At 33.7% G+C, this 72089-nt stretch overlaps 5 protein-coding genes and 2 long non-coding RNA genes across 7 annotated transcripts; 3 read left to right on the forward strand and 4 right to left on the reverse strand.

Annotated features, from left to right (window-relative positions):
- The first annotated feature begins 4650 nt into the window (after positions 1-4650).
- Positions 4651-9118, forward strand: LOC127120840 (pentatricopeptide repeat-containing protein At4g20770). The gene is made up of 2 exons (XM_051051406.1): positions 4651-7871; positions 8058-9118. The coding sequence occupies exon 1, from the start codon at positions 4839-4841 to the stop codon at positions 7155-7157; it is 2319 nt and encodes a 772-aa protein (XP_050907363.1). The 5' UTR covers positions 4651-4838; the 3' UTR covers positions 7158-7871; positions 8058-9118.
- A 6276-nt stretch (positions 9119-15394) lies between these two features.
- On the reverse strand, positions 15395-17047 carry LOC127120841 (uncharacterized). The gene is made up of 4 exons (XR_007803269.1): positions 16842-17047; positions 15897-15962; positions 15756-15800; positions 15395-15657 (listed from the first exon to the last, which is right to left on the reverse strand). It is a non-coding gene; the product is annotated as an uncharacterized LOC127120841 (long non-coding RNA).
- Positions 17048-17329: 282 nt separating this feature from the next.
- Positions 17330-18212, reverse strand: LOC127120842 (uncharacterized). The gene is made up of 3 exons (XR_007803270.1): positions 17955-18212; positions 17604-17834; positions 17330-17516 (listed from the first exon to the last, which is right to left on the reverse strand). It is a non-coding gene; the product is annotated as an uncharacterized LOC127120842 (long non-coding RNA).
- A 325-nt stretch (positions 18213-18537) lies between these two features.
- Positions 18538-20629, forward strand: LOC127120843 (butanoate--CoA ligase AAE1). Its single transcript, XM_051051408.1, has 2 exons — positions 18538-18884; positions 19055-20629. Exons 1-2 carry the CDS (start codon positions 18681-18683, stop codon positions 20516-20518), a joined length of 1668 nt encoding a protein of 555 aa, XP_050907365.1. The 5' UTR covers positions 18538-18680; the 3' UTR covers positions 20519-20629.
- Positions 20630-41592: 20963 nt separating this feature from the next.
- On the reverse strand, positions 41593-43265 carry LOC127123911 (uncharacterized). The gene is made up of 4 exons (XM_051054087.1): positions 43179-43265; positions 42782-42830; positions 42610-42700; positions 41593-42514 (listed from the first exon to the last, which is right to left on the reverse strand). The coding sequence occupies exons 1-4, from the start codon at positions 43263-43265 to the stop codon at positions 41938-41940; spliced, it is 804 nt and encodes a 267-aa protein (XP_050910044.1). The 3' UTR covers positions 41593-41937.
- Positions 43266-55226: 11961 nt separating this feature from the next.
- On the forward strand, positions 55227-57297 carry LOC127120844 (butanoate--CoA ligase AAE1). The gene is made up of 2 exons (XM_051051409.1): positions 55227-55604; positions 55726-57297. Exons 1-2 carry the CDS (start codon positions 55401-55403, stop codon positions 57187-57189), a joined length of 1668 nt encoding a protein of 555 aa, XP_050907366.1. The 5' UTR covers positions 55227-55400; the 3' UTR covers positions 57190-57297.
- Positions 57298-57746: 449 nt separating this feature from the next.
- Positions 57747-58523, reverse strand: LOC127120845 (ethylene-responsive transcription factor ERF019). Its single transcript, XM_051051411.1, has one exon. It carries the CDS (start codon positions 58453-58455, stop codon positions 57955-57957), a length of 501 nt encoding a protein of 166 aa, XP_050907368.1. The 5' UTR covers positions 58456-58523; the 3' UTR covers positions 57747-57954.
- Positions 58524-72089: the final 13566 nt, after the last annotated feature.

Raw genomic sequence — 72089 nt, forward strand, 5'->3', positions numbered from 1 at the left:
CCTTAAATCCCTCTTGCATTCTCTATGCGAGCATGATATCTGTCCTTGTATTTTCTACAAATACATATTTTTTAATTTATACTTTTTTATTTATACAAAATCTTATAAATATATATATATATATATATATATATATATATATATATATATATATATATATATATATATATATATATATATATATATATATATATATATATATATATATATATATATATATATATATATATATATATACTTTAACACTAAAATTTTAGGGTGTTAATGAGTGCCCTAGGAATACTTTTTAAGAATTTTATTATATTAAAAGAATTAATCATTTTAATTTTTAAGCATTAAACACATAATTTTTTTTAAAAAATTGTTATTTTAGACTATGTTTAGATACGCTAAAACGAACGGAACGGAATGGAGCGAGACATAGTGGAATCGAGCGAAGTAGAATAAAATGTATTAGATTTAATTATTAGATTTAATTCATATTTAAGTTTGTTAGATATTAGATTTAAATATTAGATTTGATTCATATTTAAGTTTGTTAGATATTAGATTTAAATATTAGATTTGATTCATATTTAAGTTTGTTAGAGGCTTATAAATAGGGTGTCAATCATTGTAACTTTTAATCCTTTTTGTAGCCATCATTCTCTGAATAAGAATATTTCCATTCATCATATATTCTACCTTTGCACCAACAATTGGTATCTAGAGCTCCGGTTCAGATTCATTGGGAAACACGGGAAACACGAGTGAACGTGAGGTCTTGTGTGTTTGATTTTGATTCTTAGATTCGTGTTGAATCTTGAACAAAATCTGATCAGAATTTTAATTCTGTGGGTTGGGAAACACTGTGTGAGAAATCTGAGTGTACTGTGCAAGGTAGAAAGATGAACGGAAACGGCAACATGAACACCAAACTTCCAGTATTTGACGGTAAAAACTGGAATCGTTGGATGATCCAAATGCGTGTACTATTCGGTGCTCAAGATGTTCTAGATCTTGTCACTGATGGTTATGTTCCGGTAGCAGCAGATGCGACAGATGAACAGAAAAACACGCAGAAGGAAGTAAGGAAGAAGGATCAGAAAACATTGTTCTTCATTCATCAATGTGTTGATGTAAATGTGTTTGAGAAGATTGCAGATTCAACGACAGCAAAGGCTGCGTGGGACACACTGGTTAGATGTTATGGTGGTGACGCATCAGTGAAGAAGGTGAAGCTTCAGTCCTTGAGAAAGCAATATGAGAATCTCAACATGAAGAATAATGAGAAAGTTTCTGAATACATCTCCAGAGTGATTCTGATCACTAATGAGATGAAAGCGTGTGGAGAAACTCTTTCTGAAGAAACAATCATGGAGAAGGTATTGAGATCCCTTACCTCTCAATTTGATTACATTGTGGTAGCAATAGAACATTCCAAAGATCTGAGCACCATGAGAATTGAAGAGCTGCAGAGCAGTCTAGAAGCGCAAGAGTTGCGTTTGACTGAGAGAACTTCTGAAAGGGAAGTAGAGCAGCAGGCTCTGAAAGCAACTTCTGATAGGAGGTATCAGAAGCAGTCAGAAGCCAGGAGAAGATCTGATGGTGGTCAGAAGTCAGAAAGCTCAACCTCTGATAGACAAAAGAATGCTCAGAAGGGAAAAGAGAAGTATGACAAGAAGAAAATCCAATGTTACTGCTGTAAGAAGTTTGGTCACTTTGCTAGAGACTGTTGGTCAAACAAGGAGAGAAAATCAGAAGAAGCAAATATAGCCAGAAGTTCTGATGACGAATCTGTGCTATTGATGGCCTCTGAATCTGGTGATATGGATCTGATAGACTGGTGGTATATGGACACTGGTTGTTCAAATCATCTTACTGGAAACAAGAAATGGCTGGTTGACTTTGACTCTGAAAAGAGGACAAAGATCAGATGTGCTGATGACAAATATCTTAATGCAGAAGGTATGGGAAATGTCAGAGTGACTCTGAACAATGGGAAAACAGCATTGATTCAGAACGTGTGGTATGTACCTGGCATCAGAAGCAATCTGATGAGTGTGGGACAATTAATTGAGAAAGGTTTCTCAGTTACCATGAAGGACAATCTTCTGAAGCTGTACGACTGTAATCAGAAGTTGATTATGGAGTCAGAACAGGGAAGGAATAGAACATTCAAGGTGAATGTCAGAACTGCAGACTCAGAATGTCTTAGTGCAACAAGTGCTGAGAAGGAGAGTGAGCTGTGGCACAGAAGATTTGGTCATTTGAATTTCAGAAGCTTAAAACATCTGAATTCAAAGAAGTTGGTACATGGAATTCCTGCAATTAAGAAGCCTGAAAAGTCATGCAAAGTTTGTATGGAAGGAAAACAACCACGATTGCCATTTGCGTCAGAAACTGCTCCAAGAGCAAAACATGCCTTGGGAGTTGTACATTCTGATGTGTGTGGTCCATTTCCAGTAGCATCGATGGGAGGGAATAAATACTTTGTGTTATTTGTTGATGAATTCACAAGAATGACATGGGTATCCCTTATTAAGTTCAAACACGAGGTGTTTGATGAATTCAAGAAGTTCAGAATGAAGGCTGAGAATCAGAGTGGTCAAAAGCTGAAGATTCTTAGAACTGACGGTGGAGGTGAGTATAACTCCAAAGAGTTCCAGAAGTTCTGTGAGGAGAATGGAATTGAGCATGAGGTTACTGCTCCTTATACCCCTCAACACAATGGTCTTGCTGAAAGAAGAAACCGAACTTTGCTTGATATGGTGAGAAGCATGCTAAAGGAGAAGAAGCTTCCTCAGAAGCTCTGGGGAGAAGCTGTTGCCACCGCAACGTATGTACTCAACCGATGTCCTACGAAGAAGTTGAAGGAAATAGTTCCAATACAGAAGTGGACTGGAGATAAGCAAAGTGTTAGTCATCTGAAGGTGTTTGGTTCTGTTTGCTATAAACATGTTCCAGAAGCCAGAAGACAGAAGCTGGATGATAGAAGCAAAGTGATGATTCTGATAGGGTACCACAGTACAGGTGCATACAAGCTCTATTGTCCAGAAACCAATAAAATTGAATTCAGCAGAGATGTGATTGTGAAGGAATCAGAAGTTTGGAATTGGGATAAATCTCAATCTGATTCTGATGTTAGAACTTCTGAAGAAAGGTCAGAGTTCAGAATTTCTGAGGTTGGAGTAAATTCTGACGTTGATTCTGACTCTGATAGTGATCCAGAATCTGATGTTCCAGACTCTGATGTTCCAGACTCTGATGTTGCAGACTCTGATGTTTCAGACTCTGATGATCCTGACTCTGATGACCCAGACTCTGATGGTAATCCAGATTCTGGTGGCAATTCAGACTTTGGAAATATGCCAGAACCTTCAGATGGTCAAAGTTCTGGAGGAAGTCAACCATCTGAAGGTAGAAACTCTGAAGTTGAAGACTCTGAACAAGTTCAGAGACCACAAAGAGTCAGAAACATCCCCAGAAGATATGCAGAATTTGACATGCTGCAAGACACTGAAGTAGACTCTGAAGGAGAAGTTATTCAGTGTGCCATGTTAGTAGACTCTAAACTCATAAGTACAGAAGAGGCTCTTAAGCAGAAGCTCTGGCTGAAGGCCATGAAAGAAGAACTTGATGCTATAGAGAGAAACAAGACTGGAAGTTCTGAACAAGAGATAGCCAAGTTCAAGAAAGTTCTGATGAATGAATTCGAAATGACTGATCTAGGCAAAATGACATACTTTCTAGGGATGGAGTTCAGATACCCTGAGAAAGGTATTATTTTGCATCAGCTCAAGTATGAATTAGAACTTCTGAAGAGATTTGATCTGAAGAATTGTAAGATTGCTGTTACTGCATGCCAAGCTGTGTGGATTCTGAATCTATTGCAGGATCTGAAGATTAAAGTAAACAAACCTCTGAAGCTGATGATTGACAACAAGTCTGCAATCAATCTTGCCAGAAACCCAGTGTTGCATGGGAGAAGCAAGCACATTGAGACCAAGTATCATTTTCTGAGACATCAAGTTCAGAGGGGAGTGTTAGAAGTTGTACACTGCAGCACTCAGAAGCAGTTGGCAGATGTTCTGACGAAAGCTATCAAGACTGATCAATTTCTCAGATTAAGGGATGGAATTTGTGTTACAAGTTTTGATGGAATATGAATTAAGGGATGGTATTAGATTTAATTATTAGATTTAATTCATATTTAAGTTTGTTAGATATTAGATTTAAATATTAGATTTGATTCATATTTAAGTTTGTTAGATATTAGATTTAAATATTAGATTTGATTCATATTTAAGTTTGTTAGAGGCTTATAAATAGGGTGTCAATCATTGTAACTTTTAATCCTTTTTGTAGCCATCATTCTCTGAATAAGAATATTTCCATTCATCATATATTCTACCTTTGCACCAACAAAATGGAATAAATATGTGATTCCATTGTTTGGATATTTTATAATGGAATAGATCAATTTTCTCATTCTACCTAAATTAAAAGGTATAAAAAGTAAAGAAAACGGATGGAATGAGAATTTATACCCTTCCATCAATTTTTAATTAAACTAAATAATAAAATATGAATTTATACCCTTCTATTCCGATGCGCTACATGTTCCATCAGATAGCTTTAGAGTTTTAAAAAGTACTTATGTAGTGAATTCTCCAAAATTTTATTGTGATTACTAAACAATTATTAAGATAACTTTACAATGTTGGCTTATTATTTCTATCTTGTAGTATGTTTATACTATTTTTTATAAAATTGTTGTCACATATCAATGTAACACATTAAGTAAAAGAAGTTAACTCTACCAAAGCTGAAGAAGGTGGAAGGTGTTGTGAAATTTGATGGAAGTCAAGAGTTTGAATTTGTTGAATCTACTACAATCTTGCATAACCAACAAATCTCTATCATCCGCCAAAATCATCCACGCTCGAGTTTTCCGCTTCACCCTTTTCTCCGACACTTTTCTCTCTAATCACCTCATCGAGCTATACTCCAAGTGCAATGACATCACTTCCGCACACCATGTGTTCGACAAAATTCCTCACAAAAACATCTTCTCCTATAACGCCATCTTATCCGCTTATTGCAAATCCAACAATTTGCAAAATGCCTGTCGTTTATTCCTTCAAATGCCAGAAAGAAACACTGTGTCGTTGAACACTATAATCACCAGCATGGTTCGAAATGGATATGAAAGACAGGCACTTGATACTTATGATTCAATGATGGTACATGAATCGGTTAAACCTTCTCATATAACATTTGCTACTGTTTTTAGTGCTTGTGGTGGTTTGTTAGATGCAAATTGTGGTAGAAGAAATCATGGGTTTGTGCTTAAAGTTGGTCTTGATAGTAATATTTATGTGGCTAATGCTCTTTTGTGTATGTATTGTAAGTGTGGCTTGTATGTGGATGCTTTTCGTGTTTTTGAGGATATTCGTGAACCCAATGAGGTTACGTTTACTACAATGATGGGTGGGTTATCACAAACAAATCAAGTCATGGAAGCTTTGAAATTGTTTAGACTCATGTTGAGAAAAGGAATTCGTGTTGATTCAGTTTCCTTGTCAACCATCTTGGGTATATGCGCGAAAGGAGTATCTTTTGATGTATGTGATGATAGTCGTGGTTTTTCAACTAATGCACAAGGAAAACAGATGCATACTCTTGCGATTAAAGTTGGGTTTGAGAGAGACCTTCATCTGTGCAATTCTTTGCTTGATATGTATGCTAAAACTGGGGATATGGATGGTGCTGAAAATGTTTTTGTTAATTTGGATAAGCATAGTGTTGTTTCTTGGAATATAATAATATCTGGGTATGGGAACAGATGCGACAGTGAGAAAGCTGTTGAGTATTTTCAGAGGATGCAGCATTGTGGATATGAACCAGATGATGTTACTTATATTAATATGTTGACAGCGTGTGTTAAATCTGGGGATATTAAAATTGGGCGTCAAATATTTGATTGCATGTCGTATCCGAGTTTGATTTCATGGAATGCCATACTTTCGGGTTATAACCAGAGTGCAGATCATGGAGAGGCAGTTGAACTGTTTAGAAAGATGCAGTTTCAGTGGCAGCACCCTGATAGGACAACTTTGGCTATCATTCTCAGTTCATGTGCTGAATTGGGACTTCTTGAGGCTGGAAAACAGGTTCACGCAGTTTCCCATAAACTTGGGTTTTATGATGATGTGTATGTTGCCAGTAGCCTTATTAATGTGTACTCCAAATGTGGGAAAATGGAGTTGTCTAAGCATGTCTTCAGTAAACTATCTGAACAAGATGTTGTTTGTTGGAACTCAATGATAGCAGGGTTCTCAACCAATTCTCTTGAACAAGATGCTTTGACTTTTTTTAAGCGGATGAGACAATTTGGTTTTTCTCCTTCTGAGTTTTCTTTTGCTACCATAGCGAGCTCTTGTGCGAAGCTATCCTCTTTATTTCAAGGACAACAGATCCATGCTCAGATCATAAAAGATGGTTATGTAGATGATGTATTTGTGGGGAGTTCTCTTGCTGAAATGTATTGTAAATGTGGGGATGTAGGTGCAGCCAGATCTTATTTTGATATGATGCCCAGTAAAAATATTGTTACTTGGAATGAAATGATACACGGTTATGCACAGAATGGATACGGTCACGAGGCTGTATGCCTTTATAAGGAGATGATTTCATGTGGCGAAAAACCTGATGATATTACATTTGTTGCTGTTTTAACTGCTTGTAGCCACTCGGCATTGGTCAATGAAGGGGTTGAAATATTCAATGCAATGCTACAAAAATTCGAAGTGGTGCCAAAGTTAGATCATTATACATGCATCATAGATTGTCTGGGACGAGCAGGGAGGTTTCATGAAGTAGAAATCATTCTAGATACCATGCCGTATAAAGATGACACAATTGTATGGGAGGTTGTGTTAAGCTCATGCCGTGTTCATGCTAACTTGAGCTTAGCAAAAAGAGTAGCTGAGGAGCTCTATCGACTAGACCCGCAAAATTCTGCGCCTTATGTGCTTCTTGCTAACATGTATTCTTCTATGGGAAGATGGGATGATGCACAAGTTGTTAGAGATTTGATGAGTGATAACCAGGTACATAAGGATCCTGGTTATAGCCGGAGCGAGTTCACGTATGATGTGCAAAGCACTTTGTAAAACAAACAATAGTTTTTGTTGCTTGTAGATAAACTCAATTCTACAAGACTTCATGAATTTCCCCAGATGGTGTTCTCGAACTACTTCTACAGAGAGAATTGTCTCTACAACAGGAGTTCTAGTTGTGGATTCAAACCATCTCCAAGCTAGTAATGGTCATTTCACTGTTCTTAATTTCTTTAACTCCTTGAAGATGGTTAATGATAATACCCGACAGCACTTTAATGATTATTGGTGGTAATCCAACTCATTGACTGGTTACTGAACTATAGTTCTATGCGTCATAGTCTGTTTGAGGCCGAGCGAATAGAGTAGTTTCATGAATTAGAAGTCATTATAAATTATGGAAGGCTGTGTTAAGGTCATGCTAACTTGAGCTCAGCAAAAAGAGAAGAGGAGGATCTCTACCAATTAGACTGAGATAATTTTGCACCATATGTGCTTCCTGCCGACTTGTATTCTTCTTTGAGAAGTTTGGATGATGCACAATTTGTTAAGAGAGCTTATGAGTGATAACTAGTTCTATAAGGATCCCTCACTATTGTTGGAGTAAGTGCATGCAAAGCATAATGTAAAACAAACAATAATCTTTTATTGGTTGGCAAAAACTCAACTGTACAGAATTCAATTATAAAAGATCGCATTAATCTCTACAACTGGAGCTCTTGAACCGTCTCTGCTGAGAACTTAATTTCTTCAACAGATGCTCTAGTTGTGAGTAAAACTGCCCCAATTGTTTCTTGTACATAAGCTTCTTCCAATCTACCACTTCTTTCTCATCTCTCAACTGTTTGTACATAGCAAAAATGTTATTCTTTTTGTAGCTTCCAGAATTTTTTGTCTCACTTGGCCATTAACACCTCCGAAGTTGACTTCACTTTTTGTTGGGTTGGCTTGCAGTCCAGTGGCAGCAGTGAAGTGTTGGAATTCTGTCATCAACAGTTGAACCGACATTTCATCACCTCTTGAAAAAAGAATAATATCATCTGCAGAGCATATGTTTGTTATTTGCATTCTCTCGCATCTTGGGTGATAGTTGAAGTTGTGGTTTTCCTGAAGCTTTTTTGAACACCTATGGAGGTATTCTAGAATCAGAACAAAGAGCTGCGGGGATATTGGATCCTCCTGGCTTAACCCTCTTTTTGCTTGCAGGAAATCACTATGCTTCCCATTGATCACATATTTGAAAGAGACGAACCTAATACATATCATGATCCATTTGCTTGCAGGAAATTACTTTAATTTTTTTATTATTTAATAAAAGCTAACTTATTTAGATTTTTTTTTTAAAATAATCAATATTTTTCAAAATAATTTCAAAATAATAAATTTTTAATTTTTTTTCTCCAAAATAATCACATTTAAAAGAGGATGCGTCAGATGAACTGACGCATCAGTTATGGACCAAGAGGAGGCGTCTAAGGCATTGACACCTGCATTGGTAGCCTCATGAGGAGGTGTCAATGTCTCTGGCGCCTGCATGTGTTGACATGTTAGGCGGATAGCCTCTTGGCGCATGCATTTTATATCTCCTCTCTATAAATACCTCGCATTTGATGCAATGTTTTTCACACAAAATCTTCCTTTACTACCATATTTTCTTTCATTTAACTCCAATTTCCTTCAAATTTTTGTGTTTTAACCATGTCTGAATACATTCACAAACGAAATGCCGATTTAATATTTTTCGCCGTTGCGTCTCCGATAGAGATTCGACTCTGGAATATAGATTCGTTTGAACGTCCTAATCGGACGTTGAACAGTTGGTTAGATGGAGAAATTGGAGATGGTGAAAGGATTAGAAGAATACAATGACTTGTGTCCACGTTTAACCAAAATGGAGAAGTGCGTGAATGAGTGAATATTAAAACTGACCGAGACGTTCATAGGATGATGCATTACATGTTCAAAATTGTTTTGATTGTTGTAATCGCATAGTTCTTGTATTCTAATTGTTTTAATTGTTTTAATTGTTTATGTTATTGTTTATGTAATGATATTTTCGTCACAAACGTATAATATGAAATAAATTTAGTTTTTCATATATTGCAACAGAGGTACATGTGAATTTATCTGGTTGTGCTTGTTCCAACACTATGACAGTTAGTACGACTGTGACCTGGCTGACGGCCTGAACTATATAATCTAACCATTTTGTTCGTCGTATCCGTTTCGGTTCGAATACGGGTGCTGTTTGGGCGACCCTTTTTCTTCCTTCGCATAACTTCGTTGTGGCAGACGATGTCCCTTTGATATTCTGGCCAACAATCCTCTTTTGCCACTACGGAAAAACTAATTTTATAAACATTTGATAGGCTGATGGCTTTGCAAACGTCAGATAGCAAGTAGGATGGATCCATTCGAACCTCTGAACATGCCACAATGACATGAGAGCAGGGTGTACGAAAGGTTTGTAACTTTCTGCAGTCGCACCAACCTTTCTCTAGTTCGACTTTGTACTGTCCCATCGACATTCCCTCATTGTGATCCATGGACTCGACAACATTATATCAACCTTTAGTGCGATCAAACACCGTGACCCCATGTGTGTTTGCTTTGGCAACTTCATGTCTAATGAATTTCATTGAAGCATCACTGAATAACTGTCCAGATTGCAACATTGAACTCTATTTGGAACGTCTGGTCTCAAATAGTATCCCTAGCCTGAAATACGTTGCCTGCACCAAAGCGGTTATAGGTAGATTACAGATGCATTTGAAGACAGAGTTCATTGATTCCACAAGATTTGTTGTTGAAGCGCCGCGAAAAATACAAAGTCGCCACTGTATTTTATTTATTCCAAAGGAAAGGGAAAATAGCGATAAAATCCCAAATGAGAGAAACGGTCTCGCAACCAAGAGCAAATTCGGAAGTCGGTTATGCAAGGGGAAAGTATTAGCACCCCTCACATCCATGGTACTCCATGAGAACCACTTGCTCGTATCAAATACGCATCGATGTTTGTTTATCTGTAAGTTGCTTGCTATCGATAATGAGATGAGAGAATAAGATGGGGGAGAAAATAAGTTTTAAGTTAGTGTGCTCGCCAAGGATTTGGACTCTTGTGCCTACGTATCCTCATACGTGCAATAAGGAAGTCAGAGCTTCGTAGTTCAGCTCAAAAATGGAGTATTTGTTTGGTTATTTTTACTGAACAGTATTAACGTCCGCATGCTACTATTTACTTGCTTGTATACTCTGTCATGGAAGCAGAAAGTTTTTGCTTGTTTGCGATAAAGTGGATACGCTTGGTTCGCACTCTAGCAGTTAAACATTACTTGCTCGCACATGGAGACTTAAGATTTGTTCATGATAGAACGGAAGTAACACGTCTTTTTCGAAAGGTTTTGAAGAGAAAGCTCTACGGAAAAAGATGATTTGATTTGTTAGGGTTGATTTTATGTACGGAGACAGGCATCAGACCCTTGGCTAGATACAGTCAATGATCCAATAACTCGGGAGTTGAGAGGACGAGTTATCCTAACCACTATTTTTCATCCAAAAAAGAGATTTGAATTGTGAAAAGAGTTTGGCAAGTCTAATCATTGGAACTTAGGGGGCGACAAGTATCTGACCCTTGACTAAGTACGGTCAATAATCAAAGTACTTGGGAATTGAGAGGACAATAAAGTCCTAACTACTCTTTTTCTCCCTCATAGCACCTAGATCTAACTTGTTTGAATCATTAGATGTTTTAAGGGGGAAAGTCAAGTGTCAGATCCTCAGGCTAGGTACGACCAACAACCCAATTACTTGAATGTTGTGTACAAACACGTACATCCCATTTGACATTCCAATTTGTTATGAAAATGGTTTTGAAAAAGGAACTTGACGTTGGATCAAGTATTTGAATTTATTATGAAAAGAGTGTGAGTGAAGAATGGAGGAGAGAGATAGAATGAGTTTGAGAAAAGAATGGAGAAGTGATGATAGAATGGATCATGGAATGGATGGAGAATACTTGACGTTGAATCAAGCATTCACGTTGCAATAGTATGAGTTTTATTTGGAAAACGACTTGATGTTGAATCAAGTACCTTTTATTTCTTTTGAAATGCTTTATTTATCGTTTTGTATTTTATCTTTGTTATTAACATGCATAGTGAACTAACTAGAAAGCAATAAATCTAAATTGTTACATGATTATGGGGTGGGGGAACATTTGACCCACAATGGGGGGATGGATCCACATAATACAATATAAGGGAATGAAAGACCTTTGATGCAGATCTACGGAGCGATCACGAAAGTTGAACGATGACAACGCCTCTACTCAGTCCACACGAACTGATTCCTTCAATCTCAGTGCTAGCTGCTACGAATGAAGGCTTTGAGTGAGTGAGAGAGAGAAACGAAAAATGCAACTGCAATGAATGCTTCTACATAAGGGTTCTATTTATAGAATCACTTGTGTGGGCTATAAGCTAAAAAGCCCACTTAAGTGTATGTGACCCATATTTTATAATATGCCAAAATCACTTAAGCGCGTGGTACCTTACCATATTTCGTATTCTACTTAAGTACATCATACCTTACGATGTTCTACAATTCACTTAAGTGCACCGTACCTTACGGTGTTCCTTAGTTACTCTATCTCTCATCAATCCGTCCTTTGTGTGTGACCCTGTAGGTTTTCGCGGCATTGTCAATTATATTAAATCACGCATTTAACATAATAAACAATGAGCGGTATCTAGCAACACATCACTGCTATCCAAGACACGGAAATGTCATGTGATCTGACAAATCCTTCTGTGATAATATTTATGTATACAATTATCTTTTTGCCCTTATGTCTATATTGAACACAAGGCATAGACCGTGTCATCCTTGTCCAGTTCAATATTGGGCCCATAGACATTTATTCTGTTACGCAGGATGGGCAAATTCCATCTAGGTCACTCACGTCCCTTAGCATGCTTCATGGAGTATCCATCAACTGTCTTTATGGTCATCCAGTTACGGACAATGTTTGATCAACAATAAGGCACTCGACTCTACATCTAGGGTCCATAGTGGTTTCAGGTCGAAGGGTGGTATACACCATTATTACCATGAGAATAACTTATGACACTTTGCATAACATTCTATATAGTATTCTCATAGCGGGTCAATCCAGTATAAATATTACTCTTAATATTCATACCTGTGTTTAAGACTTCATAACTCCTTATCCATGATCCATGAGATATGATCATCAATCTATATACATAATAGTCTTAATGCTTTAATGTTATCCCACTTCACAATAAAGCTCGACTACTGATACTTTAAGAATAGTGTCCTTATGTTTAATGTGATCTCATGATTAAGTCATACTTGATACATTAAACGGACTAGCTATTCTAGGGACTTTATTAAACAAGCATAATAAAGAAAAAGCCTTTTATTATTAATAAATAATTCGATACAAGTACCAAAAGTATTGGCCTCTAGGGCTTACACCAACACTATAACCATCTTCACCATATGGAAAAAGCAATGGATATTGATATCCTAAATAATCGGTATGATGCTCATCAATTCTTTGAAGATCACCCGACTGTGTCTGCATTATGATATCTCTTTTTTCCGCGGTATCAACATCTCCCACAATCAAAGCAGCCACCTCAGACACAATGGGTTGATTATATATCCTTCCATCACTTTTCTGGTTAGAAATAAGACGAAGTTTCAAATTAGAAACATTCAATTGTTTCAATATATCCCTGGCCATCCAAAATGATTGAGCATGAATGTTGTTTTCGTACAACATTTCAGACAATTTAGAAATAATCTTGACGTCAACTCCACCTCTTGTCCTATAAGCCAATAAGACAAATATATATTTCAAGTATTACTTCTCATAAATGTAAACATAACATACATTTCAAATATGAAAAACCATGTTACAGGACATACCTTATTCCATTAATTCTATTTTGAATTTCATTCTATGTATCATAAATATAAAGCTGGGCAAATTTAGGATTGTGACCCGACAATGGTAACATGTTACCAACTATGTGGCAGGACTGACCTTGAATACAGAAAGTAGGAGGACCTCTACCATTATTAAAACAACTATCCATTTTTGCATCGGGAGAAGTAAACACAAACATCATGTTTTATATTCGAATGTGTTGTTGAAACGTCCTTGATTCACTTGTTTCACTGCCAAATAGCAGGTCCTGCAACACTTTAGGTGGCATATTTAGCAAAGGAAGTTGAATCTTTCCATTTCCATAACACATTGAAAATTTAGGATTTGCAGCATTTCGACTCTTATATTTTCTTTCCTGATACCACATACTAGCACCACACTCCTAATACTGAACAATTGGATCTCCTATGTCATAATAACATCCTTCAATAAATAAAAACAAAACACGGTTAAACCTTCATCAGTCTCTTCGATGAAACCGTGATTATAATTTTAAACAATAACATGATCATAATAATACCTGCTTCAGAAGAAGTTCTAGTTGTAAAATTTGTTGTATTATTATCAACGTCATCATACGATCCACCATCTGACTCTGAACTATAGCCTATTAAAACTAAACACATTACCAACCCGAACAATAAGCTGTTATAATAAATTTTATATCTATAAGCAGGGTATAAAATAAAACTACCTTAAAAATTGCTATCTTCAGAATCCATAAACAAATCATTAGTCTTAGAAGGTGTCATAGAACTTATGTTTGACTCAGGAACAACATATGTATTAGCTAATGTGATATCAAATCTCTTTGATAAATTAACACCTAATCTGTTTATTTGAAAGGACAAAACTTTTTTGAATTTGAGATTGCCCCTTGTATTGGGTTGGATTCTGGAAGATGTTATGTGTTGAGTATTTTTGAATAGAACTGGATGGAGTATTGTTGGTTATAGGTGATAACATGTTACTACTGCCAATAGTTGAATAATTGGATTGGATGTTTTTCAATGGATTCCTTAAACCCGAACGTCGTTGCTCAACACGTGGAGCAAATTTGTATTCATTCTCCTTATTCATAGTTTTCATCCTCTTTGATTTCTTTTGTCTGAGTACATTCATTCTATTTACCCTAGCCTTTGTAACATTCATTCTCTTAATTCCGCGAATAAAATTGGAATGTTCATCACCATTTGTAAGATCCATTATCTAGTAAATCTTTGTAATATTTTTTCAAGAAGGAATATGGTTGATTATAAGTAATCAACATAATCTTCTAAGCAACAAATTTTTGTTGATATCTGGATAATTGCCATTTTCGTAATAATGAAGATCACTCCCCTATACTCCAATATTGAATATATACTCAAAAGCCTCCTCGTTAAGACCACTACCCTATGCAGAATCAATTAGAGTTTAGTTAATGTCAAAAAACAACTATGGTATTAATTGTCTGATGTAATAATTTTTTACCTAGTAAAATAAACCGTCAACGTCAATGGGAAACTTCATTGAACTTAACTTTGGAATGTTTAACAATTTTATTACAATGTTACTAATATGTTACCATTTGATATTCCTCTATATCAAGGCAGTTGATGACCTTCTCAACCATTTGAATCTTATTTTAATAAACAACAACTTTGCTGTTATCAGCAATAACATAAATACTTGAGATCAATTTGAGTTAATAATTCAACAATAGTTGTTTACAATTACAATCCAAACAACACAAAGTTAATGAAACCACATTTCCGTTCATTTGAGATTAATGTAAGTACTGGTAAGTATACTGCATCATAGCAGTCTAAATTATCCAATTGTATTCATATAGAATATCTTTATATGATTATATAGAGTGCATTAATAGAGGATGAACTATATAGTGATATGTACATCTTGGCATCAGTTATTAGAAATTAAATAAAAGGAACAAAATAATTGAATAAATCACGATACAAACTTTTATATTCATTAAATTGTTGAAAATTTGATTCATTTTTTATATTCATGAGATACATATAAAAAATTATATAATATAAATACATTGTATTATTATGTTATATAGTAATACTACGTAGCATTCACATAGCTTAAATATAATGTAAATGCATATGATTATAACTATACATATTTTGAACAAAATAGTCAGAAAAATAAAATGGATAAAAGAAATCTCATGAAATAACAACCAAAGAAATGGATAGACATTGTAAAATTATAATTGCATAACTGATAATTCAAAAAATACTGTAAATCCCTCTAACAGGATGTAATGAAATAGTTCAAAAGATAACTAAATTATGTCCAATAATTGAAAGAATCTAATACACAATTTTCTGAAAAAAGTTAAATGGTAACAACAAAAACTTAAAATGGGGTTTTGAACATGTGGACAATATTTCAACTGTTCGGCTCAATCTTTACTTTCTTTGATGGTTTGGTTCTAAAGTATTGTGTAGCCCCAACAATGTCATAGTCAAGATCGACATCCCTTTAAACTGATGACTTCACTTTAATTGGTGTCACATCACTGTTAAAATCAGGTTCATTCTCTCCACATGCAAATATTGAATGCTACATAAAATATAAACAGATAATAAGCAATATATATGGGGATAAATGTAAAAAAAGAGGAAATATAGCATACGAAAATGCCAAGGATTTTTACTTACAGCAGATAAATCAACATTCTCTTCACTGCTTACAACCTTTACATTCTGCGTTTTAGAATAAATATAAAAAAATACGAAAATATAAGATATATTTACAACAACAACATTATCTTATTTATTACACAAGAAGATGTAACCTACATCAGAACTTAATTGAGGATTGACTTCACTTGCAACAACCTTTGAACTTTGAGGTTTAGACTGATTCTGAAGAGTGATAAAGAAATATCATAAATGGTTATTGAAACTGATAATAATTATGAATTCGTGAAAGTTAAAATAAACAATTTCATGCATTACTCATAATTGATGTAGTCATTTACTATCTAAGTATAAAATGATTCATCGATATCAAGCTTGTGAACATAAGCTTGACTAAAATTTGGTTGAACCTTAACTCTAAATGCCATTTTCTTGTTTAAAAGCGAATCAGGCTCATCAGGATACCCCATAGGATCATCTTCTCCATCCTATGAATTTTTGTTTTATTGTCAATAAATTACTCTTATTAATTGTGATTAGTAAAATTATTTATAAATTTTAATTGAATCACAAAAATAGCTATACCTCCACCCTTGATTTACGCATCTCTTCAACTGTTTTGCCTATGATATTCACACAATCATTATCCCAGAATACAAAGCGATACTTTGCATCTCCATCTCTTACATAAATTTCAACCTTATACCTATGAAAATTTTAAAATATATTTTAAAATTATTTTTATATTATGACATAATAAACTTGTCGAACTGAAATACAAAGGTTAAATTTAACCTTGGTATAGGTTGTTTAACATCTTCACCACAACCACATTTATAAGAATGTGTAGGAGTGGGAGATTTTAAAGAGCATTTTGTGCAACCATAATATAACCATCTGTATTCGAAATAGCAAATTTCAATGTCGAAACTACAGTAACACATATAGTCTCCTAATAATTCATTATATTAGAGATGAATTAATAAACATCAATTAGAGTTTTTTCTTTATAAATCAAATTGAATATGATAACAGTTTATAAAGCATATCTGCTTTAACCTGCAAAAGTCACTTAAGAACATGCATTTGACATTATAAACAAACCTTTCAATTGATGTAAATTGTGTTCCACCAGACCAGTTATACAATATTTGGGTGGACTGTGTAGGCTTCTCATTCTTCGGTGAATCAGGTAACCTAAAAAAAATAACACCTCAAGTGCTATCAAAAACTACAACAAAAAAAATAATGAACTTATATAACAGATTTAATAGAAAATATGTAAATTCCAAGATAATATACTTTGACAAAAATTCCTAGATAACAGGTATGTCTTTGTTGATCAACAACTTTGAGCCACTCCATCCATTAGAAACGGTAGACTTTTACAAAAATAGTTTTGAATGAAGAAGAACAAATACTATTTACATCCAATAATATTATAATATACTATGAATATATATATTTTTGATTCCATGAAACAACATTGGCAATGCTTGATCATTGCATGAGTCAGAACAATAACAATTGCTCCAAATTTTGTGTCATCATGATAGTAACTTAAAAACTTAGATCCATAGTTGTCCCATAAACTTCATATTATATTATTGCCCCTATACATAATTTTGAAGAAAGTTTAAAATTATGCAACTTCAATATATAAATGTATTAAATGATACAGAATATAACAAATTTACCCCAAATCCCTAATTCTCAAAGAAACCACAATTTTCTTCATGTCTGACTTCGACTAATAATTGTTAATTTCGTGGACAACACCTATAATATTTGATAAACAAAGATATATTAGGTTACAATTGAAAAAGATATTGAATAAAATTCTATTATATCATATAAAGGAAATACCTTCAAGTCTCTCAACTTTACAATCTCCTTGAAGGATTTCAGAAAATTCTTTGAAGAAAAACTTTTTAGGGGGAATACTGCCAAGCTCAATGGACTTCACAGTTGTACCACTTAGGAAAACAAACATTTCCATTGAAAGTCATTATCATATACATTACCATTATTTATTATGCAAGTCATATCTTCTTTCAACATTTGTTTCCACTTTGCGGTGTGGTTGAATTCGATCACCTGCATCAGAAATAGTATAATACAACATATTTCATTAGTATTCGAATTAGTATAATAAAAAAAGGAAAAACAAATGTAAAAAAAAACAACTATAATGCATCAAACATTTGCATCCATTACAATCATTTCTAGGTGTTCTATACTCTTGCTATTAACAACGCTCCATAGATCAAGAATACGAACAACAAGACGTCATGTCTCCTTCGAATCATTGATATCAACAACGTTGTCGAATTTGCGCGACATTGATTCCTGCAAAGCAATATGACGAAAATCAAAAACGCCAAGGAAAAAGAACAACAAAATTTTACCGCAAAATTGCACGTTAATCATTCATCGCTGCATATCGATGTGACGAAAATAAAAAATGCAAGGGAAACAAACAACAAATTTGACGATAATATCAAATTAGCACACAAGAAAGAAATAGCTTGGGGAGAGGAAAAAAGAATTGATGGAGAGGATAAAAGAATTCGAAATTTACCTTAAACTCGAATGAAAAATTAACCATTATTGTGAAAAATGAAAAGATATGTCATTTGAAAGAAATTAATAAAGTGATTTTTGGATATATGGAAAATGCATCTGAAACTAATAGTAACAATGATTAGTGAACAAAATTACCAATTAGCCCTATAATTAATTTTTAGTTGAATAATAATGTACAAATGATGGTATTTAAGTTTTATTCTATATTGAAAAATGCTCAGCGCGATCAAGGACCCCACACAAACACACAAAAGGACCATACACGATGCCGTGATCCCGTGCTCTATAAGGTATCTATCTATGGCTTTATCTTCATACACATCATTTCTCTGAGACAAAACATCAAACAGTTGGAAGATGACGATGGAGGGTACCATCCAGTGCAAAGCAAACTACGTTCCTCTCACTCCAATCAGCTTCTTGGAGCGCTCCGCCGTTGTTTACCATAACAACCTCTCAATCGCCTACGGTGATGTCACCTACACATGGTCTCAGACTCATCAACGATGCATCAAACTCGCTTCTTCCATTTCTCAACTCGGCGTTTCTCCTCGTGACGTGGTTAGTTCCTTTTTGTTTATTCCAAAACCTATTTAATTCTAGAATTCTAGTGATCTTGATATTGGATTTGAATTTTTTTTTTTTGTACTAGGATGTGATTATGGTTTGTTCTGAAATTCGTTGTTGATTGATGATTTGTGATTGTTGTGAGTTTGTACTTGTTTGTGTAGGTTGCTGTATTGGCCCCTAATATTCCAGCCATGTATGAATTGCATTTTGGTGTTCCAATGTCGGGGGCTATTCTATGTACACTGAATACTCGTCACGATTCATCCATGGTTTCGGTACTGTTAAAGCATTCTGATGCCAAAGTCCTTTTTGTTGATCATGAGTTACTTGATATTGCTAAGGGAGCACTTCAAATCCTGTCAAAATCAACCTCCAAGCTTCCTATTTTGGTCTTAATTTTGGAGTCTGAGGCTCATAACAACAGTTCAGTCTCTCCAGGAATATTGATATATGAGAATCTTATAGCTCAAGGGAAACTTGATTTTGAAGTGAAAAGACCAAAGGATGAATGCGATCCGATTTCATTGAATTACACTTCTGGAACCACATCAAGTCCTAAAGGTGTGGTATATAGCCATCGGGGTGCCTATCTTAATGCGTTATCTACGATTCTTCTCAACGATATGACGTCTAAGCCGGTGTATTTGTGGTGTGTTCCCATGTTTCATTGCAATGGATGGTGTTTACCTTGGAGTATTGCTGCTCAAGGTGGCACCAATGTCTGCCAAAGAAATGTAACTGGGGAAGGGATATTTGACAATGTTTTTAAGCACAAAGTAACCCACATGGCGGGTGCGCCAACAGTTCTGAACATGATAGTAAATTCGCCGCCCGAAATCAGAAAACCACTTCCGAGGAAGGTGACAATGATGACAGGCGGTGCTCCACCGCCACCGGCTGTGTTTTTTAGAATGGAAGAGCTAGGATTTGATTTAGTTCATTCATATGGTTTGACAGAAACTTATGGTCCTGCGTCAATTTGCACGTGGAAAGCAGAATGGGGTGGCCTGTCTCGAGACGCGCAGGCCAAAATGAAGGCGCGTCAAGGAGTACAGCATGTTGGACTTGAAGGACTTGACATAAAAGATCCTGTCACAATGAAGAGTGTACCGGCAGATGCAAAAACCATCGGTGAGGTGATGTTTAGAGGAAACACTGTGATGAATGGATATTTCAAGGATTTGAAAGCAACACAAGAGGCGTTTAAAGGTGGGTGGTTTAGGTCCGGTGACTTGGGAGTAAAGCACTCCGACGGTTACGTAGAACTTAAGGATCGGTCGAAGGATATTATTATCTCTGGGGGAGAAAACATTAGCACAATTGAGCTGGAAGGTGTGATTTATAGTCATCCAGCAGTGGTTGATGCTGCTGTTGTGGGGAGACCCGATGAATATTGGGGAGAGACACCGTGTGCATTCGTGAAGCTAAAGGAAGGGTACAATGCAACAGAAGAAGAGATAATACAATTTTGTCGGGAGCGTTTGCCTCATTTTATGGCTCCTCGAACTGTCGTGTTTTCTGATCTGCCAAAGACATCAACTGGCAAGACACAGAAATTTATATTGAAGGAGAAAGCAAAGGCCATGGGAAGCTTGTCTAAGAAAAAGAACAATAGCAGATTGTAATGCATTGAATGTAATAATATCTTCAACGTCATGTTGTGATTTAATGTTAGTACTTTTCGTCTGTATGTAAGATTTGTTTATTTGAATAAAGAAAACTTCAATTGGAAATGACTTGAAACTCTTTCTTTTCTCTGTAAAGTTCAACTTGTGGAACTCAGTAAAAAACAATAAACAAACTCTGATTCTATTTTGAAGACTTGTACTTGGATGGGCAGGTTTCAAAATTAAAATTATTCGCATAACAAATCCAAATAATCTAACTGTATGATTGATTCTGCGGTGACAAAAATTAATTTTGAATTAATTGATTTTGTAAAATTGAGTCTGTTTAAAAGTGAATCGAAGATAAAGTGATTTCTACTTAGATGCATTCAAGTAAAAATGAATTAAACTATAAAATTAAGTGTAAAAATCGTGTTTAAACTAAAAAATTACAACTCTTTCTATTTAAGAAGATCCAAACACTTCAAAATCTGCTATTATTGGTGTAGAAATGAATGATACAAATTTCTGCATTAGATGAAGAAGTGAAAGTGATTTCAAGTGCTATTATTGGTGCTTTTATAACAAATGTGTTAGAACAAGATTTTGATTCTGCAATGTATCTCTGAGTTTTGATAATAACAAAGAGTGAAATAATTTGGTACCTTAACAATTTTCTTAAGTGAGCAGGATTCTAAGTTGAAATGACTCTGATAAGTCACTTTCTGATTCTTAAGAAACTAATATTTGGCATCTGAAGTAGTCCAGAAGCACTAATCCAACACAAAGAGAAATCACATCTGACTCAGAACATAATGCATATGAGGAGCAATCACCTGAAGAATCTAACTCTGAAGTTCAAGCTCTGATGATCTGATTCTGAGAACATTATCTTAAGACTCTGCAAAGAGATATCTGAAGACTCTAACTCTGAAAACTCTGATCATGCTCACCTTACTCTGACACATGCTCAGAAACACACCATAAGATGTCACCTGGCCAGAAACTTGAGCCGGAAGCATTCATATTGTAGTATAATCCTTTTTAAGGAAACATTTGATTATGCTCCTAGTCTCTATGGAAAGGATAAGAAATTTACTACATTTGTCTCCCACAGCTGGCACAAAATCTTTATTGATTTTCCCCAAAAATATTATCTCAAGTGCTATATAAGGGCCTCTTCACAACATGCCAAAACAACAACTTTGATACAACAATTTTATCATACAACTTTTTCACCACTCTTACGAAGAACAACTCAAGCTCTGCATACTCTGATTATTTCTTCACCACTGTTGTTGTAAGAAAAAGTTTCCATACAAGAGTTGCTGCTCAATATTGTATGGTTATCTTTCATTGTTCTTAAAATGCGTCTATATTGCTTATCTAGAAGCATCTAGCGAAACACTTCGTAATTCTTGTAATTGTTTTGATTCCTCAAGTGACTTGTTTAGTTCAGTAGGCTTGAGAGGGCTAAAAGGTTGTTGAACCCTTAGACGAACTTTGTAATATGTTGAGATTAGTGGATTAAATCCTTGTGGAAGGCGAAATCACCTTGGCCGGGTGGACTGGAGTAGCTTTGATTTTCAAGCGAACCAGGATAAATCGTTTGTGTTGTTATTATTTCTTCTTTGCGCGTGTTTTTGCAAAAATCTATTAATTCCTGTGAAAACAATTCAAACCCCCTTTTCTTGTTTTTCTCTACCTTCAATTGGTATCAGAGTTCTGACTCTGTTATTGATTTTTGAATCAAACACTTAACCGTGTAGAGAGACTCATGGTGAGAAAAACTTCATGGCCAACACAAACGAAAGAGATAGCTACAACGCAAAACCTCCAGTTTTTTATGGAGAAAAACTTGACTACTGGAAGGACAAAATTGAGAGTTTCTTCCTAGGCTACGATGATCTTTGGGATATGACTACAAATGGTTATGAGCTACCCATCTCTGCAATTGGTATTCCTATTCCAAGAAGCAGAATGAGTGACGATCAGAAGCGTGATTTCAAGAATCACCATAAAGCTAGAACCATTTTGTTAAACGCTATCTCCTACGACGAGTACGAGAAGATAACCAATAGGGAAACAACCAAAGATATTTTTGACTCCTTGAAAATGACGCACAAGAACAACAACCAAGTTAAAGATACTAAGGCTCTGACATTAATCCAGAAGTATGAAGCCTTCTGAATGGAAGATGATGAAGTCGTTGAAGTGGAGACCTATGGTTACTACTCTGAAGTTGTCCAAGGATCTGAACATCATAAGTCTTGAAGTACTAATCAACTCTCTTAGAAGTCATGAAATAGAGATAGAAGAAGATGAACCTTAGAAGAAGAACAAATATGTTTCTCTAAAGTCAAGACTAGAAAGAAGAAAGCCAGAAAGAAACAAAGCCTTTCAAACTGAAGAGGAAGAAGCTGATGACTCTGAGAATGAAGATTCTGACGATGTATAAGAATTATCTCTTCTTTCCAGAAAAATAAAACAACTTTGGAGAAAGAGACAGAATAACTTCCGAAGGCCCAGACAGAAGGGAGATCATCCAGATTCAACCTCCAGAGGCAAACCCAACAAGGAAGTAACGTGTTATGAATGCAAAGAGCCTGAACGCTATAGAAATGACTGTCTAAAGCTAAACAAGGATAGCTCCAGAAAAGAAAGCTTCAAGAAGAACTCATTCAAAGCAAATAAGAAAGTACTCATGGCAACATGGGACAACTCTGAATTTGAAGCTCCAAAATCTGATTCTGAAGAGGAGCATGCAAACGTAGCATTCATGGCCACTACCTCTGGAAGTTCATCTGAAACAGAGTCTGACTCTGAAGAGGTATTCTCTAACTTTTCTCGTTCTGATCTTGAATCATGTTAGTCAGAATCTCTGAGCTTGTATCAGAAGCTTCGACTGAAATTTAAGAACAAAAAAAGGTTAATGGAGAGATTATTGAAGAGTGTGACAAGCTTGAGAAAGAAGTTTCTGAACTCAAAGAAAATAATTTTAGGGTAATGTTAACTTGTTACCCTAAGGAACAAGTTAAGAACTAAACATAGAAATAATATTTTGGAAATTTTGTATTGATTTTAATAAAAATATATAATTAAATTTTTTATTGATTTTTTCAATGCAAACTTTCTATAAGTGGGTTTCTTAACTTGTGCCCCTAGGGCACAAGTTAGCATTACCCATAATTTTATTCTTGAAAGAGAAAAATATTTTTTAACTAAGAAATGTTCAAAACTTGAGGAAACTCTTTCTAAAGCTCCATCTACTTCTGAAACTATCATATACAAATATGATAAAGCCTTTCAGAAATTTATGAACAACAACCTAGATAGAAGCATAATGGCTTCTATGATCTATGGTGCAAGTCATAATAGAAAAAGAGGAATAGGTTATAACTCTGATGACGATGATCAGAAACCTTCTATAGAAAACAAACCAAAATCTCCTTTTTCTTACCATTATATACCAACATAGACACAAAAGTTCAGTAACGCTACAAAACCCAAAGTTTTCATAAACTCTGGAAAAACTAATCCTAAAGGACCCAAAAGATTCTGGGTATCAAAAGATAAAATAGTGTATGTTGCATATATCCTATGCAGCAGAGTTAAAACACTAGTCATGGTACCTGGACTCCGGATGCTCGCGACACATGACGGGAAGAAAGCATATGTTCCAAGACCTAGAACTTAAAGATGCTGGTTTCATAGGCTTTAGAGGAAATCAGAAAGGAAGAATCAAAGAATTTGGAACAGTTGGTAACATATCTCTTCCCTCTAATTCCGATGTTCTTTATGTTGAGGGATTAATGCATAATTTGTTATCCATAAGTCAATTAAGTGATAATGGTTATGATATTATCTTTAATCAAAAAATGTGCAAGGCTGTAAATCAGAAAAGTGGCACAGTCCTTTTCACTAGAAAGAGAAAGAACAACATTTATAAAATAAAACTTTCAGATTTGAAAAACCAAAACGTGAAATGCTTAATGTCTGTTAATGAAGAGCAATGGGTGTGGCATGGACGCTTGGGTCACATTAGCTTGAGGAGGATTTCTCAGCTAAATAAACTTGAGTTAGTCAGAGGCCTGCCTAAGCTGAAGTTTTCTTTAGATTCTCTTTGTGAAGCATGTCAGAAAGGGAAATTTTCTAAAACTACTTTTCAAAACCAAAAATGTTGTTTCCACCTTTAGACCTCTGGAACTTCTACACATTGATCTCTTTGGACCTGTTAAGACAACGTCAATAAATGGTAAGAAGTATGGACTTGTCATTGTTGATGACTACAGTCATTGGACATGGGTGAAATTCTTAAGGCACAATAATGAGTCACATTCTGTGTTCACCAATTTCTGTTCAAAAGTGCAAAATGAATATGACTCTAAGATTATTAGAGTCAGAAGTGATCATGGTGGCGAATTTGAAAACAAACTTTTTGAAGAACTTTTTGACTCTAATGGAATATCCCATGATTTCTCTTGTCCTAGAACTCCACAACAAAATGGAGTTGTAGGAAGGAGGAATAGGACTCTCCAAGAAATGGCCAGAACCATGATCGATAAGACTAATGTGGCTAAACACTTCTGGCAGAAGCTGTGAATACACCATGTTACATTCAGAATAGAATCTCTATCATACCTATTCAAGAGAAGACTCCTTATGAACTGTGAAAGGGAAGAAAACCTAACATTACTTATTTTCATCCTCTAATGGTGAGGGTTTGGATTGCAGGTTCAAAGCTTGGGCAAGGTGTCCCTAATTCTGAGCATGAAGGGTCTCATTTATAGGCAAGGCAATTGCTTTCTACACATTTCAAAAATTTGCCAAAAATAGCAATCTTCTTTGCATGGATGCATAGGCGTGTGATAGGCCTATGAAATGATGCAATCGGGTCCAAAATTCCTCATGTGCAATGCTGAAAGTGTGTCATGTGATCATGCAATGGTATTTGGAATGTGATCATGAATTTCCTCCAAATGAGCCCTTATGAAGAAACCATGCGTAAGTCCTCCAATTCTTGGCCAAATGAGACGATCTTGGATTTTTTGGAAAGGTGAGATAAAGGGGAATAACTTTCATGTTGAAAACTTTTTCATTTGAAGCTTGGATCATGATGAATGTTGAGGTGGAAGTTTGGGAAATCAAACATATTTGAAAATTTTCTAAGTATCAAGTCAAATGTTCACTTCTTCACCCTTGAATAAGTTTTGTTATGGGCTTCAAATGGAAAAAGTTCCTTTAAAAAAGTTATATCTCTTTCAAACTTAATCAATTTTGTCACAAATTTCACCTCATTTGGATTTGGCATGAAGGAGTTATGCATTTTAGAAGTTGAGGAAAATCACTTGTTCAATGGCAATGCCCCAAAATGACCTATAATGTTTCCTCTTGGCACATGCACTTGCAAGTTGAGATTGAATTTCTTCCAAGAATCAAATTAGGAGATGACACCTTGAGTTTAATCATGAAACTTGAATGGCCTTCATCTTATAAAAATTGAGCAAGTTATGGTCCTTGGAAGTTGACCTCCTAACTAGGGTTCAGACAAAATGACCTATAATCTTTCACCATAAAAAATGACTTTCCAAGAAAAACTAGCTCTTGACCTTAACATGAAAGTTGTTCGGAATGTCATAAGGAGTAACGTTTCGCTTGGAATAATTTTCATATGACAAAAATTGTAGAAGATAGGGTCTAGTGAACCCCAATTTTGACTAGTTGACTTTCTCCAGTCAACCACCATGAACCAACTTGCAAACTTGAAATTCTCTTGATCTATGGGACTCATGGAGGATCATATATGTATAATATGATGTAATAATGAAGTATCACTTGAAATATTTGATCAGATGATGAAGAAACTTGTTGAGGAAGTCACATAAGATACCCATATTATTTAGGACTCCCAAGGCAAACAAGCTTCAAACTCTTGATGAATACTTGATCAAAATGATAAATGGAGATCATGGGGATCCATATATGATGTCTAGAGTAAATGTGAAGCATCTCTTGATTAGTCTCCTTGCACTGAGGGTCTTAAACCCTAGATATGAGCTTAATGAGGCCTTGGTGAACACACACACTACCTACAAAAGAAGTAAACTATACATTGACATATTTTGGTATTTTGGTTAGTAAATAATGAAAAACAAAGTATGATACAATCAAATGTGCTTGGTGACATTTCCCAATGCAAACCCAATGAATAGGGGTAAGGAGGTTGCCAAGGTGTGATCCCAAAGCCAATGCATATGATGAGATAACATGAGGGATCTTAGGGTCAAAATTGGGGTCTTACACCAAGGTTTAACACCTCACAAGGAAAAGAATGATGCCAAGGTTTAACACCTTACAAGGCAAAGAATTTGCCAAATGCCAGAGTCCATGACTCTCAGGGCGAAGAATTGAAGTGAATAACCAAGGTTTAACAACTCACAAGGTAAAGAACACATATGCCAGAGTCCATGACTCTCAAGATAAAGAACAATGCCAAGGTTTATCACCTTATAAGGCAAAGAATTTGCCAAGGTCTAAAACCTCATAAGGCAGAGAATTGATTAGAAGAGGGTGTATAACCACAAGTTGCCAATAGCAAAAGACACTCCAATATTGAGGTGTTGAAAGATTGAGGTTTGCTTGAAGAAGACTTGTTAATTGTATGATTCAAATTGCACTAGAGTTTAGGAATAAGTGAGAGTGCTTTGAATATCTAGGGCATATGCCCCGTATGCAAAGTCACTCTAGACAAGGATAGGAGAAACTCCATCTCATCATTCCTTATTATTTAAGGCTCGTAGCTTGCAACTTGAATCAAAATTAACAAATTACTGACAAGATATCTCTCGTGTTGATCTTATTGATGTAGTGCCATTTATTATAGAGGAAGACTTGAATATCATGTAATTCAAATTATGCTAAAGTCTATGAATAGAGGTGAATACGATGAGCCACGAGCCAAACGTCCCGCACCCAAGGATATTCAGAATAAGAGTAGGAATTCTTCAGTCTCATCTCTTCTCTATTGCTTAAGGCTCGTGCCACATACTTTAAATTATGATTGACAAGTGTTGATAGAGGCTTATGATTATTGAGCTTGATCTCGATTGTTGGTCTTGATGATTCCATGCTGTTTGTTGTATTGAGAAGGCTTGACAATTATTTGATATGAGTTGTGCTAAAGCCTGTGAATGGGGGTGAATGCTTTGCATAGCTAGGGCCTATGCCCCGTACGCAAAGTCACTCTAGACAAGGATGGGAGAAACTCCTTCTCATAATTCCTCATTGCTTAAGGATTATAGCTCACAATTTGAATCACACTTGTCAAGTGTTGATACCTTTGATGTGCTTGAGACTGTAGTCCACTTTGCTAGCTATGCTTGATTTGATGTTGACTTTGAAGTCTTGATCTTGTATTTGAACCTTGAGGTATTGGGTTCCTGAGATTTAGCATATCTACAATAGCTTGAGCATGATGAACTTGCCATATCAAGTGATCAAGGGTCTTTTGATCACTTGAAATGGGCTTGGGGGCTTACAACACAGTTACAAAGGATTTGGTTGACCAAAGTGACCTTTGGTCAACATTTAATTGATGGGATTAAAATAAGTTGAATTATGTATAATAATGATATATTGAATTAATCAGCTACGTTGAAATCAAACAAATCTGATTAAAACCTAAGCTAAAGGGACATGCATTAAAATCAAGATTTTTAGGCCCTAAGGGCAAAATGGTCAATATGCTAAAAATGAATTAATTAGAAAAAAAAATCTAATAAACAACCTTTAATCAAGAGCTAAATACCTAATTATATTAAAATTTGATTATCACTAATTAGCATTCTAAAATTTTACAAACTTAGTTAGTCTAATTAACTAAAAAATTTAATCAACTCTTAGAAATTTAATTCTAAAATTCCAATTTCAATTATCCTAAAATTTACAACTAATAAAAATCCTAAAAATTAAGACTTAAATCCTAATTATTCTAAACATGAAAACCTTAATTAATCTACATAGAAAATTCATAACCAATCACAATTAATCCTAAACACAATAATTATTAGAAATTAATTAAAAAAATAAAAGAAATGGGTTCACCAATGATTTTAGCCCAAGAGTATGGTTTGTTTGGCTAGAAAGCAAAAAAAGTGCTTGGGCCTGATTCAAGGCCCGAGGCTGTATTGATGAATCGGAGGGGGTGTGAATCTTACCTGGAGGTGCAGATAGGAGCCCGTCTGGGCCTTAAGCCCAATTCCAGCCAACAACTAGGTCCAAAGGAAGTGGGAGTAAGAACCTGGGAGTACCGAATCCGCTTGGGGGTGATAATAACAGTTTGGGACTTAGGCCCAAATCGAAATCGAATGGTGAAGAAACAAGTGAGCACTATTTATAGAACTCTCTCTTCTCATTCTGTTAGAAATGTAAGTTAAATTAACATTGAAATTTGATTCAAATTACCATGAGATGCAGAATTCTGTTAGTAGTTAGTTTCTAAATGAAAATCAAATTGAAATTGTGATGAATTTGGTATTTAATTCATTTTGTATTGACTGTGTTAGTTGTTAATTTCAATTTAATTGATGGTTAGTTGCAAATCTGTTAGAAATTCTATTATAAACTTTGATCCATATGGTCTTGAAATTCCCTTACCAAAAAAATGATCATGTTAGCAAATTCAATTTGACCGGAAATGCTATGTTAGTAATAAATCAAAACTTTGTTATTAGATCAGTTTTCAAATTCAAATTCAATTGGTGAGTGAGTTTGAATTCTCTGAAGTGCATTCTTTCTGTTTGCAAGCTTGTGTAGTGAGGTATTGTTCTGATTCTGTTAAAAAGTTGTTAGCAAAATAAGGCCTCAATTAAAACTCTATTAACATAAATCTGGTTATGAATATTATGAATATATCTTCATTAAAATAGTGGTAATGATCATGCTGAATGATTTCTTTATTTGATTCTCGACAATAGGTTATGAAACTAATCTTGGAATGACAATGACCCGCCCGAAATCGTATTAACAAGGCGTATCACTTCACAGGGATTCTTGACAATAGGTTTTGGAGGTTTGAATGTAAATGCAACATCACTTTGGATTGTGGGGCTTGTTTTCTATGGAAGTGGATTCTCTTTTTTTTTAATTACATTGATGTATGTTATGGAAAAATTATTTGTAAACATGGGTTGTAATTGACATTGTGAATGGATTTATGGAAATAGAATAGAATTGTTAATGTTGTGGATTGGTGGATTGGATCGCTACTTTTGAAAGTTAATGTTAATTGGAAATTGATTTATGTTTACATTCAAATGATTTTTAAATGTTAAGTTATGATGGACTTATAATAAGTTGAAAATTGTTTTTTTTCAAATTTTAAGAAGTTAATGGAATAAATTTAAAGGTTAATAGATTGAAATATATTTATTTGAAATAGAACTGGCAAAGTTAATTTTGTAATGTGTTTTAAAAACTAAATGATTGGATTTTTAAAAGGGTTAATTGAAATTGTTTCAAATGTCCATTTGGAATAATTTTTGAAAGCCAACTAAAGTTATTTGAATAGAAATGCTCCAAAATTAAATCGAAAATGGGCTCGGGATGATTAATGTTAGAACTTTTGCAAAGTCAAACAAAATGTTTTTACAAGCTTGAAAATGTTAATTGAATGCAAAATATAAATGGAACGAGCATGAGAATTTGAATTGAATTAAGTGCTTTTGGAACCTCAGTTCTCTATGGTTTGGTTAATGCAAATGGAATAAAATCAATGGAAAGAAACAATGTCAATGCTACCAGCTACATAAAACATGAATATTGCTTATTGTTAAAATGATATGGCAATGGTGTGCCAATAAGACAAGTTAGGTTTAAAAGGATCATAATGGGAATGGTTGAGTTTGGTCAACTGGTTGACCAGAAAGTCAACAGTTGACCTCAGTCAACTAAGAGACGTGAATTAGGGTTTGTATTCCATGTGGTGAGCAATTCTTCAATCCTCCAACAAAACCCTATTTGGGACTAACTAAAAGCTTTGAATTTATGAGATTACATTATGATGCATATGAATGAAATGTGAATGTGAGCAGATGAATCTCCAGTCAAAGAAGAAAATGGGAGGGCAAATTTTTGGGTACGACAAATATCATGGATGTTTAGGATGTTAATACCTTCCCTTTGCATAACTAACATCCGAACCCTTGTTCTCTTTATTAGTTTTATTTTAAAACTTTTTTGGGTTTTGTTCGTACTTTTTCTCTTTTTCTTTGGAAACAATAAAAGCACACTGGTGACTCTTGCTTTGCGAGTTAAGTGAATCAATAGCTTAATCTCAAAAAAATTACCGCTACACTATTTTACATATATAGGAACCAAAAATAACGGCTACATGGTATTTGCACATACCAAAAATATTAAATGAAATTGTAGAATATATTAATGGCAGAAAACATCTCAATTTACCATGTAATAGATGTCATATTATAAAAATGCATGTAGGAAAATCAAATCTCTAGATTTCGTCTGTGTTAAGTAAAAATTGGTTAGTATAATCGTAATATGTTATGAAAAAATTGAAAAAAGTTAGAAAGTTTGGTTTGAACTTGTTGGTCCATAATAAGTGATGTTTTGTAACCAAAGTAACTTGATATATACAAATTGTGTTCAGTTGCAATAGTATAATATGTTGACATTTGCAAAATGGAAGTAATAGATGATGTTATTGAGAATAATCAGTTAGCAAAACGGCTTTGACATCTCAATGAATAAGATGATATTTGCACAATGGTCAGACTATTTCAATGCATAAATTGCAATCGTTATTACATTAACAGATAAAATTATAGGTCATGTATTAGGAAAAGTAGAAACTTTGAACCAATTGGCATGTAATAGGAAAAGTAGAAAATTATGAATGATAAGATGACATACTTATGACCAATAGTAGATTGGTAGGAAACTTGAGGACGAAGTGGTTGCGACAGGTCATTGTGTGTAAGATTGTAAGCTCATTTTGGAACTCCAAGAGCCTTCTTTGGACGACCATGTTGTTGTTTCAGTTCAGTAGATAGTGTAGTGTTATTGAGTATACCCAAACTCCTGTATAATGAATAATTAGTTGATGTGGAATATATAAAACTTTTAATTAAGTAAGTTTGGATAAAATAAAACTTACATGTCATGATTCATAGAATGCTGCTGAATTGTGTTAACTGTTGTAAAGTTGAATTGTCTTTGTGTTAAGTAAGACAAAATAATGTTTTCGCTTCCGTGGTTTGGTGCAACATTGGAGAATCTAGAGAAGAGGTTTGTTCCAATATTTTGAAGGTTAAAAAATTTTGGTATAGAAAGACATGATTGTGTAGGTTGTGTATTTTTTAAAATGGCATTAATCCTTTGTTTGTCCGACACAATTCTTTTGATTAGTTGTTGGTTCGAAGATGCTAGTGTAATATTACAAAGGGGAATTCTATTGGGGGTGGGTATAGTGAGAGGAGAAGTATGATCATGTTTAAGGTGCTTTGAATGTCTTTGTTTTAGAATGCAAAATCTTCGTAATTTGGCCTTTTATTGGAAAATTTCTGCCACATGATGTCATCGATAATTAACAGATGTTGTTGAGATGTCCTATAAAAAAATCAGAAAAAACATCAGTTGCAATACTTGTAGACCCAATTCTAAGAGAAATAAACATGTGGCGCTGTGAATTTGAATAACCAATTAAAAAATCAGGATATCATCACTTAAATATAATTCAAATGTTGCTGCCGTAGAATATGATACATTGTGCTGCGAATTTGAAAAACCAATTTTACTCATAATGAATGAATAGAATTGAATTATCTAGTGAACCCATTAAAACCAAACTCATATTATATTGTGTAGTCTACGAAAGACACAACAAATGTATGATGAAATTAAGGATGGACCCCTTCCTGGAAAACTGTGGCTTTTACTGAATAGAAAACACAACAGAAGTAATGCAAATAGGTTTGAAAAAACAAACACATTATGAATCCCATGACAAAAGATTTCCAACAACATGTAAGTCTCTATAGCAATCTACATAAATTACATGCATTTGTTTCAAAGAAACTTATTATATAAACTATGTTTATTTATAGGAAGTAGACAAAAATGGTCCATAGACTCAAGAAACATAACAACAATATAAAAGAAACATAAATTAAAAGCATCATTACAACAACATAAATGAAAAACAACATTATATCAACATAAATGAAAAGCAACATAAATTTGGTACTGTTATGCTGTTGGGGTAGTATTCCATTATGCAGTCGTAGAGTTTAATAATTTTAACATAGATGTACATGGAAAGAACCTGAATTGCTTTGAGTTTGTAGTGTTGTCATCCATTTATGAAAGTTAATGAGAAGAACTTGAAATATGAATGGGCCACTAACATTAACAATAATCCAATGTAACAAAATATTCATAAGTTACTATGAAAGCAATTAAGCAGAACTTAACATTGTGTTAGGCATTGATGCACATGGAATGAGAAATAAATTCTTACGTTTGAAACTTGGAGGAAGTATATTCATAAGATTGTTTGTATTAGGAGGCAAGATGGATTTAATTCGTGCTCGTTATGATAGAGGGTGATTGACTTTTTTTGCAAGAAAATAGTAAAAAGTCAAATGAACTACTTTAAATATGTGCTGAAGAAAAACAAATCCATTATAAAATTATATTAAAATTATGTAGTTTCTAATATATGGGAGTGCTATTACAAACAAACTGAATATCTAAAAGACAAGCTGAGATGGAAGTACAAGATTAACCTGAAGCTATTGTTGAGTCACAGGACATAAAATTTAAATTAGCCTTAGCAAGAAATAAATTACTTGCATTCAGCATCATGACAACATTGATGTGGTATAGTTGTTGGGCATACCATAAAGTTGTGAATGTCAAAGGGAAAGGAAAATTTATATTCATCATCATTATAAAATAGAGTTATATTCAGCAGGACATGAGACAAATAATACACATGTATCAACGGAAAGGAAAAGTTACATGGAACAACTGGATATAATGCTTTATGGTACAAAGGTAGTCAAATCTTGAGCTTGAACCAAATAGCTACAGTCGTAGTAGCAGACTTGCGACGAATGGATGTGCAGCAGAAGTCGTGTCATATGAACCAAAAAGTATTGACACAGTGATTTTGTACTTACAAGTTATAATATGTTAATCAGGTCATTACAAAAGCAACAATACGTAATTATAGTTGCAGAACAAGAATAATCAAACCATAGTTCAAAGATTATCCTATACAAATGAATGAATGAAGAAAGATGAAACTACAAAAAACTATAATTGTCGTAATAGTGAAAATAATTATGTGTGATGGTTTTAGAAAAGCATGAATACGAGGTCAAACTTTTTATTTAAAGATGTTTGATATTATGTATCTTGCTCTACTGACATAGAAAAGCATGTTGTTATGCCATTGTTCATAAACATTTTTTATAGGAAGTAGAGTTCAAAAATGTTATAATAGGATTGCATTTTAGAAAACTATAGATTTAATGGTTCAGAAAGAAAAGCAACATAAAAGAAACATAAATGAAAAGCAACGTAAGAACAACATAAATGAATAGCAACATAAGAGTAACACAAAAGAAAAGCAACATAATATAATATTGCAGGGAACATATTATTTTGACAGCAATAATAGTGTCATACCCCAATTTTGTCCGGGCATTTTAAAAAATTTCATACATTCGATTTTATTTTCAATTTGCATCAATTGTATAACATAACATGCATTTTATTTTGAATAACACCTAAAATGTTAGCCAGAATAAATTTTTTAATATACAGACACGCCAGTTGAATCATTTCTCAAGTACATGCAAAATCAGCGGGTAAAAAGTTTTCAAGCTTACAAATATCAGTATTATTAATTTACAGTTCACGTAGTTTAATCTAGTATGTTAGTTTTATTTTTCGACGATTTTTTTCAGTTTCATTTTGATCATCCTGAGCCTTTTTACCAATCAAAATTTATTTCAAAATTAAATCAAATGTTGCATTTCTCCGAAAGATTTATCTCGCGCTTATTATTTTAAGTGCATCCATTTATTTTTTTCCAGCATTTTCATATCCGACTTTTATTCATCTTTTATCCTTTTATTTTTGTTTTTTTATAAAAATAATCATTTAAGCTAATTAGAATTAATACAATAATTAGTTTGAGCTTATTTTAAAAAAAGGGTTGATTTTATTTTTAATTTTAGTTGCTAACTCCTATATAGTATTCAAAATAAAAAAAAATGACAAAACATTTGCATTGGATCCTCCATTGTCCTCACCACATAGTCACTAAAATTTGAACATGACAAAAATGAGTTGGCATTGCAATTGAAAAAAAGAGGCGACCCACTAATTCTCTCTCATCAACCAACCGATGGAGAGAGGGCATTGGAAAATTAACAACGCGTATAAACCTTCTCTCTCAGCAACATCAATTTAGATTCGTAACAACGCAATTTTTTCGCTCACACTCACTACAACATCAACACGGTTATACAACCCAACAACGCAACACCCATCGCGATCCGCTCTCCACCACAACTTTTCGACAAAGTTGTTATCTTCGTTTACATCACACTCTACACACAGTAATTTTTGGTTTGAGTTTTGGTTTGTACAAAACCTTGCAGTGAATAAGTTCTAGTTTTGATTTCATTTTGTGGCATTGTATTTGTGTTGTCTCTTGTATATTAGCTTGCTTATTGGATGGTTAATATTGATTGCAATGAATTTACTGAGTGTTTAATGTTGATTGAATATGATTGTGTTAATAGCTTGAATTGAATGTTGTTAATAACTTGAATGTGTTAATAGCTTTATTGTATGGTTAATATTGATTGTAATGGACTTTTTATTTTTTTAAAGTTATTAATAGCTTGATTAGAATGTATCTGTTTGCAATAACATTTGGTTCCGTTGGATTATGTTTCGATCCGAATCGATGACATAAAATCGTAAACATATTCGGTTTATGGTTAATATTGATAATGGTAACTTCCTTTTGAGTCTTTATTTTATATTTTTTTTAGATTATGCTTTTAATTTCATTTTCTATTTCGGTTATTTTTCAAAGGAAAAGTTTTTGAAGAATTGCATGAATGGGTTTGTGAGTTACGCAAATTACTTAGGGAGAAATGTTCTTGTTAATTTTGTTAGTATTACTCCTATTTTGTTTATTTGAAAGGGGTTATCTATGTTCTTAAGCATACTTAGACCAATTTCAAAATATTAAAAAATGCATAACTCATTTAAACCATTTTTGTGTCATTTTCTTTTTAAAAAAATTTCTCAAGGTATTAGACATGAGTTGTTTCCATAGTTGAGATATAATTCTCCTATCCCCATAGTATTGATGACAATTCTTTTCCATCTGTGAGAGCTAGTGGCATACTTGTTGATCCTTATCCAAGTTGGACCCCTTCTCATGATGATGCAAACTACTCATACTTGTGGGTGACTAGTTGAGTATTCTCCTTAAAATGACAAAATGTCTTTTCCATAAAAAGTGAATCAAAACAAACTTCTTTCGTTACTTTTACCATGAACTACGAGGTTTTGATCCTCCATTGCAGTTTGTTGGTACGTAGGCATTTGACTTCAAAAGTCTTAGCAAAAATCAAAAATAAAGAAAATATGCTTCTCTTTCCATCCCTCTAATCTTTTAACAAACAACATCTTTTTCATACCAAAATGTACACATTTTCAAAGAGGTTCTCATGGAGTATCATGGATGTTTAAGATGATAATACCTTTCCTTTGCATAACTAACCCACAAACCCTTGTTCTCTTTATTAGTTTTATTTTAAAACTTCTTTGGATTTTGTTCATACTTTTTTCCTTTTCCTTTGGAAACAATAAAAGCACGATGGTGACTCTTGCTTTGCGAGTTAAGTTAATCAATAGCTTAATCTCAAAAAATTTACCACTACACTATTTTAAATATATCAGAATAAAAAATATCAGCTACATGATATTTGCACACACCAAAAATATTAAATGAAATTGTAGAATACATTAATGGCAAAAAACATCTCGATTTACCATGTAAAAGATGTCATATTATAAAAATGCATTTACGAAAATAAAATCTCTAGATTTCGTCTGTGTTAAGTAAAAAATGGGTAGTATAATCGTAAACAAAACCAACAATAATTGTACAAAGTGTTGCTTACATAAGAACGGGTCATAATCGGAGTCATCTTCGCCATCACTCACGAAATCCAGGTTAATTGAAGGCATAAATACATGGTATGTTGCAGTGGTGGTGGATGAAATAGTGGTTGATTTATTCAATGCAATAGGTGATTGAATGTCATCGGAGATGTTATCAAATATTTGAAAATATGAGTTAGGAATCTCTGTGAATAATAAACAGTATGTTGAAACTATTATAAATGAAATTATGACATACTCAGGAATAACAATAGGATGGTTTAAAAGTTGTGGTTGTTGAGTCGGCATATCTGTCGAGTTGTTTTGTTTATGATTGTAAGCTTGTTTTGGAACACAAAAAGCCTTCTTGGGACGACCCCTAGTTCGCTTCAGATCATGAGGTGATGCGGTGTTGTTTATGAATGTGGGACTCCTATATAATATAATAGAATTAGAAGCGGTTATGAGACAATACGTAATATGTTATGAAAAAATGGAAATAAATCAGAAAGTTTGGTCTGAACTTGTTGGTCCATACTAAGTGATGTTTCATAACCAAAGTAACTTGATATATACAAATTGTGTTCAGATGCAATAGTATAATATGTAGACATTCGCAAAATGGTCATAATATATGTCGATATTGAGAATATAAGTTAGGACTCTGCGAATAATAAGCAGTGTGTTGAAACTATTATAAATGGCATTATGATATACTCAGGAATAAGAGTAGGTTGGTTTAAAAGTTGTGGTTATTGATTCAACATTTCTATCGAGTTGTTATGTTTAAGATTGTAAGCTTGTTCAGGAACACGGAAATCCTTCTTGGGGCAACCCCTAGTTCGTTTCAGATCATTAGGTGATGCAGTGTTGTTTATGATTGTGGGACTACTGTATAATAAATTATCATTTGAAGGGGTTATGAGACAATAAGTAATATGTTATGAAAAAATTCAAAAAGTTTGGTCTGAACTTGTTGGTCCATAATAAGTGATGTTCCGTAACCAAAGTAACTTGATATATACAAATCGTGCTCAGTTGCAATAGTAGAATATGTTGACATTTGCAAAATGGTCGTAATAGATGATCTTATTGAGAATAATCAGTTAGCAAAACGGCTTTGACATCTCAATGAATAAGATGATATTTGCACAGTGGTCAGACTATTTCAATGCATAAATTACAATCGTTATCACATTAACAGATAAAATTATAGGTCATGTATTAGGAAAAGTAGAAACTTTGAACCAATTAGCATGTAATAGAAAAAGTAGAAAATTATGAATGATAAGATGACATACTCATGACCAATAGTAGATTGGTCGGAAACCTGAGGACGGAGTGGTTGCAACAGGTCGTTACGTGTAAGATTGTAAGCTCGTTTTGGAACTCCGAGAGCTTTCTTTGGACGACCATGTTGTTGTTTCAGTTCAGTAGATGATGTAGTGTTATTGAGTATACCCAAACTCCTGTATAATGAATAGTTAGTTGATGTGGAATATATAAAACTTTTAATTAAGTAAGTTTGGATAAAATAAAACTTACATGTCATGATTCGCAGAATGTTGTTGAATTGTGTTAACTGTTGTAAAGCTGAATTATCTTTGTGTTAAGTAAGACAGAATAATGTTTTCGCTTCCGTGGTTTGGTGCAACATTGGAGAATCTAGAGAAGAGGTTTGTTCCAATATTTTGAAGGTTAAATTTTTTTGGTGATGTACTTCTAGAAAGACATGATTGTGTAGGTTGTGTATTTTTTAAATTTAAATTTTTGCTAGTGTAATATTACAAAGGGGAATTCTATTGGGGGTGGGTATAGTGAGAGTATAAGTACGATCATGTTTAAGGTGCTTTGAATGTCTTTGTTTTAGAATGCAAAATCTTCGTAATTTGGCCCTTTACTGGAAAATTTCCGCCATATGATGTCATCGGTAATTAACAGATGTTGTTGAGATGTCCTATAAAAAAGAGAAAAAAAAACAGAAAAAATATCAGTTGCAATACTTGTAGACCCAATTCTAAGAGAAATAAACATGTGGCGCTGCGAATTTGAATAACCAATTAAAAAATCAGGATATCATCACTTAAATATAATTTAAATGTTGTTGCAGTAGAATATGGTACATTGTGTTGCGAATTTGAATAAATTTTTTTCCTGATAATGAATGAATTGAACTGAATTATCTAGTGAACCCATTAAAACCAAACTCATATTATATTGTATAGGCTATGAAACACACAATAAATGTATGATGAAATTAAGGATGGACCCCTTCCTGGAAAATTTTGGCTTTTACTGAATAGAAAACACAACAGAAGTAATGCAAATAGGTTTGAAAAAACAAACACATTATGAATCTCATGACAGAAGATTTCCAACAACATGTAAGTCTCTATAACAATCTACATAAATTACATGCATTTGTTTTGAAGAAACTTATTGTATAAACTATGTTTATTTATAGAAAGTAGACAACAATATAGTTTAAATGGTCCAGAGACTCAAAAAACGTAGCAGCAATATAAAAGAAACATAAATTAAAAGCATCATTATATTGACATAAATGAAAAACAACATTATATCAACATAAATGAAAAGCAACATAAATCCGGTATTGTTATGCTGTTGGGGTAGTGTTCCATTATGCAGTCGTAGAGTTTAATAATTTTAACATAGATGTACATGGAAAGAACCTGAATTTCTTTGAGTCTGTAGTGTTGTCATCCATTTCTGAAAGTTAATGAGAAGAACTTGAAATATGAATGGGCCACTAACATTAACAATAATCCAATGTAACAAAATACTCATAAGTTGCTATGAAAGCAATTAAGCAGAACTTAACATTGTATTAGGCATTGATGCAAATGGAATGAGAAATAAAATCTTACGTTTGAAACATGGAGGAAGTATATTCATAAGACTGCTTGTATTAGGAGGCAAGATGGATTTAATTTGTGTTGGTTGTGATAGAGGGTGATTGACTTTTTTTGCAAGAAAATAGTAAAAAGTCAAATGAACTACTTTAAATATGTGCTGAAGAAAAACAAATCCATTATAAAAGTATATTAAAATTATGTAGTTTCTAATATATGGAGTGTTATTACAAACGAACTGAATATCTAAAAGACAAGTTGAGATGGAAGTACAACATTAACATGAAGCTATTGTTGAGTCACAGGACATAAAATTTAAATTATCCTTAGCAAGAAATAGATTATTTGCATTCAGCATCATGACAACATATAGGTGATATAGTTGTTGGACATACCATAAAGTTGTGAATGTCAAAGGGAAAGGAAAAGTTATATTTATCATCATTATAAAATAGAGTTATATTCAGCAGCACATGAGACAAATAGTACACATGTATCAAGGGAAAGGAAAAGTTACATGGAACAATTGGATATAATGCTTTATGGTACAAAGGTAGTCAAATCTTGAGCTTGAACCAAATAGCTACAGTCGTAGTAGCAGACTTGCGATGAATGGATGTGCAACAGAAGTCGTGTCATATGAACCAGAAAGTATTGGACACAATGATTTTGTACCTGCAAGTTATAATATGTTAATCAGATCATTACAAAAGCAACAATACGTAATTACAATTGCAGAACCATAATAACCAAACCATAGTTCAAAGATTATCCTATACAAATGAATGAATGAAGAAAGATGAAACTACAAAAAAACTACAATTGTCGTAATAGTGAAAATAATTATGTGTGATGGTTTTAGAAAAGCCTAAATATGAGGTTGAACTTTTTATTTAAAGATGTTTTAATATTATGTATCTTTCTCTACTGACATAGAAAAGCATGTTGTTATGCCCTTGTTCATAAACGTTTTTTTTATAGGAAGTAGAGTTCAAAAATATTATAATAGGATTGCATTTTAGAAAACTATAGATTTAATGGTTCAGAAAGAAAAGCAACATAAATGAAAAGCAGCATAAGAACAACATAAATGAAAAACAACATAACAGTAACACAAAAGAAAAGCAACATAATATAATATTGTAGGGAACATATTATTTTGACAGCAATAGTAGTGTCATACCCAAATTTTGTCTGAGCATTTTAAAAATTTTCATACATTCGATTTTATTTTAAATTTGTATCAATTGTATAGCATAACATGCATTTTATTTTGAATAACACCTGAAATGTTAGCCAGAATAAGTTCTCGAATATACAGACACACCAATTGAACCATTTCTCAAGTACATGCAAAATCAGCGGGTAAAACATTTTCAAGCTTACAATTATCAGTATTATTAATTTACGGTTCACGTAGTTTAATCTAATATGTTCGTTTTATTTTTCCATGACTTTTTTCAGTTTCATTTTGATCATCCTGAGCCTTTTTACCGATCAAAATTTATTTCAAAATTAAATCAAACGTTGTATTTTTCCAAAAGATTTATCTCGTTCTTATTATTTTAAGTGCATCCATTTATTTATTTTCCAGCATTTTCACATCCGACTTTTATTCATCTTTTATCCTTTTATTTTTGTTTTTTTATAAAAATAATCATTTAAGCTAATTAGAGTTAATACAATAATTAGTTTGAGTTTGTTTTATAAAAGGTTTGATTTTATTTTTAATTTTAGCTGCTAACTCCTATATAGTATTCAAAATAAATAAAAAATGATAAAACATTTGCATTGGATCCTCCATTGTCCTCATCACATAGTCACTAAAATTTGAACATGACAAAAATGAGCTGGCATTGCAATTGAAAAAAGAGGAGACCCACAAATTCTCTCTCATCAACCAACCAATGGAGAGAGGGCATTGATAAATTAACAACGCGTATAAACCTTCTCTCTCAGCAACATCAGTTTAGATTCGTAACAACGCAACTTTTTCGCTCACACTCACTACAACATCAACACGGTTATACAACCGAGCAACGCAACACCCGTCACGATCCGCTCTTCACCACAACTTTCCGACAAACCTGTTATCTTCGTTTACGACACACTCTGCACACAGTAATTTTCGGTTTGAATTTTGGTTTGTACGAGACCTTGTAGTGAATAAGTTCTAGTTTTGATTTCATTTTGTGGCATTGTGTTTGTGTTGTCTCTTGTATATTAGCTTGCTTATTGTATGGTTAATATTGATTGCAATGGATTTACTGAGTGTTTAATGTTGATTGAATATGATTGTGTTAATAACTTGAATTGAATGTTGTTAATAACTTGAATGTGTTAATAGCTTTATTGTGTGGTTAATATTGATTGTAATGGATTTTCTATTTTTTTTAAGTTACTAGCATCCTTAAGACAAATCATCTCCCCAATAGTTTTAACATCCTTAATAAAGGAAAAAGATCTGTCTTTAAATGCCCAATGTGAGCCAGAATGCAGTGATAGTGCTTCGGAAGCGGATGGAGATGGCCTACCGTCTTGAGACCTGAGTATTAAGAAAATTTGGCAAGGAGAACATACATAATGAGCAAGCAGAAGAGACATAAAAGTAAGGTATGTAAACAATTTACTTTGACTTGAAATCAATGACTTGAGGATGGTCATAGTTGATAAGTATTTTAGATCCATTCTAAGCATTTGATAGGTTGAGTTTTCCAGTGGACGCAAGCAAGAATTTAATACATCTTCAAGCAATGGTAAAATCAAAATGTCATGATGTAGGTAACATGTAAAAGGGTGGAATATACATGAACTTTGGCAACACCAAGAATGAGTTAGTATGACAACCACTGCTCCATTGTCTGATGTGAAAGCCATAAACTGGTTGACAAATGTCTCCCAAAGTGTAACATCAATTTCAGTCCCACTTAAACCATTAAAAATTGTAACAAAATTAATAACTTTCAATTAAAAATCTAAAGGTATTATATAATGTAGCAGGGAGAATGTGTTGTGACTAACCATTCATCACACAACGTAAGATTTACGCATGGTTTTTTTCCAGCTCCTGCTACATGGGTCCTCTGAATTTGTTGGACAACACCAATTACATCTACATAAGAATATAATGAGAAGTGTAATGTAGTTGTTAAATAAGATAGCAATGTGAGTATCGAAGTAATGCTAAAATTACCATATAATCGATCAACATCAAAAACACCATTTAAGAAATCTCCAAATGGCTTGAAATTGAAATTGTGATGTGGAATGTCTTAGATGTCAATGTCTGTAATAGCAATGCCATAATTTTTAAAAAGATTGAGTTTATTGAAACAAAATTTCAATGGTATGTCATTAATCAAAGGCTCTCAATTATAAATCACATAAGTTTGATGCTCTTCTATGGTCTGCTTCCAAAGATCAAGTTCTCGGTTATGGGTAACGACGTGGATTTGGTCACCCTTTGCATAACAATAATACCATTAAGCAATGCAAATATTTATGAAAATGAAAATAATGAAGTAAAAAAAGAAAACCTTTGCATCTTGTATAATAGCCTCAACATGTAGTTGTCAGTTGCGTTCCTTAACGATCCATAGATCGACAACGTGAATAGCAAGTTTCCAAATGTTCTGTTTCGGCTTCAAATCAGCAATAAGAATCGGCAGTCTTGACATGACGTACTACACAAATGAAATCATGATAAATGAGTAAGAACAAAACACAGTTATTGCAAGAAGTACATTATAATGGTCAATAGATTCAGAAGTCTATAACAAAGATGAAATCAAATCTTGAAAAGTTAGAAACAATGTAAAATCAATTCTTGAAAAAAGAAAACAAAGACGGACAATATTAAAGGCATGAGTAAATCAGAGTTCAATCAGATTGACACAGACTCTAAAATATTAATGAACAAACATTAAAGAGCAACCTATAAAAATAAGTTGAAGCATGAAAAGCATAAAACAAATATATCCACGAAAAGCTGAATGAGATAAAACCAGAACTTGAAAAGAAATCATCAAAGCCCATCGATGCACATGACGAATAACAAGCTTAACACAAAATCGATTCAAATAAACAATGAAGATGAAACTTAGAAGTGAATGATGTGGGAAACTCAATAATACCTGATCGAAATATTGGAGAAGCTGGAGATGAAAATCAAAAACTACATATGTTGATGGAGTATTGATGTAGATATTCTTACTGCAGGTTGTAAAATGTTTAGAAGAAAAATGAAGAATGAATTTGAGTTGGAAGAGTTGGATGTTATTGAGTTGGAAGACCAATGGTCATTAAAGAATATTGAAAAATATTAACCTGGATAATAGCCTGTTTCAAAAAATTATAAAGAAATTATCCAATTGATGAGCTATTTAGCAGAATAGGCAAATGTTATTGGACTCCTATAAGCAAGAGGAAGAGGAATCAAGAGGAATTGTATCAAGGATCAAGCTCAGAAGCTACTTCCCGAAGGTGATTTTTCTCAATTTTCATCTCTTTTATTCTCCCTTAATTCTCTAGATATGGACTCAATTTGGTGATGATTGAAGTCCTACCAATGTAGGCAATGTTTCTGAGTTGTTTTGAGCTTGAATCGAAGCAACTCAGGTTGGACACCTTGATTTTCATCTCCACTTTTCTAATTATAGAGTGAGAGGTGGAAGAAATGGAGGTGATATTCGTGATCCTTGCATTTTTCTCTTTAAATTGATATAAGATCCATCAATTTCTGGAAGTTTTTGATCTGACCAATCTGGTGACCTTCACCGGAGAAGATGATCGGAGCAAGGACTTCGGTGATGTGGTGGCTTGTCCCCCACCCTCAGATCCCCATTCAATGTTCTAATCTATTACATATTGACCGTGTTGCATGATGGAGCACGTGGTTGTGGCTACCAGACCTGCCACCTCAATTAATGAGGGAGATCTGGTGGCTAGTGTTTTTTTTTTTGTTTTTTTTTAAATTTTCTAAATTGATTTTTTAAATAGAATTTTCTTCCAAAATTCATTATAAATTCATTTTTTATCCAAAAATTATGGGACAACCACCAAAAATTCACAAATATTTTCTTCTTCCCATTTTTTATTTAAAAATAATTTTTCAAGACTTGAAGAAGGACTACTGGTGGCCTTCTCCGTGTGGGGAATTGATATGATTGGCATGATAGAGCCCAAGGCATCAAATGTACATCGTTTCATTTTAGTGGCTATTGATTACTTCACAAAGTGGGTTGAAGCGACATTGTATGCTAATGTGACAAAGCCAGTTGTTGTGAGGTTTATCAAGAATCAGATTATATACCGATATGGTGTGCCAAGTAAGATCGTTACGGATAATGGATTGAACTTGAATAACAACATGATGGAAGAACTCTGCAAAGATTTCAAGATATCACATCATAATTCTTCTCCCTACAGACCTAAGATGAACGAGGTTGTTGAAGTTGTGAATAAGAATATTAAGAAGATTATCCAAAAGATGGTTGTGAAGTACAAATATTAGCATGAGATGCTCCCATTTGCTTTGCATGGGTACCGTACATCCGTCCGCACTTCGACAGGGGCAACCTCTTTCTCTCTTGTTTATGGCATGGAAGTTATGCTCCCCATGGAGGTTGAGATCCCATCAATGTGTGTGTGTTGATGGAAGCCAAGTTGACCGAAGCTGAATGGTGCCAGAACATATATGATAAGTTGAATTTGATTGAAGAAAAGAGGTTGATTGCCATGTGTCATGGTCAGTTATATCAGCAAAGAATGAAGAAAGCTTTTGACAAAAAGGTCAAACCTCGTGTGTTCCGAGAAAGTGACCCCGTGCTCAAGAAGATCTTATCTTTCAAACTTGATTCTAGGGGCAAGTGGACTCCTAATTATGAAGGCCCATATGTTGTCAAAAGAGCCTTCTCATGCGGTGCATTGATTCTTACGAATATGGATGGTGAAGAGTTCACTCGTCCTATGAATGCCAATGCAGTCAAGAAATAATTCACCTAAAAAAATAATTAAAAAAAAGAAAGAAAAGAACAACTCGCTAAGTTAAAAACCTAAAAGGGAGGCTTAGGAAAAAATGAGCGTCTCGGTGGATTGAAAACCCGAAAGGGCGGTCTAGGAAAAAGTTAGAGACATAAAATAGAAAAATCATCCCGGTAGATTGAGTACCCCACCTTGGGGCAATCTAGGCAAAATTAGGGATTATGGAAAGTAACTGCATCCGACTAGACCTGATCATTGTATCAACGTAGCCAGTCATTTGGTTCTGATTCATCATTCTCAACCAATGACAAAGCACAGTGGATTCCAAAGTCGGTAGGGAGGGTAGTTGTCATTGTATTCAATGTAGCCTTTTCCATGTATATTACCATTTTCAAACTTTGTAAAGATCCATGGAGTCCTACCATTTGCAGACTACAATTCTATTAAATAAAGTTAAGCCTTTATCCAATTGATTGATATTCTTATTCGTTTCTGTTTAATAAAATTGTATTTTTATGATGATAGATTTTGAAATAAATAAATCAATGAATAAACATTTTTCTGAAATAATAAGGCATTTACTTTAAGAACATCGAATTCAAAAAAGGAATGTCAACAGCAATCTGAGAACGGTAAGTCTTGACGTGTGAAGCATTGTTGTCTTTCCCAAGCAGTGTTTGGAGGTGTTTGCTCCCCAAATAATTTGTTGTTTATCCGCGGTGGAGATGATGTGTTATTCTCCTTATATTTTATCATCTTTCTCCAGCTGAGAGCCTATGTGGATTTTCATCCTTAGTTTGCATTGTTTTGTGATTGAACCTTGGATCTCCGGTGAAACCTTTATTTGCTTTTCAGATCCCCAACACCCCTTTATTTAGTTGTTGCATAGCCGTGGCAATTCCTTCCAGACTGGTTAATATTTTTTTGGTACCTTGGAATTGGTTTATTTCTCAATCCTCCAAGAAGAGTCTCATGACTGTTGGCTTTACTTTTAAGGAATATGTTTGTTGTTGGAACCCTCGTGCGGCACATGATTTGTCCTGGCGGATTTTATTCCCAGGTGATGTCCTCACAAAGTTAATCTTGATCCTGTTTGCACCCTCAGTTGGAGTTTGTCTTCTCACCGGTTCCCCACTCGGAAATTTGCCTCTTGTTGTGACGTGGATTCCTCGCGGAGTTTCCTCTTCTAATGAAAGATCTCCCCGTTCAGGAAGTATTTGATTCTGAGCAATATTTATGTAGTCGTCCCCTATAGGGTTGCCTCTCATTTGATATGGTATTGACCTGAATTCCCCCACATCGTTGACTTATTCCTATGAAGTATATATATATATATATATATATATATATATATATATATATATATATATATATATATCCCTCGGCTTGAGATGTTGGATCCTCAACAGATCTCTTTTGTCCTCAGCATGTTGGTTGGTATCCTCAACAGTGCTTTCGTTCCCCAATGAAGTTGCCAAGCTGTATTTTCTCCTCTCCCAGAGAGTTTGAGATTTAAGCAAGATCTTTGTTAGCCATTGCTTATCCCCTAGCAGTTATTCCTCCTCTCCTAAGAGTCAAGTATTAAATTTGGATTTATTTTAATCCCCATAATTGCTACTGATATATATATATATATATATATATATATATATATATATATATATATATATATATATATATATATATATATATATCTTCATTTCCTCTAAGTGTTGAGTCTTCAACAGTTTTAGTCGGATGCATGTTCTCCATGTCTTCCCCCAATCAGAGTTGAGCATTGATTTGGATTGTGATATCCCCAGCCTTCCTTGAGTACATGGTTGTGTACTATCTCCAGGGAGTTGATTATTCGAAGATAGGATTTATATCCTCGATGATTCATTTTCATCCCTATCAAGTTCTCCAGTTGGTGTTCCCATCTTGTTGAGATTAGCCGAGTATCTAGTTGTGATGACTGGATCTTCATGCTTGTATCCTTTGTGCTCGTTTGTCAGCATAATCATATAAATACTCATGCATATACATGCATAATCATAGCATCAGAGATTTCATTGTACATTTTTTTGCATTGACCTGATTTTTATGATCCCCTGCTTTGGTGATATCATTTCCCCATGCGGATGTGGTGTGTCTGTCCTCCTCCAATGTAGAGTGTCATTCCCTTTAACATAAAGATTTTATCCTTTCTTCTTCTCCACTGAGTTACTTCCTCGTGGATGATTATTATTTTTGTTTCCTCCCTAGTTCATTATCTGGATGGAACCACTCCCCTTGAGTTATATCTTTATTGGGTTGAGTCTTGTTTGACCGTTTCTTTCTGGTTCTTACCCATATATGTCTTTTGGTCTTCTGAGAGTTTATTACTCAGTAACTGGTAATATCCTTATAGATGTTGCATACTTTACCTATGTTAATTTGTCCAGTAACCGGTAAAAGGTAATTTACTTCTTTGATTTCCCTAGTGAATTCACTTTCGTTTTCCCAGCAGGTTATCTTTTCCTTTCACCGGCAGATTATCATTGCTCAATTACCCAGTAACTGGTAATTGTTTATCCTTTTTTCAGCTGGTCGTTTCTCTGTTACCTACCCAATAACTGGTAGTTAACAAAATTTCCCATTGAATCTTTTCCCCGACAGTTTATCCTTGATATGTTTACCACGTAACTGGTAACGAATATTCTCCCTTTTTGGTCTTCTACCCAGAAACTGGTAGTTGTAAATCCTACTCTTTGGTCTTCTACCCAATAATTAGTAGGTGTAAATCCTATCTTTCAGTCTTCTACCCAGTAACTGGTAGATGTAAATCCTATCTTTTGGCCTTCTACCTAGTAACTGGTAGATGTAAATCCTATCTTTGAGTGTATTGCCCAGTAATTGGTAGTATAACTCTTGTGGTTGGTCACCTTTGTTATACCGCCCAGTAACTGATAGTTGGTGATTCTTCCTCCTTTTCCGCAATGAGACATCCTTGATATGTTTACCTAGTAACTAGTAACAGATGTTCCTCTGCCCAAGTGTATTATCTTCCATTTTAAGCTACCCAGTAACATGTAGTAGATAATATATATCTTTTTCTCATGTCTTGAAGTTTGACTTCCCCAGTTGAGTCCGGATTCGTATTTCCTTGTAAAATCTAACCGTTTGTCCCTAGTGGATAGTTTCCTGCTGTGTGGGTGGTATTCCGATACACGCATTTTTTTATCCAGTCCGAGTCTTTCCATTGATTTATTTTCATGGAAATCCCCTCGTGTCTCCAACAGTTTTTAAGTCGTAGCCTGGCCTACGCATAACTTATTATCCCCAAAGTCTTTGTCCCCTTAGTGAATTTTCCTTATGGAATGCATTGTGCTCCTGTGGATTTTTCAGTTTCTTCCGGATTCTTTTCCTTTGTGGCAATATATCCCCCGTAAAGATTATATTTTGCTTTCATATCATATGCATCATGAGGTCTCTTAGGGACCAAAATTTGTTTCCTTTTGTTATTGTTTAAGTCCATTTTACCGCGTTGATACGAATATTTTAACCTTCACATCTCCGGATAGAATGACCTTAAATAGGGGCAGCTTTAAGACCCCAATTTTGACCCCTAAGATCGTTCATGTTGGCCTAAAGAGCTAATTTTGCTTGGAAAGTCATTTTTTATTATGAAAGATTATATGTCATTTTGTGTGTGCCCTAGATAGAAGGTCAATTTCCAAGAGTCATAACTTACTAAATTTTTATGATATGAATATGATCCAAGTTTAATGATTCATTTCAATATGTCTTCTTCAACTTTGCTTCTTTGAAAAAGATTAAATTCTACTTTCAAGTTCATGTACCAAGAGGAAACATTATAGGTCCATATTGGTTCTCATCATTGAACAAGCAAATTTCCTCAACTTCTAAAATCCATAACTATATCATACAAGCTCCAAATGGTATCAAATTTGTAATAAAATTGAAGATAATTGAAAGGGCTATAACTTTGTAGAAGGAGCCAAGTTAATTTGAAGCTCACATAAAAAGTTATTCAAGATGGAAAGAGAGGTCATTTGACTTGTAACTTAGAAAAATTTCTAAGCATGTTTGATTCTTCTAACTTCAAGGCCAACTTTCTCCATGTTCTAAGCTTCAAATTTAAAAGTACCAACATCAAAGTTGTTCCCTATGATGATAGATTTCCAAAGAGACAAGTTCACTTCATTTGGATGAGAATTGGAGGACTTGCGCATGAGTTCTGTTCATAGCTTAATTTAGAAAGTTTTGAACTTCAAACATGGTACAACTTTGCATGGCTTCATGTGATGACTTCAGTAGCTTTCTTGCACGAATTGAAGTGGATTTCAATCATTTATTGGGCCTGAACACACGCCCAAGCACCCATGCACCACAAATCACTCATTTGCATTCAAATTTGGAAAGGTGTGGAAATGAATTGCTTGGCCTATAAATGAAGTAGCATTTGCTCAAAATTGGAGAGGACCTTGCCCCAACTTTACTAGCAAACTCCATAACCTCAGAACAGAGAATACCTTGAAGATTTCACTTGAAATCAATTTTTTGTTCAACTCAATATTGTGAACAAAAACTCCAAGAGTTCATTGTCATTTTCATTCCTTTGAACTCCTGCAAGCAAGAGGAATTGCATCAAAGATCAAGCTCAGAAGCTGCTCCCCGAAGGTGATTTTTCTCAATTTTTATCTCTTCGATTTTCTCTCTATTCTCTAGATCTGGACTCAATTTGGTGATGACTGAAGTCCTACCAATGTAGGCAATGTTCCTGAGTTGTTTTAAGATTGAATCGAAGCAACTCATGATGGACACCTTGATTTTCATCTTCACTTTTCTAATTATAGAGTGAGAGGTGGAAGAAATGGAGGTGATATTCGTGATCCTTGCATTTTTCTCTTTAAATTGGTATATGATCCATCAATTTCTGGAAGTTTTTGATCTGATGAGTCCGGTGACCTTCACCGGAGAAGATGATCGGAGCTAGGGTTCTGGTGGTGTGGTGGCTTGTCCCTCACCCTCAGATCCTCATTCGATGTTCTAATCTGTTACGTATTGACCGTGGTGCATGATGGAGCGCGTGCTTGTGTCTATCAGATCTTCCACCTCAATTAATGAGGGAGATCTGGTGGCTCGTGTTTTTTTTTAATTTTCTAAATTGATTTTTTAAATAAAATTTTCTTCCAAAATTCATTATAAATTCATTTTTGATCCAAAAATTATGGGACCAACACCAAAAATTCAAAAATATTTTAGTCTTCCCGTTTTTGATTTAAAAAATAATTTTTTAATTAAGTTTGATATTTTAGTGAATTTTGTGACTTTTGACTTGTTTTTATTGATTTTTAAATACTTCTGACTTTTGAAAAATGCCAAAAAAATTAGCTAATGGTCCTTTGACCTTGTTTGACCTATGATAAATCCCTGGGTCATTTCTTTGGTGTTTTAATAGGGGGTTAGGTTTTTGACCTTTTAAAACCTATCATCTTCATTTTTAAAATTGATTTAAATTGTTTTAATTGATTTATTGCTTTGATGAGCTTTTGTTTTGATTTTGTGTTGACCTTATTTCTATTTGGCCTTGGCCTTGGTTGAATTGGACTTTGATTCAGTCAATACCATTGGATTTAGGGGGTTGATGACGTTTGAACTTCATCCCTCAAGATGAATGAATGAATGGTATTGATCAAGTGAGGTTCATCCCTTGACCAATTTCGGATTCTCTTTCATTTCATCTCTCCATCTTCATCTCATTTCTTCCCCAATTATTTCTTGGCCAATGACTTCTCATGGATCAATATATAGTGGATTCATCAATGACCTTGTGTCAGATGAATCAACATGAGCTTGGTTGAGATAGACCCATCCCCTCTTATTTTTGTGTGAGGTATGCTTTAGGAGCTTGGTCTTGATACCTTGTCTCTAGCATGCATTAACACTAACATTATTATTGACCGACCTCAGACAGTTGTGACTTTTTCATAAGTCCAATTACGATTGCTTAACATAGCGCTAAATTTGTTCCAAAGCAATGACATTTTTGTAAGTGAGATTATAAGTCTCTTATTCCTCATAGTATTGTGTGGAAGTTTTGCTCCTTTTTCATTTGTGAGAGCGAGTGGCATACTTTTTGATTTTATCCAAGTTGGAGCCCTTCTCATAAAGGATGTATAGGTTCATATTTTCATGTTTGTGAGTCAATGGTTGAGTGTTCTCCAAAAAGTGACCAAAATATCTTTTTTTTCACTAACATTTACTAACATCTTATTATATTAGCTTTACTTTAGTGTCATTTACTTCATGTTTTTATTTTCTTGTTATTTACTTCATGCTTTTATTTTAGCATCTCATATCATATTTTCTCTTTACCCACTTGGGTCTTGTGTTTATACGTCAGTAATTTTCATTTTGATCACTTGAGTCATTATGTTTATGCTTGTGATTTTGTTTTGTTTGTGGTCTTAGGACCTTAAAACACTTAATAGAAACAAAAACCATAAAAATATATTAGTGGACTATTGGATCTCTGTCTATGACTTAATTTGGACCTCTGGACTTTAGAGTAGACAATATTCCTGAGCTATGGAATATACTTGGCCAATGCCATTAATTTGAGACCAAGAACCTGGCCAATTCCATCCATCTGACACAAGCTTGAAAGAATCCTTTGGGTTTATCTGATACACCCTTTTGTCTGAATTGTTATTTTGATCTTATTGTTATCATTTGATGTCTTTCTCTTGAGTATGCTTCAAGGGATATTTCATCTTATACACATAAAAGATATTGAAGATTGTTTGCTTTGGAGTGCTAGCTTGGATGTTTAGTTATCTTTATTTGATAGCATTGGTATTCTTATTAATTGCTTGGATGCTTATGGCTTTATTGTTTGGTTGACAATCCAAAGGAAATGGGTTTCTATATGACACTATTGTCTTGTGGATGCTTTCCATGGGTTAGATCTTTTCAAATCTAAACTTTTAAATATTGTCTAGGATAACCTCTTCATCTCCACCTCTTTATTCTTTAATTTCAAAATTTCTCTCTCATTCTCAAAACTTCTTTGTTTGTGTTTTTCAACTTAGACTTGTTTTAATGAGTAGAAACCTTGGCCTTATGCCATTGATTTTCAAACTACTTTATTAATCAAACTTGTAAATAGACTTAATCATATTGACTTTATTTTCAAAAGGACCAAAAATAATTAATAAACTCATCTAATCATTTTGGCCACTTGGTGCCTTTTCCTTTTAACCTTTTCAAAAATAAAGCATTTAGATATGATTTATCTTTGGTTGAGATGTAATTCTCCCATTCCATGATATGTTGAGTATAAGATTTTCCTTTTATTAGGGGTTAATGGCATACTTGTTGATTTAATCCAAGTTAGAGCCCCCCCTGTTAAGTATTGTAAAGCCATCATTATCGGTGAATGTTTGGTTGAGTATTCTCCTATTGATAACAAAAGAACTTTAAGCTTTTGTTAAAATCAATCCACTCATCTTTGAAATTTTTACCACGAACTACGAGGTTTTGATCCCTCATTTTATGTTGGTACGTAAGCATGAGACCAAAAGTCTTATCAAACACAAAAAATGTAAATAATGAATTCTTTTCTCATCCTCTCATTCTATTTTTAAAACAAACATCTTTTTTAACCAAAACAAATGCACACAAAAAGGGCTCCCTATGAGTACCTAGGACACTTTGAGTGCTAACACCTTCCTTCTATGTAACCAACCCCCTTATCTGTAATCTCTGACATTTTATTAGTTTTGATTTGAAAACTTCTTATCTTTGGGTTTTGTTCGTACTTTCTCCCCTTTCCTTTGATGTTGACTATGATTTTATTGATTTTGAGTTAACCAATAGCTCAATGGTCATGAATTTACCGCTACAAGGATACGTATGCATGATAGCCCTAATCCTCTTCGAGCACTTTATATATTCCATTATTTTTCCTTTATCCTTTCGCGAGTAATCTTTAGATGTAACACTCATCCGAGCATAGAACAATCAAAACGGTTCTCATTAAGTACAATGGATGTGAGGGATGCTAATACCTTCTCATTACATAACCGACTTCCTTACCCATTTTCTCTTCCCCCTGAGTTTTATCGATGTTTTCCCTTTCCTTCGGGAATAGATAAAGTTCGATGACGACTCTCTTGTACCTTCGAGTGTAAGATGCGTTTGGATATATTTCCGTTAGCTTCAGTAGTAATTGTAGAGTTGTGAAACAAGGTCACTCAAAAGTGTACATTGAACCAAAGACTTACTGTAGTAAAAGAATTGAGCAAACATATAATAAGGTTAATATATAAACAAAATTGTTTTCCATTGAAATATAAAACCTAATTATAGAATAATAAGAAAATGCCTCATATCAGTTATAACAAATACAACTTTATTTTTGTTGTTTTCAGTATTCATTTGGATTTGAATGATTCTAGTAACTTCTCCAATAATATCTAAAAAAAATACTAATGTAAGAAAACAAAAATGAAAGGATTAAATATCAAAACAACAAAGTTATACGATTAAATTACCAACTAAAAAAATAGGTTGAAACCTCCCAGTAATAATGGATGCTAAACTAATTAATTTCAAATGCTTTAGAGAAATGTCGGACAAATATGTAATTTTTAATATTTCAGCAACCAATGTATGTCACTCCACGTTTCAATGTGTTTTTTTGAGTATTTTATGGATGAAGCAGTTAAGAAGAATGGTAAATAATGAGTAAATTATATAAAAAAAATAACTTTTAAATGTGTTTGGCAAATAATTTTGTAAATCAATATTCTTTTAATATTTTAGCAACCAATGTATGTCACTCCACATTTCAATGTGTCTTTTGAGTATTCTATGAATGAGACAGTTAAGAAGAATGGTAAATAATGAATAAATTTTTAAAAAAAAAAAGTTAACTTTTAAATGTGTTTGACATAAATAATTTTGTAAGTAAGAGAAAATAAATTTGAATTAAAAAGAATGGGTAATGCTAACTTGTGCCCCAAGAACACAAGTTAAGAAATCCACAAATGGAAAAATTTTATTGAAAAGAAAAATACAATCATTAATTATGACTTTGTATTAAGTTCATCACGCAAATTCCAAGACTTTTTTACTTTATTTATCTCTTAACTTATGCCTTTGGAATACAAGTTAGTATTACCCAAAAAGAATTTAGTGACCATTTCTTCCTAAGCATGTTCTGATATGCATGTTCCATTATTAGTTAGGTAGTGGTGAGCAGACACAAAGACACCAGAGGGACCCGTACACCATGAACGTGATCCCCGTGCTTATATTATTAGTTAGGTAGTGCTGACAGCTGAGCAGCTACCAAGGAAGGAGCCCACACAAACACACAAGAGGACTCGTACACCATGAACGTGATCCGCGTGCTTATATTATTAGTTAGGTAGTGCAGAGCAGCTACCAAGGAAGGAGCCCAGACAAACACACAAGAGGACCCATACACCATGAACGTGATCCCGTGATTATATTATTAGTTAGGTACTGCTGAGCAGCTACCAAGGAAGGAGCCCACACAAACACACAAGAGGACCCATACACCATGAACGTGATCCCGTGATTATGCAATGTATCTATCTATCTATGGCTTTATCTTCCTACATATCATTTATCTTATCCAACGTATCTTTGTATCTATGGCTTTATCTTCGAAAATATGATTTCTCTTATCCAAAGTATCTATCATCTATGGCCTTATCTTCGTACATATCATCTCTCTTAACCAATATATCTATCTACCTATGGCTATATCTTCATACATATCATTTCTCTGAGATAAAACATCTAACAGTTGGAAGATGGCGATGGAGGGTACTATCCAGTGCGAAGCAAACTACGTTCCTCTCACTCCAATCAGCTTCTTGGAGCGCTCTGCCGTTGTTTACGATAACAACGTCTCAATCTCCTACGGTGATGTCACCTACACATGGTCTCAGACTCATCAACGATGCATCAAACTCGCTTCTTCCATTTCTCAACTCGGCGTTTCTCCTAGTGACGTGGTTAGTTCCTTTTTGGTTATTCCGAAACCCATTTAATTCTAGAATTCTAGTGATCTTGATATTGGATTTGAATTTTTTTTATTGTACTAGGATTGTTGTGAATTTGTACTTGTTTGTGTAGGTTGCTGTATTGGCCCCTAATATTCCAGCCATGTATGAATTGCATTTTGGTGTTCCAATGTCGGGGGCTATTCTATGTACACTGAATACTCGTCACGATTCATCCATGGTTTCGGGACTGTTAAAGCATTCTGATGCCAAAGTCCTTTTTGTTGATCATGAGTTACTTGATATTGCTAAGGGAGCACTTCAAATCCTGTCAAAATCAACCTCCAAGCTTCCTATTTTGGTCTTAATTTTGGAGCCTGAGGCTCATAACAACAGTTCAGTCTCTCCAGGAATATTGATCTATGAGAATCTTATAGCTCAAGGGAAACTTGATTTTGAAGTGAAAAGACCAAAGGATGAATGCCATCCAATTGCATTGAATTACACTTCTGGAACCACATCAAGTCCTAAAGGTGTGGTATATAGCCATCGGGGTACCTATCTTAATGCGTTATCTACGATTCTTGTCAACGATATGCCGTCTAAGCCGGTGTATTTGTGGTGTCTTCCCATGTTTCATTGCAACGGATGGTGTTTACCTTGGAGTATTGCTGCTCAAGGTGGCACCAATGTCTGCCAAAGAAATGTAACTGGGGAAGGGATATTTGACAAAGTTTTTAAGCACAAAGTAACCCACATGGCGGGTGCGCCAACAATTCTGAACATGATCCTAAATTCACCGCCCGAAATCAGAAAACCACTTCCGAGGAAGGTGACAATGATGACAGGCGGTGCTCCACCGCCACCGGCTGTGTTCTTTAGGATGGAAGAGCTAGGATTTGAGTTAGTTCATTCATATGGTTTGACAGAAACTTATGGTTCTGCGGCAACTTGCAACTGGAAACCAGAATGGGGTGGCCTGTCTCGAGACGCGCAGGCCAAAATGAAGGCGCGTCAAGGAGTACATCATGTTGGAATTGAAGTACTTGACATAAAAGATCCTGTCACAATGAAGAGTGTACCGGCGGATGCAAAAACCATAGGTGAGGTGATGTTTAGAGGAAACACTGTGGCGAATGGATATTTCAAGAATTTGAAAGCAACACAAGAGGCATTTAAAGGTGGATGGTTTAGGTCCGGTGACTTGGGAGTAATGCACTCAGACGGTTACATAGAACTTAAGGATCGGGCGAAGGATATTATCATCTCTGGGGGAGAAAACATTAGCTCAATTGAGCTGGAAGGTGTGATTTATAGTCATCCATCAGTTGTTGATGTTGCTGTTGTGGGGAGAGCCGATGAATATTGGGGAGAGTCACCGTGTGCATTCGTGAAGCTCAAGGAAGGGTACAATGCAACCGAAGAAGAGATAATACAATTTTGTCGGGAGCGTTTGCCTCGTTTTATGGCTCCTCGAACTGTGGTGTTTTCTGATCTGCCAAAGACATCAACTGGCAAGACACAGAAATTTATATTGAAGGAGAAAGCAAAGGCTATGGGAAGCTTGTCTAAGAAAAAGAACAATAGCAGATTGTAATGCATTGAATGTAATAATATCTTCAACCTCATGTTGTGATTTAATGTTGGTACTTTTCATCTCTATGTAAGATTTATTTATTTGAATAAAGAAAACTTCAATTGGAAATGACTTGAAACTCTTTCTTTTCTATGTAAAGTTCAACTTGTGGAACACAGTAAAACAATAAACAAACTGTTATTCTATTTTGAAAGACTTGTACTTGGATGGGCAGGTTTCAAAATTAAAATTATTCCCATAAAAGATCCAAATAATCTAACCGTGTGATTGATTCTGCTGTGACAAAAAATAATTTTGAATTAATTGATTTTGTAAATTTGAGTCGGTTTAAAAGGGAATTGAAGATAAAGTGATTTCTTTAGATGCAAGTAAAAATGAATTAAACTATAAAAGTAAGTGTAAAAATGCGTGTTTAAACTAAAAAATTACAACTCTTTCTACTTAAGAAGATCCAAACACTTCAAAATCTGCTATGCTTTTATAACAAATTGCCATGACAATGATAGGTTTCTGCAAATGGCAAATTGCTAATTGCCAATTGCCATGACAATGATAGGTTTCTGCAAATGGAAAATTGCTATTGTCAATTTCCATGTTTATATCTTTCCTTTTTTAAACACTCTCAATTCAGTTTAGTGGTTTGTTTACCAAACAATAAACACAAAAATGGTATCCAAGTATAGAATTGGTCAATTTCTTTGTTTGAACATGTTTTCCCCCTCTTCTTTTTCATACAAAAACACTAATTAAATAGTAAATCAAAAGCTATAGATAATCTTCAATGGAAATGCTCAAGCCTTCTTGTTGGCTAGAAACTTGTGCCGTTCCTTGATCATCACCCAAACCTTCCCACCAACACACGTCATCACCACCAGCAACAACATTGTGCACATGATGAGATTGATCCAAAGTAGTTGTTGTTGTTGTTTGGGTTGCAATGTTTCTAGCATCAACATCCATAGCAACATCCGAAGCAACCTTTTGAACAGACCTCGGAGACATCAAACCATCTCTCTGTTGGATACAATAACAAGACAAAATCTCAGGAAAATTGAGTTTCTCCAACGTAGAAGGTCTCTTCAAACAATAAACAGCCACATCGTGTGCAACCGCAGCAGCTTCCGGTGTAGCATAAGTTCCCAACCATAAACGTTCTTGGCTCCCCGGAACACGAATCTCCGACACATATTTCCCCCATTTTCTTTGTCTAACTCCCTTAAACTTCTTGTTGCTATTACCATCACTTGTTGAAGTACTCCAATTCATCTTTATGAATACTGTTTATAGCTAGCTAGTCTGAATGGTGTCAAAGAAGTGGGTTGAATGAGAAAGATGGTGAAGTGGTGAGAATTTATATAGGTTGAAGATTTGGAAAGTCAAAAGAGTTTTTAGGCAAGACATGGTGGAGGATGGGGTGGACCATAGAAATAAAGTCAAAATTTTCAAAGGTCAAAGTAAATATAAAAAGGTTTAAAGGATTTTATGAGTCATGAAGTTGTAAGAAGATTGCATTAAATAATGTGTTGCAACTTGGATTGAAGGGGTCTATACAAGATTTGAATTAGTATTTGTTCTTAAATTAAATTAATTACTTTAAACAAAAACTCACCATGTATATTATTTATATTAAGACGAATAATTTATTATATTTAATTAAATTAATTTATGTAATTTTAATTAAAAAATTTGAGTTAATTTTCCAAAAAACTCTTTATAATGATGGATGATTCATGGATGTTCCTATATAATTACCATTTAAATTATCTCAGTTCCTCTTTACGTCGCTAATAAATTAAAACTTTAAAATTATAAAAATTTAAGTTAAATGAAAAGAATTTTAAATATATCCTTAGAGAGAAATTATTAAAATTTATTTATATTTTATTTCAAAAAGATGAATTATTTTTGTTTAATATTCTTTTATTATTCTAAATGTCTCATTAATAATATTTATTTTTTAAAATAAATACTATTTTTATTAGTATAACTATATTTATTATATTGAATTTATTTATCACATCATCTGGTGGCAAAAGTGTACTCTTTTTTAAATTTTAGATTTAAATATTTTAATTAAATCTCTAACTACTAAATGATAGAATCAGTCATTCAAACTAGTCAATTCTCATACCATATACCAAATTTAAAATAAAATAAAAACTACATGACAAATTATAGTTAAGAAACATGTTTTATTAAATTAATTTCTTTTTATAAAAAAGTTTAGCTAATTAGTTTTTAAATAATTATGCACAATTTAAACAAAATTCTATGACACTTTTTTATCTATCTTAAAAAATCATATATGTAAATGTATTTAATATTAATTTTTTCAATTTCAAAACAACTTAATAATTTTAGTAAGGTTATGTTTACATAGATGGAATATAACGAGGCAAAAGAGAATTCATTATACTATTTATGCAACTTTTTTATGATTTAATGTAATAGAACCGAACAAATTAGTTTATTTATTTATACAATTCAGAATTTTTTACAAAAATAATTCAATTTTTCAAGAAAATTTCTAAAATAACCCTTGTTTCAAAAAAATAATCAAACTACCCTGCTTTTAGGAGGAGGCGTCAATTCAATTGGCGACTCCTCTTATAAATTGAATGGAGATGCCAATTGGATTGGCTAGGGCATGTTCCCTAGCCAATCCGATTGACACCCATGTGTATTACCTGAGAGGAGGCGCCAATTGGATTGACACCTCAGTGTAAAATGTAATTTTTTTGTTATAAATAGTTGTGTTATGTGAGTCATTGTTTCACATCTCATTTCATCATTTGGCAATCATGTTTGGTGTTCGTCGTCGATACGGAAAGCCTAGGAGAATGGCATCTGCGCAAAGTTAACGACCAATGAAACTTCAATCCATGACAAAGCTTCTAAAGATCGAAGTGTCGCAAATGGAAGCACCGCCGTGACCATGTCTTAACTGACGCAGTCATGTCAAATGAAGAAAAACTAAGTCGTACTTATATGACTTGGTATAAATCGGTTGGTTTTCAGTTCATCGTCGAGGATATGTACCTGTACGACCCACGCCAACAAACTTACACACCAGACACCTTAACATCTAACCCTAATAACATTGTCAGACCAGATACACACAACCCCCTGTCCGTCAAACTTTCCGTTCCACCAACACACAAACATACAACCAAAACATGTCATACACTCAACCCCAATACCAAGAGCATACCCCATACCACCACCAACAAATTGACCATCAACCTGAGATCCAACATCGCTTCGCACCCAACACATCACCCTACCAAAGTCGTCTTAGCTAGAAAACCCAACGACCATTCAACACCAACCGTCCCTCCTCCTACCATAGTCAAGAAGCTCAAACCTCACAAGACCAAAACCTTCAACAACCCTATCTCTACCAAACATCCCAACAATATTTCCAACCTTTCCTCGACGCATCATTCACACCCATGTCTCCCTTCAACCGTCTTGGTCGCCCACTAACGAGTCAAACACAACCCAACTACTCTGACATGAATCATGAACTCAGCTATGGCGGTACACCCTCGATGCATACTGAAGACTATGTCGATTTGTCTGACTACCTCAACAGGTCTTCTCATGTAGTTGGTAGTGACGCTCCTGGCCCCTCAGATGCTCAAACACCAGTAGTGAATCATCAAAGTGGGTTAGGGTCACGTGTTAGGGTAGGTAGGGGATGTGGGACTAGAGGTTGGTTAGGTGATCTCGGTCATCACCATTAGATTTTTTTTTGTGTAAACGAAATTTTTTATTAATATCAATTGGTCATATTTCAACATTATGTATCACGTAGACTATTTAACAAAAAAAATTGCACTTTACACTAAAGTGTCAATCCAATTGACGTCTCCTTTCAGGTAATACACATGAACGTCAATTGGATTGGCTAGGACATCCTTAGCCAATCCAATTGACGCCTCCATTCAATTTTTAAGAGGAGTCGCCAATTGAATTGGCACCTCCTCCTAAAAGTGGGGATAATTTAGATTATTTTTTGAAGTCAGAGTTATTTTAGAAATTTTTTTAAAAAACAGGATTATTTTCGTAAAAAATTCTACAATTCAAATCAAAAGAAATGAAAATGGAAGGATTTAATAATATATGATAAAATAAAAATTGAAGAATTTATAATGGAATGAGTTTTATGATCTTCCGTTCAGCTCCATTTATTATTAACAATATAAACAATAAAATTTAATTATTTATCAGTTAATTACATTTCATCGTACAATTCAAATATATTTTAATAAAAGAATTACAAAAAATAAAATAATGAATAAAAATAAAAATTTATAATGTAGACAAATAAATTCAATAAGATTTTATAATTAAGAGATGTTGATAATATATCAAGTGTAAGTAGGATAAATAATAGTCCTATCTTGATTATAAATATAAAATTTTAATTTTTTTTGTATAAGTGAGAGAATTCATCTACCTATAATATCGATAATATATGATTTATAATTTGGTTGACAAACGACTTTATTTATTTTTGCTGACAAATGACAAATGACTTGCTTCTATTCGAAAACGTGAACAACTATTTCCATTTCGGTGCTATTATAGGTAGTTAGACAGATCTCAACAACAAGTAGCAAAAATTGTGGTTCAAATGTGTCCGTGAGATAAGTAAAGCACGTGGATACATTTTTCTGTAATATGTCACGAATGACGTTATATAACAAAAGTTTTTTGGTTTTCAATTCTACATATTTATCAACTTTCTTGTTCAATCTTTATCAAAATCTATGTCCACTTGAAATCTTCAAATTATATATATATATATATATATATATATATATATATATATATATATATATATATATATATATATATATATATGAGAATAAGAAGAGTGAGATTTTTATTTATTTTAAATTAGCTTTTAAATTAAACTAAATTAAATAATTAATTAATATTTTTATTTAATTAATCATTATATTATATTTAATTTAAAGGTTATAATATATATATATATATATATATATATATATATATATATATATATATATATATAATTTTAGCACAAATTAAAAAATTTATATTAAAATCAATGTATATTTTTCAACAGAAAATCACTTTCTTTAGTTCTTAATTTGTGTCATAGGACACACAAGTTAACATTACCCTATAAATGTCTCTTAGAGTGTATAAGGTGACCTACAATACATTATCTACAATTTAATAGAGTTTTTTTTATAAAAAAAAATTACTACTCCATTGAAAAAAACTTTAACTTCTCACACAATTTCTTTAAAATTTCAAATATATATATATATATATATATATATATATATATATATATATATATATATATACATATATATATATATATACATATATATATATATATATATATATATATATATATATATATCAAAATTAAAAAAAAAAGCTATTTAACTTGAAAATGCATGTGTTAAATGTCATGTAAGTTTCTGTTATCCATGTAAAAAATTAGAATGAAATTTTATCTATTTAAGTATAATATGATTCATATTAATAGGACATATGTAATAAATAGAAAACTAATATAAAATATCATAATTGATGGACGTCTATAATCATGTCATTTATAACATTCTTCTATAGATGTCCATAGTATCTTGTTAAAATCTTACTAGAAAAAATTTAATGGAAAAATAATCATTTCTTCGTCGATGAAGACCAATCTTTTGTACTAGTTGGTTAAAAGTTTCACTAGGGAGTGACTTGGTGAAAAGGTTTGCAAGATTATCACATGAATGAATTTGTTGGATACTTATATCACCATTCTTCTGAAGATCATGAGTGAAAAAGAACTTTGAAGAAATGTGTTTTGTTCGATCTCTTTTAATGTAACAATCTTTCAATTGAGCAATGCATGCAGTATTATCTTCATATATGGTTGTTGTATTTATTTTTTCAGAAGCCAAACCACATGTCTCTTGTATGTGTTGAATTAGGGATCTCACCCAAACGCATTCTCGACTTGCCTCATGTAGTGCCAAAAGTTCTGCAAGATTAGATGAAGTTACTGTTATGGTTTGTTTCACAAATCTCCAAGAAATAGTCGTTCTGTCACATCTACACAAACAATCTATCTGTGATCTATCATTATGAGAATCTGACAAGTAACATGCATCTGCATAACCTATTAATTCGAATTTGGATACTTTAGAATAAAATAAATCCATGTCCATGGTACCTTTGAGATAACGAAGTGCATGTTTAACTTCGTTCCAATATCTCCGTGTAAGTGAAGAACTATATCTTGCTAACAAATTGACAACAAATGATATATCAGGACGTGTATAATTAGCAAGGTACATCAGTGCTCCAATCACAATGAGATATGATACTTCAAGACCAAGTAATTATTCATCCTTTTCTCAAGGTCTAAAGGGATTTTTCTCCACACCCAATGATCTAACAACCATTGGAGTAGACAACAAATGACATTTTTCCATATAAAAGCATTTTAAAACTTTTGCTATATAACCTTCTTGATGTATAAATGTTTCATTGTCCAAATGCTCAATTTGTAAACCTAGACATAATTTTGTCTTTCCTAGGTATTTCATCTCAAACTCTTTCTTTAAGCAAATTATAGCTTTTGGAAGCTCTCAAAGAGTTCCAATAATATTTATGTCATCCACATAGACAACTATTATTGCAAATTCTTTCCCAGATCTTTAAAAAAAATACATAGAGAAACTTGTTCAATTTGATGGAGTAGTTTCTCTAGATCCAGAGTTATGTGCATCTGGTATATTGAACCCTTCAAGGAGTTTCGTGTAAATTTCACTATCAAGTGAGCCATAGAAATAAGCTATTACAACATCCATCACATGCAAATTAAGCCATTCATGTGCTATAAGGTTGATTAAATATCGAAAAGTACATGCATCTATTACAAGTCAATATATCTCGTCAAAATCAATTTCAGATCTTTGTGAAAATTCTTGAGCAACAAGTTAAGCTTTGTATCTCACAATTTCGTTATTTTCATTTTGTTTTTGCATGAAAACCCATTTGTATCCAACTAGCTTTACACCTTGAGGTTTTCGGACTACAGGTCCGAAAACCCGTCTCTTGTAAAGTGAGTTTAATTTTGTTTCAATTGCATATTTTCAATTTGGCCAATCCTCACTTTGTCTACAATTTTTAATAGACATTGGTTCATGACCCTCCTTGTCATTTATTATATTTAGCGCTATATTGTATTAAAAAATATCATTAATTTCGATTTCGTTTCGATTCCATTGTATTCCATTATAGAGATAATTTATGGAGATTTATTTATTTTTATGAATTTTAGGTACCTGATCAGCCTTTTCTGGAGCTAAAGAGTTTATTACGTTTGAAGATTCTTTGAAATTTTATATATCCTCACTCGGGGTATCTTTATGCTTAGCTCCCTTTCTTGTTCGAGGATTTTTATATTTGAAACCGATTGGTCTACAACGCTTCAGGTATGGTTGAAACTTGTTAGATCGTCCAACGGGGACATCCATTTTTATTGGAGCATTGGTTGTTGGTATATATGATTTAATCCTACTTTTTGGATCAATGAATGCATTTTTAATTGATTTGTTAAAATTTGCAAGTGAATTATCTTTTGAACTTCTAGTTCACATTGTTTTGGATCAAGATGAGACAATGATAATTCATTCCAACTGATCTCCTTTTCTAACTTATTATTTTCTCCCCCTAATGCTGGAAAATTTGATTCATCAAAATGACAATAAAAAAATTGAGCAGTGAATAAATCTCCTATTGTTGGTGCAAGGTACTTTATAGTAGATGGAGATTCATATCCAACATATATTCCTATTCTCCTTTGAGGATCCATTTTAGTGTGATGTGATAGAGAAATTGAAACATATACCGCACATCAAACAATTCTTAGATGGGAAATATTAAGTTCTTTACCAAAAACTAATTATAAAGGGGAAGAGGTGTGAAAACTCGTTGGCCTGAGGCGAATCAATATTGTGGCATGCAAAATTGCATGTGGCCAAGTAGAAACTGAGAGTTTGCATCTCATGATAAGTGATTTTGCAATTAATTTTAAATGACTTTACAAGTCCATTTTTTGTGTGAACATGTGCTACTAGATGTTCAATGTCAATTCCAATAGAAATACAATACTCATTAAATGCTTGAGATGAAATTTCTACAGTATTATCAAGACGATTTTCTTAACAGGATAATCAGGGAAATAAACTCTTATTCGAATTAGTTGATCTAGCAATCTCGTAAACGCGTGGTTGCGAGTTGACAACAAATAAACATGTGACCATCTACTTGATGCATCAACTTAAAACCATAAAATATATAAATGGTCCACATGATGGGTGTAATATCCCACAAATATCACCATGTATACACTCTAAAAAAATTGATAGATTCATTTCCAATTTTTGTTGGTGATGCCCGAATTATCAACTTCCCTAACGAGTAAGAGTTGCATGAGAATTTATTTGATTGAATAATTTCTCGACTCTTTAATTGATGACCACATAAGTTTTCAATTATTTTCCACATCATTATATAACCGGGATGTTCAAACCGGTCATGCCAAATTAAAAATTCATCATCATTTATAAACTGTTGGTTTACAATGACATGTGCTTTTCCATTATACATTTTGTGTCTGAATAGTGTTGTAATACAAAAATATTCAATGCCCCCATCATTCTTGTTTCAATATGATATCCATTTAGACTAATATCTTTGGAATTTAATAAATTTCTCTGAGACTTGGAGGAATATAATGCATTATCAATATGCAATAATGTTCCTCCACGTAACAACACAGTGACTATTCTGGAGCCTTCAATTATTTTTGAGGTGTCAGATATAGTATTGACACCCGTTTTTATATATTCTTTATTAGTGGTGTTAGTGTCAAAATTCATTCTAATAATAATAATATTTAACGATAAGTTATAAGCACACCTTTAAAGACATGAGTCATTTAAACAATAAATTATGTAAACAAACAAGTAACAAACACTTTATTATTATTAGAATAGAAAATTCAAAACATCCATAAAAAAAGTTCAAAACATCCATAAAAAGAAAATTTAAAATTGTTGGGGTAATTGGGGATCAACACGAGGGAGCATTTTTTACTTTGGACATTTCTTTACGAGCAACACGCCTTGTGAGAGACACACTACATAGTCACTCAAAATCTTAAGGTGATATGTGTGTGGATTCTCCCACTTATAAATGCTCAAGTCTCTATATTTCTATCCAATGTGAGACTTCTCCACAATACTCACACTTGTTATTCTCAATGCCCCCCTCAAGTGTGAATCTATCCACAATCATCCCCCTCAAACAAAAGCTTTTTTTCTATCACATACACTTGTAGCACTGCTGACACTTTTCAACGGGATACTCTATCCACGTCCATGTGGGGATGCTTTCGATACAAGTGAGTCGGTCCTTTTACTCAAACCAGACGGTGATACCACTATTAGGCTAATTGGGGGTTAACATGAGGGATCATTTTTTACTTTGGTATATTTCTTTAAGAGCAACACATCTTGTGAAAGACACACCACATACTCGTCCAAAACCTTAAGGTGATAGGTGTGTGAGTTCTCCCACTTATAAATCCTCGAGCCTCCATATTTCCATATAATGTGGAACTTTCTCACACTACTCACACTTATTATTCTCAACAAAAACATCCATAAAAAGATAATTGAAAACGTAAATGAATCCAATCATATCGAGCTTTTGGTAGGATAACCATTCTTTAAATTTTTCCACAAGACATGAGGGTTAGTTACGATAAGATATTCATTTTAAGGTCCTCATGAAGGTGACGACGAAGGAATGTCATGACTTTTTTCTTTTGCTAATTAGATGATGAATTTCCTTCTTTAACATTATCATTGTGATCTTCTGCGTTTAAACGAATTTCAGCATCTAGAACCCAAGTCAAATAGGTCTTTTTCGAAATGTCAAGATCTCCAAAATTCAATTTCATAAGATTTAACATAATTAATCTTTGATCGTTAAAACTTCGTGCTGATAACGTGTTATGAAAATACAATATAAATCTTACATTATTCTTATTTAAGGTTAATGTTTCAAATACAATATGAATCTTATTTATATGACATTCATAATAAATAAATAAATCAATAAATTTTTTTATTAAATATTCATAATCATGTCATTTATAATAATAAATAATTAAATATAAAGACCGATAATATAATATGATTAAAAACAAATTTAACCTTTTTAAATTTTATTTGACTTTTACATATACCGTGTTCTACACTTTCACCCTTAGACTACTTTGTTGTTGGATGACTTCAAAGTAAAAACTTTATCCAACACTTTCATATATGAGATGATGCCACTACAAATATATAAATTTAAATGTGTCAAAATTATAAGAATGAGATAAGAAAGCACTATAAGAAATCAAGAATGGCTTGTAAAACACACGTGCCTAATGCCAACACTTGTGTGAGAACTAACTTTACTTTTTTTTAATAAACAAATTTGATTGAAGATCTAATTATTATTCGGGTTGTACTACATTTTATTTAAAAATAACTAAATAGACCATGTAACTAAATAGACCGTAAAGAAAGAAAAAAAGTGTACATGATTAACATTCAATTTGAAAGTTATACGGCCCCTAGAGGGTTTAAAATAAAAAGAAAAATAATCAACTTAAAGTAATTTACTCTAACCGAAATGCTTAACTAGTTAATTAAGCGAAGCGAGTAAGTAAGTCATAAGTAAAACTAAAATAAATTACAATTTAACAACACCCGCTCAATTAATATTGGATAGAATACGGTGGAAGTTTAGACATAAAAACGTAATTTAATCTAAAACGTAGAGCATTCGTAAAGAGTCAATAGATTAGAGGTGAACAATTTGATGTAGAATTTTCTCACGAATCAATTGGCATGTTTGGTGTATCTATGAATGGCTGAGTTGTGGCAATTGTTCGATTGCAGTATGAGTGTTATTGTGGATAAGTATTTGTTTTATCGTCTCCACAAGGATTAGTGCGATATCAATGTCGTTCAACATTTACTATGATTTTAAGCTTAAGTTTGCAAGATTGTTTTTAAAGCTATATTATGTAAAACGGATAACAGAAAAATAAAGTTTTAGGGAGATGAGAACTTGTCAGGATTGAATTTCATCTACTGATCAAATACGTAAGTTATCAATCAGTTGTACACAATCATAAACATTCGTCAATATCATCACTTATCGCTCACAAAAGAGTTCATGTATAAACTTTCAATGAGATTTCTACCTTATTGTTTAATCGACGATCTCTCAGCCTATTAAACAATACATAGCATTAAGAATCGATACTCACGGTGAATGTTAAACCTAAATCTAGAATGTCCCATAACTCATCATCAAGGCTAATGATGTAAGTGTACATTTTGCTTTTCCACCATTTGAACTCCGTGGAATCACCACTGAATGAAGGTGGTTTAACAAATTAATGACTTTTCTCATTAGTATTATAGTTATAAGGAACACTCGTCATGATAGGGCAATTATTTTTCTTAGGATCGTTTATTGTACCACAGTGAAGTGTTTAGCACAGACTATGCTCTAATGCCAATTGAAGGTGAGAAAAACACACAAGATTGGGGGGGGGGGGGAGGGTGAATTGTGTAAGCTTTTTTACTTATCACTTTTGATGAACAATTTCAGATTCTGAACACAAAATATTAAGCAGCGGAATAATCAAGTTCATAAGCAAGTAAATTAACACACATAGATTTATCCTGGTTCCTCTCCTCAAATGAGAGTAATCTAGTCCCCTTGTTCAACAAGATATTTTCACTATAGTTAGACTGATTACAATTTGCTCAATCACACATGTTAGAGACTTTAATTTGCTCAATCACACCTGAAAGAGACTTCTACTCAAGCACACCTGCAAGAGACTTCCTTTGCTCAATCACACCGGAAAGAGACTTCACTGCTCAAACACACAAGCAAGAGACTTCCTTTGCTTAGACACAAAAGTATAAGACTTTCACTGCTCAAGCAACTTGACAAGAGACTTTATCTACTTTAAATAAACAGTTTAGTAGAATATATAACAACTATACTTGGATACACAATCAGAAGTATAGTAGCTGTACAACAACCATAAAAGTTCTTAACTCTTAAGATTTCTAAGATACACAAAGATAAGAAATCTTAAGATCTTATGAAATAATAGTTATAAAATAATATCTCAAATTTATGCTCAAGATATTCTGATATTATGTTGTTGTAACCTTCCTTCAAATCTTCAGCTTCCTTTAATAGAGGTAGAGAAAGATTTGTTTGAGGGTTGAGCATAAGAGTTAACTTAGTGAAGAAGCGTGCCAAGAGAGACTTTGGAGAATGTATATGGTTAGAAGTATTGTCCATTAAATAAAAGTATTATGCACAACACCTTTCTAAGTACTAGGTATCTACCAAAAGGTAAAACATACTTAAGAGGTCACATAACCATCTTGAGCCTTGCAAAATGAAACCCTACTTGACTCTCTCCAGAAATCTAGCGCTTTGACAAAACTAGTCTGCTTTTGGTGCAATGTACGGATCAAAAACACCTTTACCCTTCAGAGTCTAAGCTCTCACCAGAGGTTGAAACTCTATGATCAGAGTTTGAACCTTTAGAGGCAGAACCACCTCATTCAGAGTCTGATCCTTCAGATTAATCAAATTTTGATCTTCCAGAATATGATATACTTTGCTTTTCCACATATGTTCTTAACATGGTCTATTCAGAGTTAAATACTAAGCTTGTGATCCTTCACACTTAAACATATGTTAGTATACTCACTTGTTCTTTAAGTACTTTGTTATCATCAAAACCAAGGGATGTGAACAAGTCTTGTTCCCACACGTGATATATGTTTTGTTTTATTTGAAATCACATGACATCAAAACTTCAAGTTGTTGATGTTAAATAAGCGCTTGTTGGGAGGCAACCCAATATTTTAAAACCTTTTTAATTTTTTTAATTTAGTTTGAAAATCTTTTGAATCAGAGAAAGCATAATTTTTACATTCTGCAGAGACTTCACTAAGCGAACTTTTTTGAGGTACTATCCCTCTTAGAAAACTCAGTGTAATAGAAGAATTAAGAAAACAATCATGATCTCTAATAGAACCTTTGATTTCTTCTAGAAACAAACTCACTGCATCCAAAAATTTAAAATTCACACAACTTTTCTTAGCAAGACAACCACTCACTTAGCGAGAGCGTCGTTGTAGAACATTGAAAACTGGGTTGAGACACAAAGCTTACCATTTAAAGACACTATTCACTTATTGTTTTCCTTTACCCACTTGCGAAAAAACTAGAATAAAGGCATATAAACACTTTCTACACACCATTCTCGTCAAAAGAGATCATCATTAATCTATTATTTCTTCTCCAAATCAAGAGAAACTCAAGGTATGTCAAACAATCTCAGTGTTTCTTTAATTTTTTCTGCATATAGCTAGGTTATTAATTCATAATGCCAATATGTAACTCTTTTTTGTTCATTCAACTTGATTTCCATTAATGATGAGCATTATATGCAATAGAAAATGTCTAAAAAGATAGAAAATGTTGCATAAAGTAGGATTTATCTAGAAACATAGAATTGCCTTCAACTGTGCTTAGTATTTGTTCATTATAGAGATAAAAGTAGGTATCTTTGTATTATTGAATGCTAAAGTATAACCATGATAAAAAAAACTAGTAAGAGATTGATGAGTGGTTGTAAGTTATATGTTGTTTCAAGTGATATAGACTTAAGGTTCTACTAGATTATAACCAAAATTCATGATGATCATCGAACGGTTGCAACTTCATATACATGCTTAATATCTAAAAAAATTCAAAATGTTTTTTTAAATGAATATGCAGATGGCACCTTAGAGAACAACTATTGGCGGGAAAAGACAAGCCTCTAGATCTCGGGTACCTTATGACCTTCATATATTCATAAACCTTGAGAATGAAGAGTTTTACAGCCAATTGGAAAGTTAGATTTTTATAACAGGAAATTGATAATAGACGATGATGCACTTGTAGGAGTAAGACCTAATAGCTAATAAGTATTATTGTACCCCCCATCCACACAGACACACACACACACGCATGCACGCACGCACGCGCGCGCGCACACACACACACACACAATTAGGCATTATATTTATTGTGTTATTTGTATATGACATAATGACGTCTTTAAAATAATTAGTATGTTTAATGGTACATCAAGTGTGACTTAATCGTGAGGCCTCTTAACATAAATAATCTATTCTTAAAATATCTAAAGCCAAGCTATAATGTCAGGTAGGACAACACTAATGCATAAAAATTATTATATGAGTGGACTAATTATTGTATATCAGGGGTCATGGATATCACATGTCAAGTCTTCACATACGTTTAAATATTAGGAGTAATATTTATACTGGTTTGACCCACCATGATAATACTACATAGTTTGTTATGCAAGTGTCATAAGTTATTCTCATAGTTATACTGGTGTATATCACCTTTCGATCTGAAACTAGGGGTGGCAAAATGGGCTTGGCCCGTTGGGCATGCCCATTTTGCCCGCACTTTTGTGTGGGGCGGGCCAAGGATTTAGGCCCTCGCCCTCAAATGTGTCCGCCCCGTCCCGCCCCATTTTTTTCGCGGGCTTTTGTGGGCATGTGTATTTACATAAATTTTGCATTTTTAGGCTTAAAGAGTGCAGTGCCCGCGGGCTTTCCCCGCCCCGCCCTCACTTTTTTGCGGGGCGGGTCTAAGTGTTAAGCCCACATCCTCAACTATAACCGCCCCGCCCCGCCCCATTTTTTTGTGGGCTTTTGCGGGGCGGG

Source organism: Lathyrus oleraceus, chromosome 2 (genome assembly GCF_024323335.1).
Source record: "Lathyrus oleraceus cultivar Zhongwan6 chromosome 2, CAAS_Psat_ZW6_1.0, whole genome shotgun sequence".
Classification (NCBI taxonomy): Eukaryota; Viridiplantae; Streptophyta; class Magnoliopsida; order Fabales; family Fabaceae; genus Lathyrus; species Lathyrus oleraceus.

What these genes read in the sequence shown, in the direction of transcription:
- LOC127120840 (XM_051051406.1), top strand. Translation starts at nt 4,839, where the DNA reads ATGGAAGTCAAGAGTTTGAATTTGTTGAATCTACTACAATCTTGCATA.
- LOC127120843 (XM_051051408.1), top strand. Translation starts at nt 18,681, where the DNA reads ATGACGATGGAGGGTACCATCCAGTGCAAAGCAAACTACGTTCCTCTC. An exon ending in GCGTTTCTCCTCGTGACGTG is followed by an intron (nt 18,885 to 19,054) that starts GTTAGTTCCTTT and finishes TTGTTTGTGTAG; the next exon opens with GTTGCTGTATTGGCCCCTAA.
- LOC127123911 (XM_051054087.1), bottom strand. Translation starts at nt 43,265, where the DNA reads ATGTCAAGACTGCCGATTCTTATTGCTGATTTGAAGCCGAAACAGAAC. An exon ending in ACGTTGTCGATCTATGGATC is followed by an intron (nt 42,831 to 43,178) that starts GTTAAGGAACGC and finishes TTCAATTTCAAG; the next exon opens with CCATTTGGAGATTTCTTAAA. An exon ending in CTTACGTTGTGTGATGAATG is followed by an intron (nt 42,515 to 42,609) that starts GTTAGTCACAAC and finishes TAATGGTTTAAG; the next exon opens with TGGGACTGAAATTGATGTTA.
- LOC127120844 (XM_051051409.1), top strand. Translation starts at nt 55,401, where the DNA reads ATGGCGATGGAGGGTACTATCCAGTGCGAAGCAAACTACGTTCCTCTC. An exon ending in GCGTTTCTCCTAGTGACGTG is followed by an intron (nt 55,605 to 55,725) that starts GTTAGTTCCTTT and finishes TTGTTTGTGTAG; the next exon opens with GTTGCTGTATTGGCCCCTAA.
- LOC127120845 (XM_051051411.1), bottom strand. Translation starts at nt 58,455, where the DNA reads ATGAATTGGAGTACTTCAACAAGTGATGGTAATAGCAACAAGAAGTTT.